At 37.6% G+C, this 51,662-nt stretch overlaps 1 protein-coding gene across 3 annotated transcripts; it reads left to right on the forward strand.

Moving 5' to 3' along the window:
• The first annotated feature begins 2,639 nt into the window (after nt 1–2,639).
• On the forward strand, nt 2,640–42,847 carry LOC109111661 (transcriptional repressor p66-beta-like). 3 transcript variants are annotated; one of them, XM_042745674.1, is made up of 12 exons: nt 2,640–3,128; nt 14,450–14,618; nt 28,752–29,111; nt 30,013–30,142; nt 30,229–30,360; nt 32,922–33,050; nt 33,426–33,596; nt 35,088–35,448; nt 35,788–35,990; nt 36,787–36,897; nt 37,084–37,282; nt 38,699–42,847. In XM_042745674.1, exons 3-12 carry the CDS (start codon nt 28,753–28,755, stop codon nt 38,833–38,835), a joined length of 1,932 nt encoding a protein of 643 aa, XP_042601608.1. In that variant the 5' UTR covers nt 2,640–3,128; nt 14,450–14,618; nt 28,752; the 3' UTR covers nt 38,836–42,847. The 3 variants fall into 3 exon arrangements, with proteins under 3 accessions (XP_042601608.1, XP_042601607.1, XP_042601609.1); XM_042745673.1 differs by lacking the exon at nt 14,450–14,618 and having other exon boundaries at nt 2,645–3,128; XM_042745675.1 differs by lacking the exons at nt 2,640–3,128; nt 14,450–14,618 and adding an exon at nt 15,050–15,329.
• The last annotated feature ends 8,815 nt before the right edge of the window (nt 42,848–51,662 follow it).

The raw sequence follows: 51,662 nt of genomic DNA on the forward strand, positions 1-51,662 counted from the left end.
AATCACTGCATGCAATATTTAGCACTAATCTGTACTCTTAAATCCAACAGGCCCTCCTCAATGAAATGAGTTACACATAAAATCTGTTCTGAGAAACACAGTGGAAGTAAGTCATTGCAGTTAAGCTGTCCCCTGACTCCAAATAACTGCCAAAATAATGCTGTTGCTTAATGAAACATGTTACATACTTGGTTTTCACCACTTAGACTTTATAAAGTCACTCTGTACTTTGTTTCAGTTCCGTTTGAATCATTATATTGGTAGTTTTTGTCTGTAAATGAGGTATTCAGATGAAAGATAAGGAACTTCCTTTGATTCTTAGTTATTTTGAACATATGACTCATAGAAATCCTATTGAACTCTACTGTTTTTTTTTTTTTGGACAAGGGAAATTCTAATTGTTCATAAGGGTGAATGCTAAGTGCTCTAAATTTAAAGTGATTGTTCACTAAAAATTAAAACCCTGTTACTCTTATCATTATCAAAACATCATTGGACCCCATGGATTTTCATTGTATGGTCAAAAAGCATTAAGAAAATATAATAAGTGTTTCCGCAGAACAAAGAAAGGTGAGTAGCCTAAATGATAACAGAATTTTAATTCTGGAGTGTACCAACACTTTTAAGTTTATAATTTCTTTATGAACTATACGATTTCCTTATGGTATTTCGTGTATTTAACGAAGTAAACCTTTCAGTTCAGTGCTAAGATGCGACATGGAGTAAGTCAGACCCTTGTAGGTTAAGACAGTAGTGAGTTATTCATGTACTCCATATTGCAGTGACTCACTCAGCTCGTGCGTTGTAAATCTGCCGTAACCAGCACAGACCGCCGCTAGAGGTCTCAGACTCAGTGTTGATAAACAATAAAAGAGTTCTTTGAGAACATCAGTACATACCCACCTTCGGTTAAAACGCTATGCGGGTTTACGGTGGCAAATGTTGCGATTTGTCACTAATCTTCCCTGCTTATAACACAAAGACAGCTCTAGTTAACCAGAGGGCTGCTTTTGCGCGACTGACGGGACAAAGCCGCTGCGGTCCCATATATCTTCTACTACAGTATACGAGCGAGATACAGTATCATAACAGTGAGAGTAAACAATACCCGGATGAAAAAAAAAAAACGCTGCATGTAACAATGACTTTACGGGGTCTGGTTTTACTGTATATGCACGTGCAAACGATAAGACACTTTTTTCCGTGAACCTTTAGTTACAGTTTCACACCTTTGTTGCACTCTTAGTATTCTGGCTGCAACAAAGCATGCATGTGTAAGTAGGTCAAGAGAATCGCATTGTTAGTCAGTGTGTGCTACTGCCCCATCAGTATGTCGATTATAAGAATGAATGAGAGCAAAACAAAGAAAAAAAGATTTCAGTATCTCTCACGGGCACTGCAAATTATGGATATCTTGCTGCAGACAACTATTGGGCAGATGCTGCTGATATCTGCTTGAGATCAGTGTCCATTCCAATGGATGTCACTTTTATCGGATGTTTATCATTTGGTGACAGAGACTGCTAAATCAGTCTGTGTCATACCACACATTGTTGTGACAAAACAAAATGTTTTGAAAGCATGACAGTCTGTGGCACATCACACAGTTCTAACTATTAAAGTCTATTTATATTAATATACTACATCAATAAAAGTTTGTTTTAAAGTGACATTAGCAATAAAAGTAATATCATATTGAAGATGTTACATTTAGACATCTACATTTATTTTATTTTATTTCAATTTGATGTCCATTGTGATATCAAATTGATGTTTTGTATGCAAAAATGTTTCCTATAAAAACAACACAAGTAGGTCATTGCATTGACATTTAACTCGTCTTTCTGGAAACATGACAACAAATTGTGGTTGGTGTGATACACACACACACACACACACAAATAAATAAATAAATAAATAAAGGTTAAAGAACCATTACTATTGCACCCTTGAGCAGGGGACATGCTCTAAAGGACTGTTCCTGTACATACTTGCATAATTGTTGATGCAGAGATATTTATTATTGTTCCTTTGTAAGTGCAGTATGGCAAACAAAATATTACACACACACACACACTATATATATATATATATATATATATATATATATATATATATATATATATATAATTCCTTGAACAACCACGGTCTACACTTTTTTTGCATTTATTATCTAGATGTAGTAGCTTTTTCCCAATTTTGACACGTTATGATCAGTTTCTGGATGTCATGTTAAAAGAATTTATGTAACATTTTAAGTAAAAACGCACTCGAAAGATAATTCAGTTTATATATATATATATATATACTATATATATATATATATATATATATAATTACATGTATTATTATACAGAAAAAGCACTGTAATTAACAATACGTTTAAAATATTATAAACTCGTTTTTAAATTGGTTATTATTGATTTAATATTTATCTGCATTAGAGTAGAAATAAAGCATGCTCATATGTTTGAGTCCCAGCAACATAATCAGAAATAAACAATAAGCATGGATTCATAACTAAACAAAAAATCATTTTCTAACCCTTGGTGCTTCAGACAATGGCAAATCAAATTTCGTGCGAATCACTCCAGTCCACATATGCGGCCTAAAATCAGCCCTCTAAAACTGATCATTGCGAAAAAGTACAGCCTGTTTTGTTCGTCTGCAAGTTTTGGAAACGGCTGGAAGAATGTCCAAATGTTGTGTGGAATCGCGGCGGTTTCACACCACAATGTTCCTCAAAATGCTCCAGTCAATCGGAAAGAAGAGGGAGTTAATATGGCTGTCCACAATTTATCTGTCAGTATAGTAAGCTCGCCTTGTGCTGCCGACACGACGCGCATAACAACCCATTTAGTTCCCATCATTTCAGAGCTTCTTGTCCCCTCCCTTCCAGACACAGACAACAACATACACCTTAATAGGGGCGCGTCTCCGACACAGCCGCCGACCAATAACCCGTCTGTCTGGGCAGAGACCAAGGGGATGAGCGCTCGCCGAGGCCCAATCAGCGCTTTTGTGTTGCCTGCCGGTGCCGGGGACTGGTCGTGAAGAGCTACAGCAGCGCTTCAGGATCGGAGAGCGAACCCGGAGACAGAGGAACCTGAAGGGTAAAGGCGAGTCAGGTGAGTCCGGGGATCCACGCGCGGCCTAGCCGGTTTCGGCTCGGATTGGGGAATTTGGGAGCGATATGGTTTATAATCGTATCCGCATGCGATTCGGCCGTCGTTTTCTGTAAATGAATGGGCTAAGCGGTTAAAAAAAAGGTTTTGAGGGAGCCTGCCGAGCAGCCAGACAATAGCATAGCGGATTTTGCGTGGAAAGCAAAGCGCCTCTAACGCTAACACTCAGCAGTTCAAAGTGGCTGGCTAATACTATTAAAATGAGCTCGGGATTGCGCCGTGGCGTATCGCACATCGAGCGGCTATTTCAAGAGCGATTACGCAAAAAGCCCGTCATATTTAGGAGGCAACTTTGACAAGTTTACCGGTCGAAGCAGCATTTTATATGTGTGAAACGGCTTTCATTGTTTCATCTGGTGTCTCTAGGGGTTAACCCAGATTGGCGGAGAAAGCCTCGCGTCCTCCCGGCTGTGGCTACAGTAGTGCAGTAGCAGCTCAGACACAATGAAAAAGCCCAACATATACACACATGCAACGCCATCAAAATAAACCTAACGCTCGTATTCCGACGATATCAGTTCAAACGGGCTGTTCAGTGAGTGTTTTGTGGCTGTTTGGGGGAGCGGGCTTTCTCTCTACTGTGCCGAGGGCACACGGATGGTGTACGGTGAGCCTGTACAATTAGAAAAAAAAGATGTCGAAAATGCATCAGCCATTTACGTAAGTGAGGACGTTCTCTCAACTTGCTCCATATGCACGCAAATGGCTGCCCAACACTTGACAGACGTAAGAGTGAAATCTAATTCCAGCGTGAATGCAGGTATTGATCGAAGCCAACAGGGAGCCACTGATAATCGGGGGAGATGACGTTTAGAAAGAAACTCTGATCAATGATATATGCTCTCTGTTATTCGTTCTCCGCAGACACGTCCAAAGTGAGACTGGGTTTACTTTATAGGCTTTATATAGTCAGAGGCTTACTCTAGCAGTCTGATTTGCAGAGTTTGACCTCACAAGAATTTCTCCTTTGCATTTAGTAAGCAGATGACAGTAGTTTGTTTGAGAAGACTTGTACTTTTTTTTTGCTTCATTTTAAAGTAAAAATGCACTTAACTGATAGTTCCACTATATAGGCAAATACTTATTTTGTTACTATCCAGAGTTTTTTATACATGCACTTATACATGCAAAAAAGTTTTAAATGTAAAGAAATTAACTGCGCTAAATCAAGTGGGTCACCCGCTCATGGGTGCTGCCATGTTGAGATCACATGACTTGCCATGTCATGCAATAGAGGCCGGTTCCAAAAGTAAAAGTTTAGGTTATTTTTATAAATTGGGGAATTGGTTTTTAAGATTAACTTAAACACATTTAAAGACAAGACCTACCGTGTACTACAAGGTTGTTAATCATTGTTATGCTTATGCCATCACTCTGCATTATTTCGACTTATTTTAAGTAACCATATCTGACAGCAGATTTCTCAGTAAAAAAAAAAAAACACATTAGGCATCATTCTGCAAAGAAATCAATCGATCCGATAATTAAACCAAGCAAATCACATCAAAAGAAACCTTTAGCACCTGTGCTGTCAAACTGCCTAAATATTTCTGTATATATTCATATTTTGCAATACATGTAGAATATGTTGTTTCTATATACACAAAACAACTTTAAATCAATAGTTTATTTATCTTTTTTTTTGGTCATTTGCTGAGCTTCACAATGGGATTGTAGTCATTTCCCTTGGTCAAAGTTGTTGATGTCACAGACATTTGGTTGGATTTTTCTAATACTATTTTGCTTCAAATGAAAGTTTGTGGTATTTTGTTTCAGACTGTTCATATTTAGTTTGATTTATTTATTTAGCGCAGTTAATTTCTTGGTTTAATTATAACTTTTTAACAAAGACTTTAATAATCCCAGTGGGAAAAATACTTTTGGAACGAAGGCCTCTGCAAAAGTGACTACTACCACTACCAATAAACATAACATAGCAAACCAAATGAGTTTGAATTCAAGAAAGACACAAAAACTGACCAATTAAAAGAAAAACCAACAGTTTAGATATGAACATCCTATTTGGACCCAACCAAATAGGTGTCAGCATAAAGTTTAAAACCACTTAACAGGAGCCAGCTGAATGTAAACAAACTTACTGAGTGCACCTTTTAAGTTCAAGAAATTATTCAAGAAACTTATGTACTCCTGGATATTTTTGTAGCATATAAAAGTTTCCCACTTTGACAAGTCACAGAGAAAAAGCTCTCCACCCACTGTTATTAAAGTCATTTATACTTATTGTGCTGAGAGAAAGGTCTGGATAGAAGTCACCGAACATGTACTTCTCTAGGAATTACCCTGGTGAAATCATACTAATGTCTGATGTAAGTAATCTGTGTAAACATCAGAACTGTGAAGAAAAAAAATATATATTTTTTAGCAAGTAGCACACCTAATAAGAGCCAATTGGAGTGTTTTCTGCTAATTTTGAAAAAGGCTGCTGCATACTGTGAGGGGCGCCCCACTAGTATTACATCCTCAAGAGGGGTCCAAACAATGTTCTTATTGACTGTTTTGCTCAAAGGCATTTTGTGTGGACTGTTCCCCCTCCTTCCCCTCAGGCGGAAGATACTTGGCAGCGTGGTATTTATTTTTCTACCTTATTTGGGCTATTCATCACTTTAGTTGGTGCACCCGAGCTTATGGCCATCGCCTGTGAAAGGATTTTATGCAGTTTGTTCTCTTTAATTTCCATGGTGCACGGGCACCTTATTACTAGTGACTGTCTGGTTTTGTTAAGCCCACGAAACCTGTGAAGTGCGGTGCCTGGTGATAAGATGGAACACAGTGAGATGAGCAAAGACTCTAAGCTCAAGTTATCAATGTAGATTTCATCATAGATCTGTCATGGTTTAGAGATACCTGTTCAAGTACCTGTTCTACCTAAACCTGATGACAGAATTAAATTTTTGGGTGAACTACACCTTTTTATAAGTATTTGTAGGTGCAGAATTACTATTCACAATCTAAAAACTATCTATGTTCAGGTGATTCTGCGTTAGATCATATTTTGACTTGGCACTTAACTCATCATGGGTTCATCTAGAAGACGAGACCATGCCATTGAAGAAGACATTTGAGAGTGAAATCACATTTAGAAGTGGATATTGACTCTTGGATCAGAAAGAGTACTTGACTTGGCTGGGTTTTAGGACTGCTGAATGGTCAGAAAAGGTAGTGTTTAGAATAAGCAGTGCCCCTTTGGCAACCATATTGAGTAGACACAACAAAACGACTTGCTCTGTAAACATGCGCCATGAGATTTACGGCAGTGCAATATGATGATGTGGACCCAAGTTGTGCTAGTTTTGTAAAACGAACCCTCACTGCGACAATCCTGAGAGCCGAGAGCGGGGCATTGACACTCGGATGTCCTCCCATTGATCTCCTACCCTTCAACGCACCTTCAGTGTCGTTAGTGTTTTTTTAAAGCTGGTTATAATGAGAGGGAAATGTTCACATCTGGTAGTTTTTTGGTTTTGTGTGATAGTGGGTTTAAGAAAAGACCCCCAGGAGCGAAGTGTCAGGTCCAAAAGGGTTTGATTCATTGGCTCTTGGGTAAGCTAGGGGCTGCTGCCCGCCCTTTCCCCAGATAAGGCTTATTGGTCTAGGAAACAATATGAGCACATGTCTTGTGGCTGTATAAAGCAGTGTAATGGACAACATCATTACCTCAGACCTTCCCATTGACATCATAGAGGAATTAGTCTGTCATATACTCGGGAAAACAGTTTTAATTGTACTCGATTTGCGGTTTGAAGTTTAGTTACAGGGTTACAAACCTTAATCGCATATAGCCCACCATAAGTTTTGAATAATTAATCATGTAAACTGCAGTTTATCATTTAGCTGTTTTCATTTTTAATTCAGCATTTGAACTTAAGTTTCCAAGCGCTTCCTTATAGAGAAAATTTGTAATCAAGCAGTGTTCATACTAGTTATTGTCAGCCTGTATCAAGTCTTCATTGACTATATGAGAAGGTCTGATTGATACCTACTCAAAATCAGTGCTTATTTCATGACCCATAGTTATGTAAAATTGAGACCTGAATGTTTTGAAAAGAATGAAATCAGGATAATTACCCCTTAATCAGAAACATTCTGTTTATTTAAAAAAAAAAATCCCAAGCAAAAATCCTTTGAGGGTGAGAAGTCTTGTTGGTTGCTTGTACGTGCTGCTAATTGATATGGGATGATGTTAATGAATGTGAAGTGATAAATCTAGATCAGTGAAAGAAGTGCAAATAAAAAGAAAAGTATGTCAAACTGATACCAGTCTGTGTCAGTGTTCAGTAGTATACAGTAGGAAGTGATTTATAAAGGATTAAGTTCTGTCATCATTTACTCACCCTCATGTCGCTTCAAACTTGCATGACTTTCTTTTTTTTTTTCAGCAGAACACAAAAGAAGATATTTTGGAGATAGTTTTAACTGTTTTGTCCACACAATGAACGTCAATGCGGTCCAAAACAACATCTTGTTTACATTTAGATTGGATAGTGTTGTTGTTATCATCGTTTAAAACTATTAAACATTGTTTTCATTCAATAAAATACAGCTGAAATAAACTGTAAATATTAGATGAGTGAACATTAGAAATGTTGACTGAAATAACTGAGGTAATTGCAATAAAATAAAGTTGATTGACCTTCTCAGAAAAAAAAATAATAAATTCAATGAAAACTGAATATATACATGCTATAATAGTATGTAAACATTAGTAAATTATGGTTCAGAATGGCAAGAGGGTAAATGATTTTCAGTTCATTTTAGGGTGAACTGTCTCTTTAAATCTTCACAAAATCCATTTCAAATTAGAACAACTTGAAAAAGGACGAATCTGCTTTGATGCAGCCTGGTTTATAGATCTTATTTTTCCTCGTAGCATTGAAGAAGTGTGTACAGCTAAGCTGAAATAAATAACTGATTTGTAAAGCAATCTGGTCTAGATGTCAGCCTCTGTTTCATTTTCATCACACTGTTTTAGAGGTATCTGAATCCCTCTGGTGGTCGTCCGTTGCACAGGGACCTTTGACTCCTCAGCCTTTTCCGCTCAGCTCTGTCAGTCGCTGATTAATTATTCTCCACCATTTTAGTTGTGCGATCTTAGGTGGGCACAGTGAGCAGGTAGCGAGAGGGAATGTTTGAGTCGACTGTAATGCGTCGCATGTATGTTGGTGTGCTGGTCTTGTTAACACCTGAATGGGGAGGCTGCGTTCTGCAGGCCTCATGCAAGGCTTATTAAACCCCACGCAGAAACAATCAGCCCAGATGAATGGCTTCCTGTGAAGTTTAATTAGAGGGCCTCCCTGATGCTTTAGCTGGATAAACAGCAGCAAGAAACGACATGACGGGCTTCTTACATTGATTCTTGAAGAATGTGTGTATGTGATGAGCGAGAAGCCTGACCGGAGACGAAGATGTTTTTAGCTTTTAGGAATGTTTTTTCTTTTTTCCTCTCCTTTTCCCCCGGTGGATGGTGTCTGACCATCCCAATCGTGAAATAGATGAGTTTTTCAAGCTTCATGAGTCTTGGCCGTCACGAGAGCTTCGGATTGTTGTTCATTTGCTTGACGTCTCTCAAGTGGGCTTTCTCTGGTGATGAGGTGTGGACTGCATTAATTGCAGCGGGTCCAGGTATTGGCTCTGGTTGAAAAATTCAGAAGTATTGATTCAGGCCAAGCTGTTTTCATCATTCCGCAATGTATTACATTGTAGCAAGACGGAAGCTGTGAGTGAATATGAAGTGCATAGACCCGTTTTATGATCACAGTGGGAGGTATAGGCGTATAGTCCCCAGATGGGTGGCTTTTGTAGCACAAGGTTCTCCGACTGCACTCGTTTCAGGAGCGAGAGAGCTGTGTGATGGGTTGAGCTGATCGAAAGACTGCTGGAACACTTAATTCAGTGCAGTATGAAAGAGCAAGCAGAACCCATCCGAAGCATTTCTCTCTGGAACCATCTTAGTTTTCATGGCCCGGGGGCTAGTTTGTCTATTAAAGTTGATGGACCTGACATTGTGTATGGCGTTGCATCATTTATTTAAGCTAAAGTAGTCTTAGAAATGATTTTGTTTTGACTATGCAGTTAAAACTTCTCTTTTATTATTGTGACATCAGCCAGCGCCAGTGTCCAGTTGTAACAAACCTCTTAACGGGACAGTTTCTATTCACCGTCATGTTATTTATAACCTGTGTGAAGTAATATGTTAAAACTTAATACGTACCGGGTTAAATTGGGGTCCAGCAATGTTTTTAGAACCAGATGACTTTCATTGTATGGAGAAAGAATTGTTACAAAATTGATCGAAATTTGTGTTCCACAGAAAGAAAGTCATGGGGGGTGTGTGTATGTGTATGAGGTGGGGGTAAACTATACCTTTAAGTCTATAAGTCAGTTATATTTGGAAATGTAATATGACAACACTTCACAATAACAACACTGATACCTGCAACTGGTTGCTTCCCCTTAAGTTAAAGATAAAACAAAAACTATAACTTTAATCGAAAAAAAGCTGGAAAAAACAAACAAAAAGGTATTTAAAAAAACTAAGAAAATTCTAAACCTTGTCTTGGCATTTAACTGAAATAAAGTTTAAATTAAAGTACTAAAGTGGCAAATCTGGAAAAAAAAGATAAATAGAAATAAAACTAAAAGTAATAAAAGAGAAAAGCACAACAAAATTACTAAAACTTGCTAAAATTAAAATGAAAACTGATTTTTTTTTTTTTTTTAAATAATAAATACTAAAATAGTACAAATAACACTTAGCACCTGATCTGAACTGGTTTTACTTAATGTTTGTTCTCTCATATCTTCTTTACTGGGCTAAAGTTTACTTTTGACATGATATTGCTGGATCCTTAGAGTAGCTTTGGCTGAAACTGCTAACTAAAATGTATAAATAAACAGAAAACTAAAATAATACAGCTGGTACCTTTGAGGAAATCTCTGAAAGCTGGCGTACCTGTGGTAGTTAACCTTGATAAGAATTATAGCTGACTCCCTGTACATGCGCAACCGCAAGATTCAATTCCCATAATCCCTGCACAAATGCCTCTTTGTCTTATTACTGTTTAGCAGATTAACAAATTGAACTTTAGCACATTTAAGCGTCCTCTTCATATCCCTGCATTCAGCTGCAGGCCTTTGTTTCTTGGGTCATTCTGTTGGAAGGGCTGTGTGATCTCTCTTCAGCCGGTATGGATGGAGCTTGTGCAAATGCAGAAATCTGGCTTTTCTTGAAGTTTTGGTCCTATGTGTGTGCACTCCGAACAGTCCATCTCTTCAAGCCTATCTGCTTTTCCAGAGCGCCGGTTCCTTGGTGGAAATCGTGTTTTTCTAGAGTATATGCCTGTGTGCCCATTACTTTGAGCGTCAGAAGGGAGCCTCTGCAGATTTTATCTCAACTTGATAAAGCACTGGTCATGTCAGTGTGTAAAGGTAGTGTGCACGGATTGTGTATTAGGGGATATTTGTGTATTTTTATTTGATTTTTTTTTTTTTTTTTTTTTTTTTTTTTGGTGTGTGTGTGTTTTGCGTATGATTGATTTGAATATGGCAGTTTTTTTTAATCGCCTGACTGTCCTCCCTGCCTCCTTTCCAATTCAACCCCATTTTAAAATCTTTTTGCTACCTCGCTTTCTCCAGATGGCTCACGTTCCAGCATTTTTCCTTTTTTTTTTTTCTTTTTGTTTAAACAACGTATGCCCCACCCTGTGGTCTGAAGTTCCGCAATGAGCCGTCTTGACAAGGTGCCAGGTTTTAGATTCAGCGTCTTGTAAGAAGTACATTTTCCTCTTACTGCCCCCTTTGGCCCCCTCCTTTTGGTCTTTTTTCGTTCTGTCTTTCTCTTTCTCTCTCTCCCTCTCTCTGTGTTCGTGTGACGTCCTGACCACTAACGGCTACATATTAAGAGATAATTCCATACCCTGAGGTTACAAACCGGCTTAGACTGGCTCTCTCGCATTTTGACTCCACTGGGTACCCTGGGTGAAAAAAAAAAAAAAAAAAAAAAATATTGTAACTCCCTGTTTTTTTTTTTTTTTTTTTTTAAAGGAACAGGAGACTAGTTCAAATGGCACTGCTTAAAACAAACATGTTATGCATTTATGCATGCTACAAGGATTGATCATACCCCTAAAAGCATGAGCAGGCAAACCATACTACTCAACTTCTGTTCTGAAATATGATTATTGGAAAGATTCTTTTTTTTTTTTTTTTTGCATAATTATGCACCTTAGTTACAATAATGCAGGCTTTATTTTAGAACATGCATTCTCCAGTTGTATAAGGTTGTGGACTCTGGTTGTATCAACTGTACATTAGAGACCAATGCTTATTGTCACATGAGGAGGATGTCACAAGGGATATAACCCTGTAACTATAAGGTTTTAGACAGTCCTTTTTTTTTTTGCGACATGTTTCAAACATGTAGGTGAATATAACAGCACACTGACATGGGTCAGATATATAATGAAGGCAGATTTTCACTAAAAGATTAGACTCTGTTGTCAGGACAAAAGGTATAGTTAATGTTAGGTTAGACACGTTGTCATATATTTTAAATGTTATATAAATGTATACAACTTATCTAATTATCAATATATCTATGCTTTTTACATTTGATTGAATTTAAATTTAGGACTTTTAATTAATAATTTTTTTATTTAAACGAAGCTAGCAAGACTTTAATAGATCATTGCAACAACTATTGGGACACGTGCTCACAGAAAGTCAGTGAGTCAATTAAAAGTATCTTTTTTTTTTCCTGGGCAATAACAGTGTACATCCTTAAAGGCTTTTTTGTAGCCAAGCGTCTATACAAAAATTGACTTCCAAAATAATATAATATAATATACGGGGGAAGGGGGGGATTTCCCACCTTCTGGTCTATTTATCCCTGCCTATGCTGAATTATTTTTATCCACTGGGGGGCTAAAAGAAAAAACAAATCACCCAGGTGATGCTACCCCACCAACCACCAACACAGCATGTAAAATTCCAAAAATAAAAATATTTTTTAAAATATCAGCAAGTGAAATACTGCAACAAGATAATACAACCAACAATGAAATCAGAAATGGACTTCAACTGTCAGCGCTCCTGCTTTATAGAAAGCGTCTGTATTTTGGGATCCTGGTTCATGCGTTTCAATCGATGCAGGGCTTTTCAGAAAGTCAACTTGCGCCATTAGTCTATTTCAGATTGACAGTGTGAGATTAATTAGGGCTAAAAAAGTTATCAACGATATAATGTTTCATATCGTTCGGTATCGATAATTATTGTCATTTTTATAACCTTTTTTTTTTTTTTAACAAAGTGCAATAGAATTATTATTTTTTATAAATTTAACCACTGTGTTTTTAATTTACCCAATTTATTGAGACAAACAACATTTTATTTTTTTTAACAGTCAAACACAAAATAAAATGTAAACAAATATCTCCTTTCTTATGTGTTATATGCAGATTAAATAAGTCTTATGGAAACTTTTGGCTTGTCTCCCGAGGCCACAGGAGGGCCCGATGAGCAAAACAATGCAGCGTATTAAATTGTCAATGCAATGAAATAACTGTCCATAAAAATGTGCATAATGTCTAAATAAACGTATCTAAATTAAATGTAATTTAAAAGTTGCATAAACAATTATGAAAAAAAACAGCATCATGTATTTATGCATTGCATAAATAAAAAGAGCCGAACCGCCGATCACCGATTGCATTTGAAAACATATGAGACACAGTGAAAAGGAATAAACCTCCACAAATTCACGACGTGTTTTCTAAATGTTAAAACTGTTTTAACTTTGCATTGCTTTCTTCATCTCGTGTGACATGCGAGCGCAGCAGTCTTATTTGTCCATCTAAAAATGCGCTGAATATGCATTCTGTGTGAATGGCTTGGTTTCGGATTTAACCTAATCAAGATCTAAGCATTGAGCTACTATATTTCTCTAATATTTTGAATGAATAACGCAGTAGCGGCGCATCCCGTGGGCTAGACTAACAAAACATTAAAATGCAACAGCGTCACTTACATCATCATCACCGCATCTCGCACGCCACTGATGACGCTCCCTGACGCACACCTAACATTTGACAGTACCATTTTTGCATTTAACTGTAAAAATGTTTTAAATTTATTTTAAATTAGACAATTAATAATTTTTTATTCACAATCTCCATATCACAGGCAGGCACAGCACTCATGTTTGTGTTTGTGTGTGTTCTCTGCATCACTCATAGCACGTGCCCCTATCATGCGCTATATCGAACATTTTTTCTATCGTTATCGATGGAGTACTGTCGATAAATATCGATACCGTTTTATCGCCCAGGCCTAAGATTAATACACAATGTTTTCGCTCAAAACTCACTCTACTGTGACCTAATGCAGATAACTGATGCATAAATGTATTATAAACGCCGAAGTTTACCGTCACCGTAATGTGGGAATTATGATCGCGCATTATTGACTGATGGATCGGCAGAGAATTGTCTTTCTGCAAGTCATTATGAAATTATGGTTCTATTCTATTTATAGAAATATGAGTTAAACGTGTGAATACATAATGTGCGCACTTTTGGAGTAAAAATTTGTATGTTGTGTAGCAAAACACTGATCAAAAATAAATGGAAGCAAACTTGATTGAATATGTACAGGTTTGTGTCTTGTTATTCTATTCAAAATATAATTATCTATTTTTGCATTCCTGGCAGAAATAAGAACTATTAGTGTCATTGTAACGTATTATCATAAATAGTGGTCAAATATCGAAGCTATCTAATCTCAAGGTCAAATCTAAACATTAATTGTAAAAATGTTTCTGTAAAAGCTGCCAAAAATAATCTATATATTTAAAGCTCAGCTGTGATTTGTGATATATTTTCAATGAGAATTTTGTTTTTTCAAAACATCCCCCATTTAGGTTTGTTCACAAATCACATCCTATACCATTCATCTAAATGAAATGATCTTGACTGGCATAAAAACAAGGACAGTGTGTTTCTTTCTCATAATGGCTTTGACTAAATTACGTTGTTATTTTGTGACCATCTTTCAAATTCTCATTCAGCTTCTTAGGGATATCAGAGCGATTCATCTCCAGTGCTTTTTTTCCACGTGTCTTCTCTTTGTGTATTTTCTCTCTTCTGGCAAGAGTATTAGATTGTGTTTCTCCTTAACCTTGAAGTCTGTCTGCATCTTGTATAACTGGGTCTGTAGCTTTATTCAGATCCTCTCCATTCGTCTCTCTACAGTCGCCGCCTCTGTTAGAAAACCTCCTGTTGAGGGTTTTTCTCATCCCTCTACGTATTTGAGCTGAAGTTTGGATGTGAGGATTTCTGAGGAGCAGTGGCAGAAAGGGAACCGGGGCCTGTCCAAGAGACGATTCCTATCAGTCTACGCGGTCTGGATCAGACTGTCAAGGTTCGAGTGAAAATGAAAGTTCAGTTTCATTCAGTATTTCCTCCTCGTGTTTGCAGCCCCGTGTGGTTTGGTACTTGCGTACTAGCACGGGCCTCTGGTTAGCACTGTTCTTCACAGGTCTAATCGAGGAGGAAACCTGGTTTCACATTTCCTCACTGTAGGCTGTTTTAACCACTGTTGCTGCTACCACCTCTTTCGGTATCTTAAAGATCTTGTTGCTGTCTTTATTTGGTCTCTTTGTCTTCAGCCTCTCTCCCCCACACACTTCCTCCCCTTTGCCCCCTGCTACTGCCCCCACCCTCCTCCTGAACCGCCCCTCCCTCCCTCGGGCGACAGTAGAACAGGAATTGATTAGTGGCACGGCTTAAAAATAGAAGGGCCTGTTGTCATGGCAACGGCCACAATGAGCTGTTGTCTTGTTTAATGAAGACCGAGATTTTAAGTGTTGTGGCTGAACAGTACAGTGAGAGGGAGACGCCATTTCTGGCTAGGTGCACGCAGACACCGGGACAGAGATACCAACCGTGATCTCGTCCCTTCTGTCGTGTGGTATGCAGATGATTGTGAATGTTTTTGTGCGCGTACATATGCACGTGCCGGATGGTCTTTTGCTTGTGGCTTTGCAGGTACTACTACCAGTCTGCTTTGTCGCAGTCTCATCCTGGTTGCTTTACCCTCAGGTACTCGCTGAATCTTCAGATGTGCGTTAAGGTAAGGCATCAAATGCATCATGCGCTGGCAGCTCCAAAACACATTATTGACTCAACCCACATCCTGTTACCCATACGTCCCATATGCATCAAGCCAACCAATTACAACCCTGTTGCCATGGGCGCCATCCGCCTAATTGGCCTCATTAGTATCAGAAACTGGCCGTATGCAAATTTTGGTCATATTCCCAGCAGATCTCTCTTCTGAGTAATATACTGTAATAGTTAGCCATTGTGTAGGTCGTTGGTGAGGACAACGGTCCAATTAGTGAATTAACCATTAAGCTTTAGATACTGTACTCAACTCAACCTCCCAGAAGTGGTTTTGAAATTCCTGTCAGCATAGGAGCGTGCGCATAACGTGCTGTTTGGTGACAGTATGCTAATACGCCTGTCCTGAAATTCCCCCTCAGCAACCTACTTTTGTGACATCACAGCACAGCTGACTTACAACATCTCAATTACGCTTGCATCACATTGCGGCTGGATTGCGTGTGATGCGAGAAATGATTTATACGGATAAATATGTCAACAAGCTTTTTTTAAATTTGGATTTTCATTTGCATCTTATGAATACAATTGTTGTAGAGCTCCAGTGGGATTCCTTGAAAGTGATTTGGTGGGTATATTTGGAAGGTCTTTAGGCCAGGAGTTTTCGATGCCAAGGGCTCCCAAATTTTATGATTCCTTTGCAAGGGATTCCCTTCTTGAAATATAGAAGCAGCTTTGTATTTTTGTGAATGCAGACCTGTTTATAGTAAGCATTATGTTATGAAGACAAAGTCTGATTGTTAATTTACTTTTATTAGTTGTTTCGAATGTAATTATTTTTAAAATGAATTGTTAATTGGCTTTTGTTCATTGCTGTGCTGAATCCAAAGCAAGTTATTGAAGTATCTGGAAAAAAAAAATATTTCAAAATAATAATAATAATGTTGAGTTCAGGTCTCTGTTTGAAAATGCCTGCTAAAAGGACTTTTGCTGTGATTTTTTTTTTTTTTTTTTTTTTTTTTTTTTTTTACAATTATTTTTTTATTCCTTGATAATATGGGAATGCTCAAACTGAAGTTAGTGTTTATCATCAACATCTTGTACAAATGTGAAGATTCTTTGACTGAACTTTGGTGAGTTTTCCTGTAGCTCAAACAGTAGAGCATAGCAGTGGCATAGGTTTGATTCCCAGGAAAGCAAGGACTGATAAAATGTAAATGTGTACCTTGAATGAAGTAGTCGCTCTGGATTAAAGCTTCTGCCAAATGCATAAATGTAAATGTGTAATCCTCTTCCCATTCTGCCCAACTATACATCTCTGGGACTCTCATTGGTTATGATTTTTGTGCAGATGTGCAGATACTAATTCTCAGATGCTCACTGGTACTCATATCCATACGTAGTATACTGCCCTTCAAGTTCATTGCTGTGTTGTACTTTAATTTCCCTGAGCTTCAGTTCTAATAATTAATGTTGATATTACAGTCTATCAGATTTGCCGCATACGGAACCGCAGAGATTAAAAACTGCAACTCTAAAAACTCAACTCTACTTATAACTATATAAAACAGAGTATGCATCACCTAGCCCGAAACAGTTGCATCTGTAGCATTTTTGATGGGATTGTGGTAAACTGTGTACCACACACTCTGTTGTCATTAGAATCACCACAAGTCAACATTTGAGAATATGCCAGGTTTAAAGTAGCTCTGACTCCTTTTGCTGATCCGGTTTACTTATAACATACATTATTGTTCTCCTCCACATACACTTTACTTGTGCATCTGCGTTAATGTAACAAGTTTTTAAATGGGCTTTTCCAACATTTTCCCCATCTACTGGTGGTCAGACAATCCAATAGTCCTGCCCCAAAGTCATGCCTTTGGTTGAGTCAATGTTGCGTTATGCTGGTCAGGATGCTTAAACAAACAGAGCTTTGTATTTATAGCGACACAAGAGGAGCATCTGGGCTGGAAACTACTCGGAATTGTGATCAAATTCTGGATCACTTTATGTTTGACTTTATTTCAGATTTTGCTAATACGTTTGTGTTCTAAATAGCCTTTTAGAAATGCAGATGATCAGTTTTGTCCGGGAGTACCTGAAAAATCTGTGGCCTAGCTTTCAGAAAAGTCAAAAAAGCTTCTCTAATCTAAGGCTGTGTTCTATAAAGTCATTTGATTCATGTTCTTGAGGGGTTTAGGGAGCTGTTCTGTTGACATCTTTCACACGTTTAAGCCCAAGTGTTCTGCCAGTCCATATTGATCAGAAAGCTTACTCACTCAGAAGACTAATTTGAAAACAGAAAGGTGACAAGTAACTGTTGTGAACTAGTTAGCCCCTAAAGCATCTCTCTGGTCCAGAGTGCATGTTTTGTGGTCAGGTGTGCTGTGTTTGTTCATTTTCATCTTTTCACATTTCTCACCACCTTGTTCAGCTGTTTTTATCCGGTTAAGCCTATTCTCGGATCCTCAGGTGGTGGATACCAGAGCGAGGAGCAGCGAGAGCCAAAGTGACAGCCGAATGAAATAAATCAGGCAGGTCTTGACCAAACAGGTGTTGTCACCTGCTTTTGCGTCTCTACTGGAGTCAGGCTGCAGAAATGGCTGCGGCATGAGATCATGAGGCCCTGGTCTGCTGTTCAAGTCATATTTCTGCTTTACGCGCCCTGGGGGAGGTCACACTCTTGCTGGTGCTTTGTCGCTTGTGAAAGCGAGTTCACGGAGTGGCAGCCAGCTGCTGAGGAGCTGAAGATAAACCTCCTAATGGCAAATGGAGGGTCGTCACCTTGTTGACATTTAGTTCTGCAACATGCCAGAAGGGCTCGGGTGTGCGGCAGTTTTGGAAGCGGGAATGTAGGCAATTCAAATTTTATGGGTTTTTTTGCCCCGATTTGCGGCCTATATGTGTTGATCTGAGTTTGCTGAAAGCCAGTTTGCAAATTTTAGCCAGTCAGAATTGACAGATTTCACCAAAACCCGATTTGAGCTGATTTTAGAACCCATTGTTTTAATTTGTTATGTGTCTCCAAACAACAAACACATTTTTTGCATGAGTCTGTCATGTTCGGAACAACTTGAAAGTCTAGTAGTGTTTAAAGGGCTAGTTCACCCAAAAATGAAAATTTGGCTGCGTTTACTCACCCCCGTGGCATCCTAGGTGTATATGACTTTCTGCTTTCAGGCAAATCCAGTCGTAGTTATATTAAAAATTGTCTTTGGTCTTTCAAGCTGTTTAATGCCACTTAACGGGTGTTGCATGCATCAGTCCAAAAGAAGTTAAATAAAAAGTGCCCATCCATAAAAAAAGTGTCTTACATGATGCCCGGGAGTGAACAAAGGCCTCCTGTGGCGAATCATTGAGTTTTTGTAAGAAAAATATCCATATTCAAAATATATAAATCACTTTAATAATATAATCACTTTAATCTAGCTTGCGCTCACTGTTGTAAATGGAAGCAGTTCCGGGCGGATCTTGTATGAGTTCGGCTTTGTGCATGCACCGCTCAGAAGTGACGCACGCGGAAATGCAACGGAGAGATCAAAACAAAAAAACGGTCACTAATTAGAAGTACAAAACGAGGATTTGTAAAGAAGAATGTCAGAGGATTTCTCTGTAAGCCAAGAGGAGACTGGTTTTCCTTTGCCAAAGTAAGGAAACTTTGCTTCCTTTGATCCTGTAAACAAACGTTGGTTTTCACAAGACTCACCAGCGCATGTGCAGCGCTGACATCATACGTCATGCTCCTGGTGCTGCTTCTGCGTACAACTTGGCGCAAGCTAGATTAAAGTCATTATTAGGTTTTGAATATGGATATTTTTCTTACAAAAATGCATAGATTCACTACAGGAGGCCTTTGTTCACCCCCGGAGCAATTTTTTTTTTTTTTTTTTTTTTTTTTTTATGGATTGGTGATTTTTATTTGACTTCTTTTGGACTGATGCATGCAACACCTACTAAGTGCCATTAAACAGCTTAAAAGATCAAAGACAATTTTTAATATAACTCCGACTGGATTCATCTGAAAGAAAAAAATAACTTGTATTTGTTTGAAAGGCTTGGCAGCAAGTGTGGTCACTACATGGTCACCTTAAAAGCGACTACGGCCAAGTCGTTCATCATTTCCCATCTTAGTTATCTTTATATGATTAATAGAAGATTAAAGGTGCCATTTTTTTATTCTCATATCCCTTGCCTTTATTTTAGAGGGTTATATTTTTCTAGCACATTAACTTAAATATTTACGTCCACTCTTGTTATGGTTGCATTTTTTGCTTGACGTCTACACTCTCTGTCCGTTGCGGTGAAAGTAAGGAGAATGTTTATTCGGTTTATGAAGTGTTTATCCAGGGCCGAGAGTTCTGACATGATAAATGTCAAATCCGAACCCCTCTTCACAAATAATATAAACAGAAAAAAGTCTTTTCATCCTCCTCTACTCCAAAGTCAACAGAGGTCTGCTTAAAGAGACAGTACACCAAAAAATTAGTCTTCATTTACTCTTATGTTGTTACAAACCTGTATGACTTGCATAAAATAAGACATTCAAAGCATAATATGACATTCAAAGCATAAAATAAGACATTTTGAAAGTTGTCTCTGTGGTTTGTTTTTTTTGTTTGTTTGTTTTTTTGTCCATACAGTGAACGTCATTGGAGTCTAGTGTTGTTCTGTACCACATTGACTAATTTTATGGACAAAAACATTCTTCAGCATATGGATAGAAGAAAGTAAGTCATACAGGTTTGGAAAGTCATAAAAGTTCTGTCATTTACTTCAGTTTTGGGTGAATTATTCCTTTCCACTACGTCCATACTGTTAACTCCTTAAAAATCAAAAAGATCCTACTGAAAAGTCACCCAAATGATTTCCCAACCAAATCTGAGAACATTACTATGAAGTTTGCGTTCAGACATCAGCCAATGCCGCCATTTCCCAAGCGTTATTGGCTCTCACCCTGTATGACCCTAAGCCAAGCCCGCTCGCTCCAGCTTTAACTAGGTTATTGCGTCAACGCCTGCCCTTCACTATAAATCACTCTCCTTACATTTAAACCCCAAAGAACTGCAGTTCCATCCAAACGGATACTTCCGAGAGCAAAACGAGCAGCCAGACCTGCTCTTGCCCAATGCGTGTTGTTTTTTTTTTTTTTCTTTATTCATCAGGGTGGGCACACACCTTTAGTGATGGTGTAGCAGCCATTTTGAGGTCTCCGTGCTCAGCATCAGATGCTGCAAACAGGAAAGGCTTAATCTAGCCAATTGAGCGGGTGGGTGATCAGAGGGGCTGCATGCGAACAGGCAGATTTGGGAGATGGGCCAGGCTCCGAGGGTGGGGGATGAGGGGGAGAGAAGCGAAGATGGGTGCAAACCCCTATTCTTTCACGATAAGTGCTGCGCCTTAGGACGAAACTTGGGGAGGATAGATCGCTACTCTTGCATGAAGGAATCTGAGCGTTTAGATATCAGACCGGTCCTGGGGGAGTCCTAGCATGCTGTTTAAAACAAGGCACCTTGTACCTCTCTGGGGAGGGATGCGATGCCACCAGCGCTTTGGTCCTAGAGGTGGGGCAGCGGGTAACGTCAGAAAAATGAATTGTCATGATGCAGATCATGCGTGAAATGAGCTGCGGATTCCATCGTGCACTTGCAACCGGCCATATTATTATCATTTCTTTTAGCTGGCAATTTTTTTTTTTTGATACACTTCCCGAATCGCTTCTCTTTTGTAGGGGGGCAAGGGTCTTTGATTTTGTGCGTGTGTTTGTGGTGTACCGGTTCAGGGGGCTTCAGGGTGTGATGGTGTTTGCAGTGGGGGCAGAAGGAGGAGGACATTTTTGTGCTTGCAGTGATCTGATCGACAGGCAGCAGTGGCGTGTGCATAAAGAAAATGGTGTGCCGGTTGGGGGATGGGCAGAGGGGAATTAAGGGTTGGCATTATGACAGGGTAGCGTGTCAGGAGAGTGCTGCTGTCTTTTTTTCCTTCCATTTCATTTTTTCGTCTCAATCTTGTCCTCTTCATCCTCCGTCTGCCCTAACCCCCAACTCTGCCCCCCACCTGAACCGACTGAGATCTCAAACGTGCGTTGTATATCTGTTTACAAAAAAAGAATAAGAACCGAAAAGTAGTTTGTGGCCGTCCGTACCTTTAAGGGGCCCCCAGAAAGTGAGCGTGTGTGTTTATTTTTACAACGCAGGGAGGAAAAAAAGGAATACTTTTTTTGGAAGGGGGGGAGGGGTGGAGAGCAAGAAGGGAGGGGTCAGTTTTTGCTCTGCTTTGTGGTGTGTGGCACAGCTGTATTAGAATGGCGGGTCTGAAGGGCACAAAGTGAGTCTTGTGTTGGTATGGCCCATCAAACCACACACGCACTAATTGTTCCTCATTTTAGGCCCTTTCCCTACCTTGCCAAGAAGTCCTGCGTGAGTAACTATCCAGGGACCATCCGAAAGGGATCAGTGGCACTATATGGTGGGACAAAAGGTTGATTAGATAAAATGGAGATTTGAAAGTTGTGGTTTAGGGTGTTGCGAGGGTCGCTGGGTGAGATCGCTAGATAATCTCATCCGGAGTGGAGCGATACGGCTCGTCCGCGGTGTGCTCGCGCACACCATTTCACTCTGTGAATCTCTGTTTTTCTTTTTCTCGCTCTCTCTTTCTTTTCATCTCGGAGCTGCTGCTGCTGCTGCGTTGGCTGGCGTAGTGCCCAAAGCAGTGAGTCTGTCGTGGAGTGCGCGTGTGCAGGTTTCTGAGGAGGAGGAGGAAGAGGGTGGCTGGGGTGTGTGTGTGCGTGTGTGTGTCGATATGCAAAAAGGGGGGGTGGATAAAGAAGGAGTGGGCCGAGTAAAGAGAGTCTGGTTTTTGTAGCAGCTGACTGAAACAGTCATTATATTATGTAAAGGGGGACGGGGACGGGGGGTGATGGTGTGGGGGGGTCAGACTGACGTGCACTGAATGGACCTTCTGATTGGCTGGCTGGTGCCATTGTTGGTTATGTGTATGCTTGTGTGTTTATTGCTCATGCACTCCCTCGCTCTTTCATTCTACTGTCTCAGTCACTTGCATTTTTTTCCCTCTCGCTCACTCTTTACCCTCTTTCTTCCCCCTTTTTTTCCCCTCACGCACTCAGTCGTGCAAGGTGGGTGGTTTGTAGTAAGGATGCAACATTATATATCAGGCTTTTATGTGCTTGCTTTTCAATTCTTCAGTCGTTCTTGTTAAATTAAAGGATGTTATGCGGCCTCCTCTTAAAATTGTAGTGTAGCACTTTTTGCAGAGTTTTGTAAGAGAGATCACCGGATGTTTTTGCACTCGTAAAGCCAATCTTGTAAATTAGATTTTGCGATGCAGCGCAACAGCAGATGTATGATTAAACTATGCCAGAAGAAGAATAAGTGCAAACGATGACATGAGAAATAATGGGATGATAGAGAGATGATGAAGTCATCAGGAGACCAATTACAGCTCAATTTAATTTGTAATCGGGGATGTCCCTACAATAAGGCATTTTAAGACCAGTCGCTTGTGGGTCTCGGGAGCTTAATTGGGTTTAGGACTAACTACAGTACTGTGTGTTTCATAGGAACTACAGCGGAACGTGACTGTAAGGCCTAGTTTTAGCGTTTGGTTGGCTGAGGTTTGTCAAGCGACTTGTAATTTGGCCATTTTTAAAACCAAAACCTTAATCCCGGTGTCAGACTTACTGTAGCTCAGGTTTAATATTTTTATTCAGTGAGGATGCATTAAATTGATCAAAAGTGACAGAAAATACATTTTTATAATGTTGCAAAATATTTTTATTTCAAATAAATGTGGTTCTTTTAAACTTTCAAAGAATCCTTAAAGTATTTTTCCACAAAAATATTAAGCAGTGTAGCCGTTTTCATATCAGAATGATTTCTGAAGGATCATGTGAAGCTGAGGACTGGATTAATAGCTGCTGGAAAAGCAGCTTTGGCATCACATTAATAAATTGTAATAAAGTTGTAATATTTCGCAACTGTATTTTTGATCAACTAAATGCATCCTTGGTGAGAATAAAAAAACATGTAAAACAATTGTGCCAACCCCAAACTTTTGAATGTTTATTATATTCAGTGAGTGTTATTCTGGTTTATTTTTGAACATTGTTTATTTTATAATAACCATCTGTTGGTTATTCCTTACATAACTTACCGTGGAAACTTAAAAATAGTTGGAAAATTCACGTTTTACCTTTGGTATTTTTTTTACTCGTAGCTGTCATTATTTGTTGTAAGAGACACAGGTCTGGTCAGATTCAGCTGGAAAACATGTATTAATGCCATAAAGAGTTTATCTTTCATAATGTAGTTTAAAAAACAGAATATTATTAATATATAAAACCAACATAAATATATAAAGGTTATTTTTAACTTAAAGATGCTGTTCCTTACATCATCATGCAGGACACATTGGACTCGTCCACGTGCCGTGACTTTAATGCCCCTAATCTAGATACTCTTGAAGCTTTGCAAGTGACATTTTTTGTTTTGAACTTTAGCTAAAAATGCCCAGTAATGTAGCTTGCTGGACTGGCAGAATGGAATACTGCAAACGTTTTCTTCATTGGAGAATTCAGAAAGTAACAATTGTGATGAGCCTTTGTCATTAGATAGATGAGGTCTTAGATATTATTACTGCAACCAGAAATGTGGAGGTGTCACTTGTCCAGATTGTGAATACAGATTCATCTTGCCCACAAGCTCACACACACACACACACACACACACACACACACACACACACACACACACACACACACTTCTAAAGCCTTCTTTCTAAAGTATTATGGCTTAGCAAGGTCACCATGGCTGCCATAGACAGTACTGCCTGCGCGATCAATCACGTCTTATAGGAATGGATGATTACGACTGAGCTTTCCAGGAGCTGGATGTTAACTAATATTCATTAGCGCCAAACAAAGGCATTTAGGCAACGTATATGTTGATTGTGTGTTTGCACCAGGATCTGTGCGATGTTTGCATCACAAAAAGCATCATTTGTCAACACACGGATGAGAAACTCTCCTTCGCTGTCTGTCTATGTGGTCTGTTAGTGTGGAAGGGTGGTACCCTGCTGCTTTTCTCCTGACCGATACGTGTGTCCACACACCTTTGATCCCAGCTTCGCTCCGGCGCATCACATTATACACAATCCCTCGCTTGCAGATACACTGAAATCAAAGTTAAGGAGTCCTAGGGCAAATGTTTGCATTCTGCATGACCTCAAACTGAGAGGGGAGCTCAGAGGTGTCAGAGATGAACTATGAGTATTCACAATGTGCTTTTCTTTCAAAGGTGAATAGATTCTGTTTTTATTTTGTCTGCTTCACACTATAAAAATGTTCACTTGGCCTGTGTGTTTGCTGTATCCTTGTATTCATATTTAGATGTACTTATTTAATGGAGATGCCTCTATATACTTAGCAATATGATTAGCCTATATCATGTACTTCAATTAGATACACAGCTTTCTAGATTCAATTCTCAGATTCCAATTTTGATTTTTAAATCTGATTCTTAAGCTCTCAATTTGAAAGGAATTGATTAGTTTACAAGCTCTTTTAATTATTAGTTTCCATTTTTATTTGATTTTGATTCCTGATTTCTGATTATGAATTTGGTTTGATTCCTTTACAAGCCCTCATTGTTATGAATTTCCTTTTTTATTTGATTCTGATTTCTAAGCAATTGATTCAGTTAGATTCTAAATTCTACTTGATTCTTATTCACAAGCTCTCAATTTAATTCCATTCCAATTTTGATTAGATTCTGATTCTCAAGATCTTAATTTGGTTAGATCATGAATTTGGTACGATTCATTCACAAGCTCTTGATTTAATTGGATTCCAGTTTTGATTTTGATTCTTAAGCTCTCATTTTCATTAAATTCCAATTCAATCTGATATTTGATTGGTATTGACAAGCTCTTGAATCAATTAGATTCCAGTTGCCAATATTTCAATAATCTAAGTTAGATTAGGAATTTACTTGAATTCATTTACAATACAAGCTCTTGATTTAGAAAAGCTTCCAAATTGTGCCAGTTAATTTGGATAAATTTCATTTATAATGTCCATTTTATTCCATAAGAAAGTCTCACTTTGCCTTTGCTGAAAATTTTACAGAGCACTGTTTAAGACCCTCCCTCCCGATTCACACTCCTAACGAATCCTGTTTTTAAACTTCATTAAAAGAACTGGTCCATAAAAGTCATTTGTTTCAGGAATCGTGCTCCACTGGTCACAATGCATGCTTTTCATTCACAAAAAAAAGAACCGGCTCGGAGTCATTCATTTGTGAATTGAGAAGCACTGCACAAATGCATTTCTACACCACTCAAAATTGCAATGTAAAAAAAAATTTTAATATCAAGAGGATTACACAAATGAAAATCCCTTCTTTTTTTCCCAGCCCCCCATCCATCTGCAAATGTACATACCTTTAAAAGTTTTCACTGTGTGTAAATATAATTAAAGGTTTGCTCTCACTATATATGGGTTCCAAAGAATTAATACTGGATAAGCGGCAGCACCTGATAATGTTCTACCTTAAGACTGAAGCTACGAGCAGAATACAAATGCATCAGTCAGATAAAGAGGTTCCAGCACAAACAATAGCCTGCATAGAGTCCTGCACATTCACTGTCCAGACACTCCCTGTGTGTGTGCATGTGGGAGGGGTGAGAGCCTCTCTCTGCCCTCTGGCCATGAAGGGTCCGCCCAAGCATGCCTAACTAATAAAGACGAGCCAACACACACATGATCATTTAGATCTGTAGTACGTGACGCATGTCCAGACTACACACAATCAAATCTGCACTTGAGCACGCATGACCCCGCAGTGTATGTGTGCGCTTTGCATGGGAACACACACACGCAGAGCGATTCAGTCACGTCATATACTGGCTGTTGGGCTCCCGTGTGTTGTGCTTTTGTCCAGAGGGGAGAACAGGAAGGTATTGGCTGACTGTAAGAATGCAGCAGAAGAGATTGGCTCATCTGGTGCTTCAATAAACCAATGTCACCACTGGTTTAAACCATTTATTGGGTTAACCGTGTGTTAAAATCAAACATGCATATTACACCGTTTTATATAGGGCATCGTTTTGGAGTTTTACCTGTGCACTTAAGAATTTGTGGTCCTGATGTGTCTCATCATACTATAAATTATATTTTAGGAGACAACACTCTTGGACGGATGGAGAGGATGTCTTCTAGGCATTTCTGTCTCTTTAGCAAGACTGTGCTTTTATCAATCTACTGCACTGTAGTTTTCTCACTCTGTCTCCCATAACAGACTCTTCCTGCTTCAAAACTAGATCCGACAACAGAGCCATTGCGCAGGAGTTAGCGTACCATGAGCTGATGAATGGAGCTGAGGTGGTCAATTAGCGAGGCACCAACATGAATTTTTGAAATTGGAATTAAACCAAAAAAAATTTCAGTAAATAATTTTACTGTAAAAAAAAAAATTGGGGCAAATTACGAAATTAAAATCTGTACTATGTTCTGGGTGTTGTTTGCAGGTGCTAAATTAAACCAGTTGAAGTAAGGTTCTTGGATGAGCCTTCTCTCAATGTTTTAACTGAACAATTTTATCAGACTTGTTTTCCCATGTACTAAAATTTTACTGCATTTGTACCTTATTCACTTTGTGTCAATGAAATAAGATGCTGAAACAGTCAAAATGCATCATCAGAGAAGTGCTAATTAAATTTGGTTAGTGGGTCTCATTCACTAATCATGCGTACCCATTAATTTGTGCATGAATTCATGATTCATCAAGAACTATTAAGTTATTCTTCTTTTGCAGAAACAACTACCACATGTTTGCAAAAATTATATACTCTAGGTGGCCTCATAAAAGTGTTAAGATAATTTTATACAGCTGTTTCTTCATATATTTCATATATGCGCAAAGATCTTGCACTGTGCGAAAGTCTGTGCAAAACATTCTCTTATGTGGAGATGTTATGGGTGTGTTTTATGCAAATTACTAACCTTGGGCACTTGGTTGCTTGTAAAGAATGCTCCAAATTCATTAACATTAAAACAAGGTTAAGAACAAATTCATGTTCTAACATGCAAGTTGTGAATTAGGTGGTTTATGAAGTTCTCTTATGCGTATGAATGTAAATGTGAGCCAGTGATTTCGGCTTTCTAGAACATGTTTTTGATTGAAATTTCAGTGTATCGCTAGTTTAGATGTAGCCGATTAGGTGTTAAAACCTCTCACACCTATTTCTGAGTCATTATTTCCTGTTTTCTCTTTATTCAAATAAGCACAGTTGTTGGTTTTAAATAAAATTTAATTTACAGCTGAAATTTAATTTCTATATTGCTAGTGTCACAAAATGTATTTTGTTTGAACTGATTTACCTGTAGTCGTGTCTCCATAACTGAAATTGCACACTTTAACTTTAAAATAATGAAATTATATATATATATATATATATATATATATATATATATATATATATATATATATACACACACACACACACACACACACACACACACACACACACACACACACACACACACACACACACACACACACACACACACACACACACACATAAAATGGAAACAGGGAAAATACATATATTTGTCAGATGAAAGCATTGATGTTGATCCATGAGTGAAACTCCACTTCATATGGAAAAAAAAAAATCCTCTAATTATAGTTCTTGAGTAAGACTTGTATCTTCCGTCTCAGTGATCTGGTGCAAGAAATACGATCCCACAAGTGTGGAAAGCTTTGTGAAGTTGTCAGTGGGAGTTTTGGGAAGCTCCGTTCCGCTGCGTGTCTGCACTCAGAAATCACTCTTGTCGTAACAGGCACTGAATGTGAGGTAGGGAGACCCTCTCTACTAGCAGCCCAAGCAAATTTCCTCAGTCAAACCATGAAAGTTACACTGATTTGTATGTAATGATCATGTAATTTATCAATTAAGGCCTTGGTTCTCGAGCACTGTAGTCCACAGCCTCAGCACGAGGCAGACTAATGGCTCTGTTAAGTCTGTGGGCGTGTGAGGAGTCATAGTAGATCTCTCTCACTCTCTCACTTGCTCTCAGCTCTTTCGCTGTAAAAGAATAATTAAGTGATTTGCATTGGTCTCAAGCAGGGGAATTTGTACTGATTCCTACAGATTAGGGCTGCTGCGATACCAAAATTTCAGTATTTGATACCAGTACTAGTAAAATCTCTTGATACAGCTGTGAAAATGAATGTACTCTTGAACACCGTGCATTTATTTTTGTTTAAAAGTTAACTACTTATTAATATTTATAAAGTAAATATTGCCCCAAGTTGTTTAAAATTCAATGATTTATTATATTATATTTTATCTACTAGGGATGATATTAAAAGCATTTGTTCACAATTGTTCTCTCTCCCTTTGTTGCTGCCAGGATGGAGCGGATGTCTGAGGAGGCGTTGAGGCTGAACCTGCTGAAGCGGGGTCTGGAGGCGCAAGATGAGCGGGACGAAGCACTGGCCAAGCGCCTGAAGATGGAGGGTCACGAGGCCATGGAGAGGCTTAAGATGCTTGCCCTCCTCAAACGCAAGGATCTGGCCGCTTTGGAGGGGGCGGCGGTTGCGGCAGCCATGGCAGAGGGCAAAGGCCCCGGGGGCAGCCAGGTGCTGATGGGAGCTGTGGCCTACGAGGAGAAGATGAATGGAAGTTTGAGAGTCGGGGGCCATGGAGGGCCAAGTAAGAATGGGAAGGAAAACATAGTGGATGAGCCAGTGGACATGAGTGCCAGAAGGAGGTGAGGTTTCGAGAGCGCGTTCAACATCTGTTTGTTGAAATGAGTACCGTATTTTCCGGAAAATAAATTGCACATGCATCTGTGTGTAAGTCAGGTTTTATTATGTTCAGAAATACCGGTAAATAAAATGCAATGTTTACAAATATAATAAACTCTTAAAAATTCATAGTTCCACTTACTCTGCAACAAGTTTTCAAAGTTTTTATTTCAGTTTTAGATAGTTTAGTACATCAAGTTAAACTAAATACAGCTAGCTAAAATAACACCTTTTTTTTTTTTTTTTTTTCAGTTAACATTTATTTCCAGTAACAAAAATTTGTTTTTTGTTTTTTTTTGCAATGTTTTAATTTTATTTTACCTATAGTAACCCTGTTCAGAACATAACAGAAAAAAAAAAAATATATATATATATATATGTGTGTGTGTGTGTGTGTGTGTGTGTGTGTGTGTGTGTGTGTGTGTGTGTGTGTGTGTGTGTGTATACACACAAGTATAAAACAAAAATATATTTTTTTGTGTCATTCTTTATAAACTAAATTTATTATAAATGCCAGGACTAAAATTTATTTAAAGTAAACCTGAAACTACTAGTGTGAGGAAAATGAGTTGTATAAATAAACTTGGGCTCACGTACCTTGAGTTCAATCGTTTTGCTTGCTTGAAGATAATTGCGTTATGTAAGTTGCTTTGGAATGTAAATTGTAGCACATTTCAGATTATAAAAAAAACAACTGATATTCTGGGAAGTAGAGTATGTTTTTGCTGTATGGTGTGAAATTAAATAATACTTTAATGATTTTATCCTGCAGGTGTTGCTAGGCCTTGTTGTTTTCATCTGGACTCCCTTAAAAATCACTATTTACGGTGCTCCTAAAAATTCCACTATTTTTACTCTTCATAGCGATATAGTTCGAGAGCGACGCACTCCATCACCAGACGTTATCATTTTATCAGACAACGAGGCGTCCAGCCCCCGGAGCACGCCTCACCCGGAGGAGAAACAGCATCAGGCCAACCTGGAGATGTTTAAGGTGCAGCTTCCAATGGAGGAATCAAATATATTGTTGGTTACCTCATGAACCTGCTTGCTGATCTCTTGTGTGTGTTTGTTCTGCAGGGGAAGACTGGCGACGAGCGGCAGCAGATGATCAAAGCTCTCCGAGAGGAGCTCAGGCTGGAGGAAGCCAAGCTGGTGCTCCTGAAGAAACTGAGGCAGAGTCAGATGCAGAAGGAGAATGTAGTGCAAAAGGTTAGAACCACAATGTCCTGTGCCTAACTATACGCTTGATGCCAACTGGGCCAGTAACTCTACACTCTGTCAGATGTGAATTTGAATTATATTTATTGGATAGACAGGCATGTTGAAGACCTTTTTGGAATTGAGAGAACATCTCAGCCGCATACCTGCCATACCGCTGTGCCTGTTTAGTGTAGTGTGCAGTTAACTCAATGCAGATCAGTCAGGTAGCAGTTCCTTTAAAGGGCCAGAGACATTACAAGCTGGCTTTGAGATCACTGTCAAGAAGTTATTTGAATATGAAAGGACATGCATGATAATGAAGTCACGCATAGGGTTTTTGTCAATAAAATCATATTTTAGGTGGTCGTTGGTCGGGCAAAATAAAATGAATAGAGTAGCTCCAGCCTCTCAGAAATAGAATGAGAAGTCAATCAGCTGAAGCTGCTCCTGGTGTAAACAGCTTAGTTTATTTTATGTTTTTTTTAATGGAAGGGATCTTATTTTTCTTTCTTTTTTTCTTTTCTTTTCCTTTTTTTTTGGTGTAGAAATTCACAAGTATGAGAAAGTTAAAACTGAGTTGTGGACTGGATTTAAGGATTTTAGTTTTTTTTTTTTTTTTTTTTTTTAGGAGCAAGGATGCATTAAATCGATCAAAACTGACAGGAAAGATATTAACAATGTAACAAGATTACCATTTCAAATTAATTCTGTTATTTTGAACTTTGTTCATTCTAGAATCCTGAAAAAATGTATCACTTTCCACAAATATATTAAGCAGCACAAAATTTTCAACATTAATAGTAAGAAATGTTTCTTGAGCAGTAAATCAGCATATTAGAATGATTTCTGAAGCATCATGCAACACTGAAGACTGGAGTAATGATGCTGAAAAGTCAGTGATTTGGCATCACAGGAATAAATTACATTTTTAAATTATATTAAAAAGGAAGTATTTTACAATAGTACTATTTTTACAGAATTTTGGGTCAAATAAATTCAGCTTTGGTGAGCTGAAAACTCAGTCTTACTGACTCCAAACTTAACGATAGTGTGCAAGTCGATGCAAAACACAACGGAGAAGTTCATTTGTAAATTACAGTTTAATTCAGATCGCAGCTGTTTGCAAATTTACACAGTTCTACTATAGTGAAGACCTGGCTCAGGAATACTAATTAGGTCACATGACTAACTGAGCCAAGCAAATTTATGAACCAGTACAAATTAGTTAATATTCATGAGCTATCTTATTATTATGAATAATCATTTTGCCACACGTGTACTAAATTGTGTCGCTGTGCTGCAGTAAAAATGTTTTGGTATCGACTTGAAGTGGAGTATAGTTACTTTTTAACATCCTATTTTCTAAATTTTACTGTGAACTTCCTCTTCCAATTTCTGTGAAACCAGCTCACAATCGGCTTTGTCATAGTTGTCTCTGCATATTAAATTATAATTGAAGACAGCACTTTAGAATAAAAAAATCAGCATTGACTGATTGTCGCAGTGTTGAATTGCTGTAAATCTACCTGTATTTGTACTCTACATCTCCACTGCAACTCCTCTGTACAGCATGTTCACCTTCACTGTTTTAGCACCAAGCAAAATAACCTCCCCTCGTGTCCAGCTGAGTGTTATATTAATGCCAGGAAAAACTGTCAAGGTAAATCGTTTTATTGTTGAAAGGACGCTAGTTGCTAGCGGGGGTGAAATAGGGTAACAGGGAGCGAGACGGGCAGCCATAACCTCACAGATACCATATCACAGCTCTGTGTAATGTTTGTCCATGTACTGTGCCATTGAGATGTTTTGTCTTAACTCCGTGTCTGTCTAGATGCAGGAACATCCCATAGACACTCACTCTTGTATGACATGCAAGTGCCACAACCCACTCTGCACAAATAATGTTTGCTTGCTCTTAAGCTGGAAGATGAAAATTTGGTGCTACTGAGGCATACAATAATTTGTATTATTATTACAGTCTTTTTAACCACAGCATTTATTATTATTATTTTTATTATTATTATTATTATTATTATTATTATTATTATACATGATAATGCATTGTTTTTGGACATGTATTGCACAGTAGTACTAACTTTTATTATTTGATTTATGTATTATGTTTCTTGAAATGCCCTAGCATGTAAAATACCATGATAGATGAATATGCTAATCATATGTTTGGTATGTTTATGCATAAATTCTACCTCTCATATTTTATATATATATATATATATATATATATATATATATATATACATTTCTAATTTTCATTTAAGTTTTTTTTCAAATGTTAAATAAGAAACCTCAGTGAATGAGTTCGAGACAGGGCTACCTCTTTGTTGAACAATCTATAATGGAAGTGCTTGGATCAAAATCAGTAAAATCCAAAACAATACCTATTTTTTTGCTTCCAATTGGTGGAAGTCGCACAGCAGCTTTAACTGAAAAAATGGTGCTTGAGTTCCACTAATACATTGTGTTTTGTGTTGTTTTAGGTTATAATGAATCTCTGTACATGAGTATGAGTTTTTGATAGAAGGACTCTGACCTCTCATTTCTCTTTTCAGGTGCCGGTGGTCCAGAATGCCCCGTCATCAGTGCAGCCGTCACCCATGCACAGCTCTCAGGGGCTCGGGAAACTACCTGTGCGGCCCGGCATGCACTCATCTGAGCCTCAGAGCCTGCGCACTGCACAGGTACATTGGGGGGTTTATGCACACCACTATATGCCTTTCTAAATATGAGCAGTGTTTGTGGGGTTTTTTTCCCTACATGCGTTACTAATGATTTCAAGCACAATGCACATGGATACTCCTCATTATGTTGTACACATTAGACTGAACATGTTAGAGCCTGCTGTTGGTTGCCATGGGAGCAGCACCTTAAGATCAGCATAACTGTATAGATTGGTACCAGTTACCATTTTTAATTACGGTCCATCTGTTGGGTACAAACAAAGCATTTGATGTCAACACTCTGCAATCTGATATACAGTGTCTGCTGACATCTAGTGGTCATGCAGTGCGTTGCAGAGTTATTTATAATTCTGAATGTGTTTTTTACCCCCTCAGGGCCACACAGTAATCAGGTCTGCTGCAAATGCATCTTTGCCCCCAATGATGATGTCACAGCGGGTTATTGCACCCAATCCTGCCCAGCTTCAGGGTCAGAGAGTGTCCTCCAAGCCTGGCATGGGCCGCTCCTCCACAGGTGGTTTGGGTAACACAGTGAGCTATCAGCAGGTACAGTCAAACAGTCAAGCTCACAGCCATTAGTTCTTATTTGTTTTGTGGGTTTTCTCCCTGCAAATTATTGACATTGAACTTTTAAAACAATTATAAAATGTGAACAGTTCACATGTTTTTTTTTTTTTGTTCAGAAGGTCAGAATCTATTCTGGGAGTTGATGTGACACATTTGTACTTTGCTCAATGTATTTATTACTGGTCTATTTCAAAATGCTGACGTCATGAACTAGGGCTGAGTGATATAGCAAAAGTATTTTCAGTCTTTTGACAAAGTATACATGTTGAAAAGTTTATGGTAGGATATCAAAAGTGACAGTAAAAATCTTATAATATGTTCAGAAGATTTCTAATTCAAATAAATGTTGTTCTTTTTAACTTTCTGTTCAAAAAATCCTGAAAAATATCAGTTCACAAAAATATTTAGCAGCACAACTGTTTTCAACATTAATAATAGTAAGAAATGTTTCTTGAGAAGCAAATCAGCATATTAGAATGATTTCTGAAGGATCATGTGACACTGAAGACTGGAGGAATGACTGTGGAAAATTCTGCTTTGCCATCACTAGATTAAATGATATTTTAAAATATAAAAGAGTTACTTTAAGCTGTGTTAATATTTTACAGTATTGCTGTTCTTACTGTATTTTGATCAAATGCATACAGCTTTAGTGAGCATCTTTCAGAAACCTAGAAATATCTTACCGATCCAAAATGTCTGAATAGTTGTTGTGTATATATCTCAGTACTTACACAGAATATGTAGTTATAATTTGGTAACACTTTAGTATAGGGACCAATTCTCACTATTAACTAGTTACTTATTAGCATGCCTATTATTAACATATTGGCTGTTAATTAGTACTTATAAAGCACATATTCTACACGACCTTGTTCTACATCCCTAATTCTACCCAATACCTAAACTTAACAACTACCTTACTAACTATTAATAAGCAGCAAATTAGGAGTTTATTGAGGCAAAAGTCATATAAAAATTTTTAAAAATTGATAAAACTACACCAAAAAATAAAGTATGACCATTGATTTCCCTATATATATTTTTACTTCAACATTTAAAAAAAAAAAAAAATTGACACGCAGTGTTTGTATATCTGTGAACACTTGAGTATTTTTAGTAATTTTGAACAAGTGTTTGAACCCATTTATTCAAGTACACAGTTTGAAAGAAAACGAATTAAAGGTCGTTCTTTTTTTCTCCTGATGTTTAAATCATGTTTTAAAATATCTCTTCCTTAGGATGGTGCATAAAACAAGCCAACTGGAACGGGCTTCAGCTTAATAGCAGAATAAAAATTGTGCATTAAATCACAGTAATATTAATAGTGTTGTTTAGTTTTATATCGCCAACAAAATCATATTGAATATGTCATATATTCACTATATCACCCAGCTGCAACATGAATCATTCATAAAAATGGATTATGTGGGTTACTGATGATTTGCCCTTTTGCTTTCTGTGATGCAGGCTGCCAGCCAGCAGGTGGGGGTCTCGCAGCGTTCAAGCTCGTCCTCGGCTATCTACATGAACTTGGCACACATGCAGGCAGCAGGAGCAGCTGGTGTCGGGGTGGGTGTGGGTGGGGTTGGTGCCGTCAGCCCCTCCACCCTTTCCAGTGCCTCCAGTGTGGCTTCTCTGAACGACCAGGCCAGCAGCCAAGCAGCCGCTAAACTGGCCCTCCGCAAGCAGCTGGAGAAGACCCTGCTGGAGATACCTCCACCTAAACCTCCAGCGCCCCTGCTGCACTTCCTGCCCTCTGCTGCCAACTCTGAGTTCATCTACATGGTGGGGTTGGAGGAGGTCGTGCAGAGTGTCATTGATAGTCAGGGTAGGTGCAAGAGGAATCCACAAAAACACCTTGCACAGTAGGCTTGCACAATATGGCCTAAAAAAAATCATATTGCGTTATGAATTGCAGTATGATTAGCATTGACATCAAAAAAGTCAAAAAACACATTTAAACAGCTGCTCTCTTGTTCAAAAGTTTTACTAAAGTTGTGTAAATGGAAACTGTTTAAGACCATTCACACTTGACCTAAAAGTGAAGTAAGCGATTGCGGTTTAATAATCACAAAAGGCCATATCGCAATTTCAGTTTATGTATTGTAGTACTAATTCACATCTAATTCTGCTCAATCACTAAACTCATGTTTTCTGCGTTTGCTAGGTAAAATGCGGGGGTCACTGCCACACGTGGAGCCATTCTTCTGTGCCCAGTGCAGGACTGACTTTACCCCACACTGGAAGCAGGAGAAAAGTGGTCGCATTCTCTGTGAGCAGTGCATGACGTCCAATCAGAAGAAGGCCTTGAAGGCCGAGCACACCAATAGGCTCAAGAACGCTTTCGTTAAGGCTCTGCAACAAGAACAGGTCAGTCAGTATCTTGAGTTTTCATTTTACTGCTGATAGAGTTGTCAGGATTCCAAAATTTGAATGAAGAAATGAAGCTTGATGATTCTCCATACACGTTACGTTTCAGTACACCATAAACTAGTATGCTACAGTGCTGTTATTGTTAACTAAAATTAAAACTAGTAAAAATCGTTTAATAGAAAAATCTTAAAGCAAAATTAGATATGTTGCCCCAGCAACTAACTGAAATTAGTAAAAGTATGTAGGTAAAGTATGCAGTTTCTGTGCTACTAGTGTCACCTAGTGGAATTACAAAAAAATAAAGCATATTTTTAAAACAACCTTTGCAAAAGTGAATGTATTTTAGCATAAAATTACAAATTTCACCTCTAAGTATTAAAATTAAAATAAAAAATGTTAAAACTGAAATTATAATAAAAACTAAAATAAGCTGATCCAAAATATTAAAAAATACTATTATAGTATATAAATATTTAAATAACACTAATAAGCTACAAAGCAAACTGCTTTATTTAAAAAAATTGAAATATTAACTAATAATAATAAAAAATACAATGACATATAACCTACATTTATTTCTCAATTATTTAACATTTGCTTCAAATTTAAGTAATTAATCAGGACAAATAAACTATACAAATTATATATAATTGTATTATTTATTCATGACTATTTTTAGTAGTAGAAGTGGTGGTAGTAGTAGTTGACTTTTGCTGACAATGCAACTGACACTGCTAGCTTGTAGTTTCTGTAACTGTATGTTGACTTCCTGTTTCCGTCTCTGTCCATTCAGGAAATAGAGCAGAGGTTGCAGCAGCAGGCTGCTCTGTCCCCCAGCTCTGCCCAGACTGTGCCCAGCGTGAGCAAAGGGGAGACCTTGATCCGACACCATGCCCTCCGACAGGTGCACACTCTCATTGTGTACAAATAATGGGATCTCATGAGACCATTTTTATGGATTTTGAAATGGCTGTTTTATTCTGGCCCTTCAGCTAATCACAGATTTTAATGACCGATGATTCTATCAGTTTAATGGTACAAAGAAGTGTCATGAAATTTAACGCTGATTCTCCCTCATTTTCTCTTTCAGACTCCCCAGCCACAGGCCGCTCTACAGCGGGGTCTGTCCAGCTCAGCACGAGGTGTCCTCTCTAACTTCGCCCAGGCCTCCCAGCTCTCAGTGGCCAGTGGGCTGCTGGATATGACAAGCAAGCGCTGTGGCAGCAGCAGTACCAGCAGCAGCAGTCGGGCTCAGCATGACAGTCGCAGGCAGATCTACAACATCCCTGGTAAGATGATGCAGTTTAATTAGGAATGCACAGCATACCTTAACTACATGATTTTGAAACAGCACAGTGAGGAAATGTTGTATGGGTTAAGGATTAATTATGGAATCACATTTTGTTAAACTGACATTCATCCACCCCTGGAGTCCAGTCTCAACTCATTGATTATGCAATTCTTGACATGCTATTAGACCCCGAGTAGACTGACTAGAATAAAATTACCAGAGAAAGTGCTATGCAATAGTGTTGAAGATAAAGCAAAATATTAAATTCATCATAAAACTAGGCTGTGCCACCTGACAAAGATTTCAGGACATAGAATTATTATAAAGCAGTGAAAGTCAACACTCTCTTCATTTGAACAATGGCTGGAGCTAATGCTTAATAGAGTTTTAGGATGTTATCAAAAAAGAATGAGTTAATAAAATACATTTAATTGAAGATAGTGAATGTCTAACATCCTTTCTTTGAAGATTGTCCTTGTTTTGAAATGTACTTATCTGTGATTTTACTGTTTATTAAAAAAATTAAAAATGATAAAAATTAAAAGTGAACACACAAAACTTTCTTAAGCTACTTTTCGTAATGTCTCTTTGATGCTTTTCTCATTTAACATCGTAATGACTTCAAATCATCTTTTGGGGATGATTTCTCAGCCAGATTTGTCGTGCAATTAATTAACCGCCACATTATGTAATTAATTAGATAAAAAATGTGGTGCCATTTTAGATTAAGTGTACTACTATGCACTTTTAAATTAATCATTTAGTACAATGCACTTTTTGTGTACATAAATGTTTTTACATTGTACTTATATTATAGTATACCTGCATATTACATCAGGTAAATAATTTCTGTAATTATATGTATAATTACACTGTTGACCCATCCCTTACACCTTAAACCTACCCATACCACCAAACCGGTCCCTAACCTTACCCATATCCCACCTCAATAGCAGCAAAAGTATTTTGCAATACAATAAGTAGACTGAACTTATTTTTTGATGTAAGTACTTAATAGTTAACGCCACTTAATATAAAGTAGGACCAAAAAGTTTAATTGCTTGAGAGCCCTAATTTTAATAATTATTTATTTTTTCTACTTGTATGTTTATTTTAATTTTGACTTTAGTATCCAAAAGTGCTCAAGTATGTTTGGGGGCCTTTGAATATACAGAATATGTTTAATATTAAATTATAAATTTAGCAGTTTATTTTAATCGTAATCGTTTTCTCACTTGTTTTATTCATGATTGTTAGGATTTGATTAGAAGTTAGAACACGTTTTGCTTGTTCTTCCAGTTTATGTCACAAACTTTATTTTGTTAAACACCTTTTTTTCAACCTTTTGAACTTATCTGTTTTCTTATTTCCTTGAATTTCCCCGGCCCCTCTCTGTCTTTGTCCTCCATCGCAGGTCTGAATATTGCCTATCTAAATCCGGGAGCCATCGGGGGCCACAAGGCATCCAGCCTAGCGGACCGTCAGCGGGAGTATCTGCTCGACATGATTCCCCCACGCTCCATATCCCAGTCCATCACTGGGCAGAAATGAGCCCTGACGGGACTGCAGATCCCCCTTTCGGACGCCCCACCACCCCTCTGTTCTACATCAGAACATCCCCAACACATACACACGCACACCATCACCCCATCGCATGCAGTGCCTGTCCGTGTGCCTACCCAACTAACCCATAAGAACAGCTCAATCAGTCAGACTATAAACACCAGACTGTCAGTGCATCTCAAACTTCGGTTTCCTACTATAGCAAAGCTCTTTATTGTTATCTCAACTTATTATTGCTGTTGTTATTGCTACTTCTATTATTATCACAGTTATTATTATTAGTATTATTGTTGCTTCTGTTACAGTTACTTATATTACACTTATTAGTAGGTTTAGTGTTTTTTTGCATCTTTTTATGTTCTTACCCCTATGTTTTTCTTTTCAGAGGGGGGATGTCAGATTCCAGGGTCACTTAAAAATATAAAAGCTCGTTTTTTGGTTCATCTGAAAGCTTCCTCCCTCAGTCGCCCCTGTAAAATTAGACTCATTCTCTCTCATGTCTTATGTTTAGTTTCGAAGTTGGAATGGTTAAAGCGTTCTTACCTGAGATAGAGAGAGCAGAATCTTTGTAGCGGTACACGCTTGGAAACTACAAAGTCCTCCAAGAACCTTCTGGTTCAGAAAGAGCGAGACAGACTCATGTACATTGATCAGATTGATCCTTATGCAGAGCGCTGCTGAACTAGTCAACGTTGGTTCTGCCTTGAGAAGGCCACAGGGAAAATGGGACCTGCACTAGCACGGATGAGTCTCCTGCTGTCGAATGTACAGAGAGAACTGTAAAATTGGAGTGCATGCGCCCACGAACAGGATCTCTCCCGTGTCTCTCAATGCCTTCACTTTCACAGGATGCAGTGATGTCATGTAACTTTGTTTTGTGGTGACGGTGCGTTTCACTGCACAGCAAAGAATGAAGCCAGAGAGTTCCATCATCAAGAACTTTGTCTCCTTTTTGATTTGTGTTTCTGCTTGGGTGTTTTTTGATAATATTTTTTCTCCCCCTCTTTACGGTTTTGTTCTTTTTATTTTAATCGGGCGGCGTCTCCATCTGATATGGCCACGTATCTTAAAGGTACTTGCCGCTGGAGACGATAATCATTGAAACGGCAAATAGGTGGAGTTAGTGGAAAAATGGTTTATGCGTAGATTGTTAACGTGAGTTTTAACAGAAAGCATTGACAAGGATCAATCATCGTGTTAAAGCAATGCACATGAGATGCCTCGTTATGGAGGAGCACTTTTCTTAATAATTGAAAAAAAAGAAAGAAATGGTTAAGCAAAAGAGGACAAGAATGTTTCAGCTCACAGGATCTTAAGGTATGGATGCCATCGGATGTCTCGGAGAGAGCTGGGAGAAAGACTTTTTGTGCATTGTGCGGTGCATTTCATCTTTTCGAAAGAGTCCGATATTTCAAACCCACGTTATGGTACATGTGTTTATGTTTCAGTAGACATAACCTGGAGGCGTTTGAATGATGGTAACAATATAAGCAGTGTTTAGTCAATATGCAGTATTAGGGATTCTGTGCAGGATGATTTTGCATTCTGGTTGGACTCACGATTATCTTTTGGTCAGATTTAGTTCTCTGTTAGTGAGGTAGTGCTCCATGTTTCGGAAACGTGGATCACAAGTGGCTTTCAAAGGGTTTAACATCTGCATGTTGACGAGAAGCTGAGCACTTAACATTTTTCCCCCCAGCCTAAGCATTTACCGTGACACGTTTGGTTCTTTTGGAAATCAGACTCTGAGGTCTGTCATGCAGGTCATGTTTAATAGCTGAGAAACTCGAAAGCTATTATGTGTTCGATGGTGAATAAATGGAAATAAATCCATACACGTGTTTTTCTGTCATGTGTATAGTCACTGATCCTTGCAGTTTGCTTTTGTTTTGTTTTTGTTTGTTTTTCCTGTATAATGCCACTGATTTGTGGTGGAACGATGCAACTTTTGAACAAAAGAATTTTGAAGCTACCTTGGATTAAATTTTCAGGTGCAATATTAGATAATAGGATGTTTACATTTATTTTTTTCCTGGTAAATCAGTCCCTTTTATTAATTCTGTTCAATCTTTGATATTAAGGGGTTGATTTAATCTTTGCTCCAATTTATGGTCTGTAATGTTTTTTTGTTGTTCTTTTGAAATGAACGTAGGGTGTTTATAGTAACTCATTTCTCTCTCCTGCTCTCTCTTGTAGACTATATTAGATGCATCCATATACCTGTGTTCATATATTTACGAGAAAGTTGGATTTTGAAGTTGAACTTCCTTTTGACTCCTCAATTAAGTTCCATTTTTGTTTGGTTGTTTAATTTCAGCTGTTTCTTAAAAAAAAAGAAAAAAGTAAAAAGGAGAAAAAAATTAAATTTAATCAAACAAAAAAAAAATGTATGAACAGATGATGACACGATATTTGCTAGGTCAGAAGTAATAATGACTTATTGTACATAAGCTTTTTTTTCTCCCTTGAATTAAAAATAATGAAATGAAATTAAAATGGTTGTATATTGTGTAGAAAAGCAAACAAAAAGCCATGAATATTGTGAAGCTTGTCATTTTGTTTTGTGATCACTGTGTATTATTGTGTAACAAATGTGCAAAATGTATGGGATTATACTTCTCTTGTTTTTGAATGAGCTCTTTAGATGCATTTTCTCCCCGGCTGTACGTTTTTGTAGTATGTAGTATTTGCAGAAGAAAAAAAAAGTTCATTGTTCTGGTGGAGCGTTTGATCCATTCTGTAGTCTTTGGACTGAGACATGATGGGACAGTCTCGTATGTTACTTTTTTGTTACCTCTCTTTTATTTGATTTTTGCTTTTTATTTCAAACATTGAAGTTCTGTAGATGTTCGGTGAATAAGTTTCTTTCTCTAATGTCCCACACAAAGTGTTGGTCTTACAGAACATGGACTGGATGAAACATTTGACAGTATTACCCCTCACTCGACCAAATCCAAAGCGTTCATCATAAATGTAAAATCAAAGCACGCTATCGCTCAATAACATACTTTTAGCTAAATTACTGGGTTCAGAAAACCCTACAGGGGAGATTGTGTACATTTGTTTTCTGTTGCTTAAAGTACAAACTTTCCTCAGTATATCCCTTTTTTCTTTCTTTGGAAAAAAATCACAATGCTCTTTTATTTTTTTTCATGGAAGATTGTATACATTGTATACGATGAAGAAAAAAAGTCTTTGTTTGTTTGTTTTTGACTGTTCCAATGCTTATTGCCTTCAGCCTTTAAATCATAAGACAAAAAAAATGGACAATTTGCACACATGCAAGTTTTGATTCTAAGGTTTGTGACATTGTTAGATATACTTGTACAAGTTTCATGTCATGGAATCACTGTCCATAATTCTCTGACTGGACAATCAGCTTTTCTGGAGTTCTAACGCTGGGGTTTACTTCTCTCTTCAATTTTTTTTCTTTTCTTTTTTTTTTTGCAATTTTTCCTCTCCCTGATTTTCATTTGTTGCAAGTACAAGTCTTTTTTGTTGTTGATATTGAAGTGGGAGAGAGGGTTTTGGGTCATTTCTTTTTTATTTTCTGAATTTCATCTGAACTTTCAAATATTTTTAAATAGACTTGGCTGCAATTTACCCAGTTTGAATTTTAAAGCAAATGGCAATATGTTGAAATTCGTTCGTAAAAGAAAACTATGAATAAATAAAAATGTGTACAGTGTAAAAAAAAAAAAAAAAAAAATGAAGTACTGGAGATTGGCTTCTTCAATTATTGATTTTAAGTCAAGGAAAAGAAGTGCTTTTTGTCAAGTTTTTATTTTCATTTAGAACATTAATCCAGACCTTTTGCACATCCTTGATATTTAACTGTCTAAAATGGAGATGAAAAAAATGCTGTTTGATTACTGCCGGTTGATTAACAACAATTATGCATTGACTGAAAAAAAAATAAAAAATAAGCTAATTTTGGAGGAAATAACTTTGTAATATTTATCACTTGCAAGCTATGTTTAATAAAGGATGGAACAGTTTATCTCTGAGTGTGTTAACATTTGTTCAAAACTCATTTTGGTTCTTTTGCCATTTTTAGTATTTTATTATATATTAATAATAATAATATTACTATTTTATTTTATTATTTATTAATATTTATACTTGTATTTTTATTTACATTTTAAAACCTATTTCCTTGTCTTTTTTCTTGTCTTCTTTTTCTTCTCTCACTCTTCCAGCCAGCACACATATGGTCTCCTGAGCCCTGGTCATTCATTTACAGACTAACTGGCTTCATTATAAGCTTTGACTTAATCCGGTCACCACAGTTATAGCTATTTTCCACAGCGTCACTGTATCCTGCCAGCAGATTCAAGGTTGTACTCTTTTAATAGGTGATGTCTGTTATTCTCTTCCAACTAAACCAGTGTTAGTTGACAATTTTTTACTAATTCTAGTATTCTTTGGAGCCAAAGATGATCAGTAATGTGGATCATTGTGTCTAGGAAACATACTTGTGTTGCTTTATGCAGTTGTAAAGGGCTGTATCTGAGCACTGCTACCTGACCTGTTTATGTTATGTTTGTTTAATAGTTTATTACTATATAGTTGTTTATTTATTATTAGCAATAGGCCTGAGCAATGCCATTGCCAGGAGGGGACAGACAAACATTTAACAAACAGTGCGTTTGTTCGTACAGTACATTAATCAAAATAAGATACTCATGACACGTTGTGTCGTATATTTGGTGAAATATTACTGATGCTTATTTTTTACGATAAGAATAGCTACCGTATTCCGATCTGCAACCATTTCCCCAAATAATATTCAGCAGTCATGTCATGTAATATGGGAATCATGTCAACTGTTCAGAATCAGAACGGGTTCATGGGTTTGCTTTTCGATCAACAAGGTCTGAATGTATTGACGAATCAGTTTGATTCATTCAGTTCATTGTCGCACTGAATCGTTTGCTGCGGTATATTACACCAAAATAGTAAGGGATAGTTTGACAGAAAACAAAAAAAGCACCGAATGAGGTGACTATTTACCTATCCATTTTAGGAAACAAAACTTTCAAACGTTTTCTATCGTTTGTCAGCTTTTAATTGAGGGAGCAGATTGTGAACAACTTCATACAGCAGGTGAAGACAAGTTAGCCATTATCCATAACTGTATCATCGAAGAGTATCAAAATATGGGGACATATTTTTATCAGGAGAAGTGCCCCAGTACTGATGATGGTTTTGTTTTTGGGCTCTGATATACTGTATGAATTTCAGAGTAGACCAAATCCCATTGTGTATTAAATTACGTTTCAATCCTTAATGCCCCATTTTGCAAATGTAATAGGTGAGCTAATATCTAATACCGTTGCTGACACAGACCGTACAGTTCTTGCTTAATGTGAATGCATGACTTGCTTGTATTGAGCAATATCCACATCTAAAATTATGCTCTGCCCACATGGTTTTATTTTTCTGGGAATCAACCCACAAACATATTTCCTTTGTTCCACTTTGCTTTTTGTCTGGGGTGTGTTTCAGTGCTCAGCATGCGCCCACCTGCTCTGATGTCTCTGTATTTCTCAACCTCTGCCCCTGGGCCATAGTGCAGATGCATCAAAGGTTATGCTGGGGTCCGAAGGGATGTTATGTTAGGATCAGAGCTGATTCTAGTCTCTGACCTTGAGCGTGTAACAGGTCAGAACTACACATCTGGGCAGGCAAGGGTCACAATGTGTGTCATTTTCATATGGACTGTAGTTACATTCTCAGATTATGTAATCAAAGGTTGGGTAAGAGCTCTTGTTGAAAAGATTTAAAATCCACGTAATATAAAATGTACCAGAAAAGCATCCCCCTGGAAATCTGGAGTGGTTCGTTTTCTGTCTTTCCAAGAATGCTTACCTCAGGCCACTACATAAACATTCAGTGACTGCAAACTGAAAACTATTAGTCATTACTATCAGTGTAATTTCCATGTCATTTCCACCTGCACACGCATTGTTTAGTGACAGCTTGTCTCAATTACATCTCAGTCACCGGGAAGCATGTCTGGAGAGGCTGCAAGTTAGTGGATGTCATGACTTTGGAATGAAGATCAGTTGGGAATAATCACTGTCATCAGACCAGCTACAGGGCTCGGACAAGGAAAAAAAAGTCAGTCTGCTCACCCCATCCTGATCCATCCTATTTTTCACTTTTTTGGTAGTAATGGATTACTGGTGATGTCTTCATGGCTGAATCATTTTGTCTGGTTCTTAGTATTTTTCAGTCTCTTGCCAGCAATAGAGGGCAGTGTTGAGCAGTACTGTGTGATGTCTTCTGCATCAAAGTGGTCACTCTCTGAGTGAGTGATTCTTTACTGACATATCCATCTGCAAATGCCTTCATTTTCATTTTTTCTAATTTTTAGTCGAGTATGGAGTGTAAAATTTAAAATGTAAAATCAGTCCATCGCATTATAGATATGTTCCACTAATATATGACAACCAGTAAGTGTCCTTTTTGTCTTCATTTACTTATTCTTTTTTATTTTTTGTCTTCGTTGTCTTTATTTTTATAATTTAAGGGTTTATCAAACTGTAACAAAATTCGTAGATCGGGAAGAAGGAGACGGGAACCGGCGAACATTTACCATAATTTAGTAAACACAAAACTGAAAATAGTGCGACAGCCCCTCACAGACGACGGCCGTGCACAAACAGAACCAACAAAACAACATAAATAGTCCAGGCCTGGTCCTCTCTTGTCCTTTACTGTCGCTACTCCTCCTTTTATCCTTCTGGAGGTCATCCGTGGGACTCGAGACAGGTGAGTGGCGCAGGTGGCGCTCCGTTCCCACGGCTCTAGGCCCCGCCCCACTCGTCAAACAAACATCTTTTTATGAAATGTTTTTCTTGGAAAGTGTGTTTGTGCTATATTTTCTATACGAAATAATAATTTTTAAAAAAAATTGTCAGTATTATTTTGAAATTACACTATGATATCAACACTAACATGGCGGTCATGTGACCAAAATGGTCATGTTGTCTAATAGACCCTTCGCAAAGACCCGCCCCTCTTATTTTCTGTAACTATGTCTGACACGTCATGCTGCTCTCACGCCACAAATCATGTTCTCATGCAGTGAAAAATACATTGGAGAACAAAGAAGAAACTGACAACGCACCAACAGACAAGACAGAGCAGGTAACTTTTAGTATAAAACATAGTCTTACCTTTCAACTTTTGTCCTTTTTTTAAGAAATTCAAACAATAAATACCATTGTTTGTAGCTCTTTAATGTTTTGTGGCAGATTGATGTAGTGCCTCATCATCATCTCTTCCTCTTTAGTTATAGCCTGAAATAAACATGAATGAACATCAGAAGGTATTTCATTTCAACCGTGGAAAGACATCATTACACCATTTCTAAGTTCACTGAAGTTAATCTACTCTTCTGTCTGATTTATTTATCGGACAAAATGGTGCTTTCTGCATTATGATTGGTCAGATCGCCTGTCAATCAAGCTCCCTGCGAAGGGTCAATTAGGCATTTTCCAAAGCATAAAGGATTCTGTAAAAGGTTCTCACCAGACTTATCCACTCACTAAATTGATATAATTTACAGTAATTTAATAAAATGTAGTAATTGGTGTAAATAAATAATATGAGATGCACAAGACATTAGAGAACCTATGAAATTGATTCACCATTTCTCAGTAGACAGAACAGCTCAGCTTCTGCTGAGATAATAGTGACAGGAGTCTCAGTCCGGGGGTGGATGAGGTCTTCATTCGGCTCTTATCCTCTGGTCTTGAGAAGGTTATGAGATATTAGTGAGCTCACAGGTGGCAGCTATAGCACAGACGGTCCCTTCACTGCCAGCATTCTCACTTCCACCTCTTTTCCTGGTGTCAACATACGTCTAGTGTGAAAGTTTTGCCCTCAAAATTCCCTAAAATTCTTCCAAGCATGAGGCTGGGAATGAAGGGAATGATGTGTTATTAAACAAACAGCCAATCATCCTCTCTCTTACAGCTTCAAGGCAGCATGTTGAGTCTGTCAAGGGAAATGCATAAAGGTTTTCTAATTTCTGAGGTGGAATTCAAGGTGAACCATCACAAGCTGTTGTCATTAGGTTAGAAACATTGCCGTTATATAGATGAATGACAGAGAAAATATTATATCCTGAATTTCGAAGCTGTATTGAACACTAGATTTACATTTTCTAATTAAATGTGATTTGTCCATAAGACCAAGTCAAAATAGCCCTTTATTTTATTAATATATTGATAATGATGTAGGCCACCTATAATCATAGGCCAGAATGTCTGTGTTGCAGATCTTATTCTGTCATGATTCAAATAAAATCATTAAAGAATCACATTTTAGGCTGAGTGCTTGTATTTGGGGGGTTCAGGTGGAGCTCAGTTTTTAATGACAGTTTTGATTGTTGTCTGGGGGTTTGGGGGCCTGAGCATCTGCTCAGGAGACTTTAAAGAGTATCTCTATTGATTTCCTTTCACTTCAATTAACAGGACAGTTTGTATAGTGCAACAGAGCTTGTACACAATGTCCATTTGTGCTCCCTCAGTAGGCCCTCCTTGAAGATGACAAAATCAAAATGTACATTCATCACACAGTTTGAGCATTACATTTTCATAAGGCAGACAGTTGATTAAATCAGGAGCTTTTCTCCATGGTGTATATTTCCCTTAAATGAAATGTAATTCTTTGTTTAGAATCTACCTCTATTCATATCAAATACTTAAAAGGAATTTCAAACTCATGAAGGTAAAATATGCATATATCTACTGTAATGCATAAATAGATCACTATAACTTTCCTCTAGAATTGATCCTCTTTCAGTCAGCTGCTCTGAAACTCAACTAGGTTTCTAATGAAAATGTATTTATAGGAGGAAGCTCAATATGGACTCTCAGCCTTGTGTCTTATCTCTAAACAGGCATGTAGCTCTACTCTGATGGTTTTACACACTCGTACACACATTTTTTCCCTCGGTAACCAAAAAGGTCATGCCTAAATGTCACTTGTAATGTTCGCAGTTTCTTTTCTGCTTTTTAATAATATCACTTGTCAGTTCATCAGATGACTCATATGCACAATGTTACAATAGTTCAAGCTGTCTAAGCTGTCCAGACAGTCCAAGTTAGCCAAGTAATTAGCCTCATTTGCTTGCAGTTTGCATGAATTTCAAATGCATGAGTAATTGTCTAAATGAGTAGTTTTTAGTTTGTTTGTTTTTATTAATTTTTGGTTATTGGTTTACCAGTAAAAGCATCTAAGCAATCTTAAAATGAGAAAAAAAAATACTTGATAAGCAAAAATTGTGTAAGAAAATAAGTTTGTTTTTAGAAATTACATCTTTTACGTATGCATATTTTACTTATCCTATTGGAAACAGTTTATTTTGTTACACTGAAAATAGATTTGGGATATTTTAAGGATGTTTAGATACTGTGTATTATATGGATATTTTTTTATATTATAGGCTGCATAACTGACCATGGCTCTGTAATGGACAAATTAGACTAATTTACAATGGATTGTTCATTATTTGTAAGTAATTTAAAATGGACAAAACTGGAAAATTTCTTCACATTGCTATTATATCCTCAGGACATGTCCTGCTAAATCAAGCTGTCTCAGGTCCAGGTATGCTGTGATGATGGTCCCTCCCAGAAATACCATGACCCTGAAACCCCTTATGTATGTGCCTACAGGACATCACTGTCCATTCCCCATAATAGACCATCAACTTGTGTTTGAGTCACACTTAAAACATTAGCAACACTGTATGTAAAAAAAAAAAAAATAATGATACATTTCTACCTTACGTTTAACCCTTGTATTATGTTCCATTTCTGCGTACGAGTTTGATGGAGTGGGTCAAATTGACCCTAATTGCCTTCAATGCAATTCCCTAAATATCACATTGTTAAAAACAAGAAAGAATCAGGTATGAACAGAAAAAATGTAATGTCAGTATTTGTCACACAGTGCAAACAATTAATATCAAAAAGTATGTTTTTTAAAAATGTGTTAACTGTTACCTTCCTGCTGCTAGACGTTTACTTCTATATTACTATATTCTATACTACTATATTACAGTCAAATCCTAATCTAATCATGACAAACTATATATCATTGGAAAGGTCTAAGACTCCTAAATAGATATTTTATCACTGTTTTTTTGTTCCAAATTATGTCGGAACAGTAATAGATTAATTAATGACAAGAGTGCACCTCAAAACATTTATTACATCATAATAGGAGTTCTGACCTTTTTCATTTCATTTTTCCCTATCAGGTGTTTTAGTAATCATCATAAATTATATATCATTTGAAAGATTAAAACCTCAAAATTCATCCTTTTGAAATCAGACACTGTGTTACCATGGAAATGGTACTTTAGAATCTTTTAGCTGGCTCCTCCCCATTAGTTGGGGGTGTCATTTTACAAAATGTATTATGGTCTTTTAGAATAAAAACCTTTTATAATCTTGACAAAATACATATCGTTGGAAAGATACATATTTTGTGATAGAAGAAATACTGAGAGAAAGATTTATACATTTGTGACTGAAAAATTGCATTAAAAAAATCTATGGCGTTTGAATGGCACCCGGTGGCTAGTTCTGGTATAATGCCTAAACAAAATTGCATAGGAACCTCTTTTTTTTTATATAACACCTTCAAATTTGGAACACAACTTATTTAGAAATGTTCATGGCCCTAAATGAGAAAAAGTGACAAAAATTCTGAAAGAAAAATAAGTTAAATAGTATTTCAAAGACATTGAAAATAGAAATGCTATGATGGCTTTTGTTCTACCTACATAAATAATTGAAGTACTTGCGGTGTCCAATCTATAAAGACTGTCTGTTCCCCCGAATAGTGAGGTCAAAATATAAATTTAATGCAAGCTCTAGAAAAAAATCTGATCGTGATTAAACCAGAAAAATGCAAAATAATTGAACAAAAACTATTTTTAAAGTTTTGGCTCCTAACATTAGATCACGCACACCCAAAGCAGTTATTGTAAATGAAATTATCACAGATATGTACTCTTGACTGAAACCTGGCTCAAACCAAATGATTGTATTGGTCTAAATGAGTCTACTCCACCAAACTACTGTTATAAACATGAGCCCCGTCAGACTGGTCGTGGGGGAGGTGTTGCAACAATATATAGTGATATTCTCTCCAACCACTAAGGATAGATTCACAAATAACCTCCCTGATTTATCTCAACTGCTCTGTGTACCCATAAACACATATGAACTAGAAGAAATGACTAGCAACCTGGGCACTATCTTCTCTAATACATTAGAGGCTGTTGCCCTCATCAAATTGAAAAAGGTTAGAGAAAAACGTACTGTGCCATGGTACAACAGTAATACCCACTCTCTCAAGAAAGAAACTCGTAGTCTTGAGTGCAAATGGAGAAAAATGAACTTGGAAGATTTTAGAATTGCATATTACAGTATGTCTATCTATAGACAGGCTCTAAAAACTGCCAGGGCCGAGCATATCCACAAACTCATAGAAAACAACCAAAACAATCCAAGGTTTTTATTTAGCATTCCCGATCTAAATATTTCCTCACAGTTAAATAGTAATGACTTTATGAATTTCTTCACTGATAAAATAGAGAACACCAGAAATACAATAACAAATGTAGATTCTACTGCGTCTAATACTTCAGCTTCATTCATTGCACCCAAAGTAAAACTGCTGTGCTTTACAACTATAGGACAGGAAGAGCTAAATAAACGTATCACTGCATCTAAACCAACAACATGTTTATTAGATCCTGTACCCACTAAATTACTGAAAGAGTTGTTACCTGTAGCAGAAGAACCGCTTCTCAATATTATTAACTCGTCGTTGTCTTTAGGTCACGTCCCAGAACCATTCAAGCTGGTGGTTATTAAGCCTCTTATTAAGAAACCACAACTAGATCCTAGTAAACTGGGAAATTACAGACCCATTTCAAATCTTCCATTTATGTCTAAAATTTTAGAAAAAATGGTGTCTGCTCAATTGTGCTCCTTCTTGCAAAAAAATTAACTCTATGAAGAATTTCAGGCCCCACCATAGCACAGAAACTGCACTTGTTGCAATTACAAATGACTTGTTTCTTGCGTCAGACCAAGGCTGCGTCTCATTGCTAGTTTTACTTGATCTTAGTGCTGCGTTCGACACTATCGATCAGAGGTGTCAAACTCAGTTCCTGGAGAGCCACAGCCCTGCAGAGTTTAATTCCAACCCTGCTCCAACACACATACCATGAAGTTTTCAATCAAGCCTAAATGATTAGATTAGATATTCCCTCTTAGAATAGATATTTTCAATATACATGTTGCCCCTTGGTAATATTATTAGAAAATACGGGATTAGTTTCCACTGTTATGCTGATGATACTCAACTATATATCTCAACAAGACCAAAAAAAATTTATCTGTTAAAAAAGCTAACAGAGTGTGTTAAAAATGTAAAAGATTGGATGACCAATAATTTTCTCCTATTAAATTCGGATAAGACAGTGATATTACTTATTGGACCAAAAAACAGTAAACAGAATCTCTTGGATTACAATTTGCAACTAGACGGATGTACTGTTACTTCCTCTACAGAAAGTAGAAAAAATCTCAAAAATCTGGATGTTATATTAGTCAGCAACTTGTCTTTTGAAAATTATATTTCCCATGTTACAAAAACAGCATTCTTCAAACTTAGAAACATTGCCAAGCTACGAAAAATGTTACCTGTTTCTGATGCAGAAAAGCTAGTTCATGCGTTCATGACCTCTAGACTGGACTATTGTAATGCACTGCTAGGTG

Source organism: Cyprinus carpio, chromosome B19 (genome assembly GCF_018340385.1).
Source record: "Cyprinus carpio isolate SPL01 chromosome B19, ASM1834038v1, whole genome shotgun sequence".
NCBI lineage: Eukaryota > Metazoa > Chordata > Actinopteri > Cypriniformes > Cyprinidae > Cyprinus > Cyprinus carpio.

Coding starts and splice junctions, on each gene's coding strand:
- LOC109111661 (XM_042745674.1), top strand. CDS start 28,753: ATGGAGCGGATGTCTGAGGAGGCGTTGAGGCTGAACCTGCTGAAGCGG. Junction 30,143..30,228: donor CCAACCTGGAGATGTTTAAG/GTGCAGCTTCCA, acceptor TTTGTTCTGCAG/GGGAAGACTGGCGACGAGCG. Junction 30,361..32,921: donor AGGAGAATGTAGTGCAAAAG/GTTAGAACCACA, acceptor TTCTCTTTTCAG/GTGCCGGTGGTCCAGAATGC.